We start from the raw sequence: 72,089 nt of genomic DNA on the forward strand, positions 1-72,089 counted from the left end.
AAACTGAAGCTCTTGTGTGGTGTTCCCATGTTGTTCTACATTGGTATCTATCAAAGGTGGAACCAAGGAAGGAACAGTGGTAAACTGGCGACAGGGTCGTGGGAGGCTGAGGCTCATTGATGCACATGGGGAACGAAGGCTGGTCCGTGTGGTTTGATCCAACAGACGAGCTCCTGTAGCTCAAATTACTGTTACTGTCAAATTACTCAAAATCCACTGTTAATGATCGATGGATCAGGACTGTTTAGGCAGCAAAAAGGGAGCCAACACAATATTAGGAAGGTACCTGATTGGTGAACATCAAGTTATGCAATATATGAATATATATATATAAATATACAACTTATGAGTTCATTTGTACAAAATCAGTACAAATTGCAAAAACATTAGCCCTTGTTGGAGTGACTATTAATCTGTCGTGAGATCGGATTTGCATTTTGGATTCTGACTCTAGCATAAACACCAGATCCTTCATTTTTTAAATTTCAATAAAAGAAGCTACATATTTATTATGTTTTTATTTTTGACCCTGTGATATTTAAAGCTGTAACAAAGACAAAGTTCATTCCTATCGCACCCTCTCTGGGATGAGGACACTCTTGACAATGCTGATGTAATGCTGATTTACTGACATCCAATATGTGACATCGCATGTCCTTTTCTGAATCAATAGGCTAGGAAAAACTGTGACATTTCATTAACTCACAGATTTTTTCTCATAATTAAAGAGATTAGTGTGTGCACACATCAGTAATTATGCAGCTTTTAGCATAAATAGTTATCCATATTACACAATAAGTCTAATAGGGTTTGTTCTTGTTTCATACAAAATAAACCCAATAACAATGCTGTTATATATCCAACCCTAGCAGTGTATTGATATCTTTAGTTTGTAGTCAATAATAAAATAGACCTCCCATGCACTTAGGGTCTTTCTGGGAATCTTCTTCTGTCTGTTATTTACTCACTTTATCACACACACAATGCTAAAGCCAATTATAATCCACTCCATTCGGCTCTGTATCAATGTAACCTCCACCAATATGACATTGTCACCCTAGAGGGACAAAGTCAAAGGCCAACCTGAAACAACACATTCAATAGTCTTCAATGTGACTTATAAGAATGTCAATCTGCAGCTTGAGCTCACACTCGCTCTGTATTCCCAGAGGATGAAAGTGTGTCTCACAGTAGGCCAGGTTCCTTTGTTCTGAGAACATTTTATCCAATCACTAACATTTGATGTCATCGTTGTCTGTCTCCTGCTCCTCCCAAATCTTTAAAATTTTCTTTGAAGAATTTCTTTTCATTTTAGTTCATAAAATGTGTAAACTACATTTATTTGTTCCATAAAAGCACATCATGCAGCGATTTACTCCAAAAATAACACACAAATATGCAGGGGCATTAATTTATTAAAGACTGTTGCATCACAATGTTTTATAATTACTCAAAAATCAAAAGCATCAAAAATTTTAACAAACAATTGCAAATACAACCAAAATTCCAAAATAGTTGGGACACTCTTTAAAATGTAAACAGAATGCAAACATTTAGTAATTTGAAATGAATTGCTGCAGTAGGACAGGGCCATGTTTACCACTGTCTAGGTAAGATGATACAGTTGATATTGTGTGATGCAAGATTTTGACTGCTCAGCAGTCCTGGGTCTTCTTTGTTGTATTACTCATTTCATGATGTGCCAAAGTTTTTCGATTTGTGAAAGGCCTGGACAGCAGCCAGGCCAGTTCAGCAACCAGACTATATGCAATATGGGGTTTTGCATTGTCCTGTGGAAATATGCAAAACCTACCCTGAAAGAGATGTTGTCTGAATGGAAGCATATGTTGCTCTAAAACCTGTATATACCTTTCCGCATAAATGGTGCCTTCCAGATGTGCAAGATGCCTATTCCAAAGACACTATGTACCCAAAATCATTAGAGAGTCCCATCAGAACTAAGCACAGAGAGTTATCATCAGAACTAAGCACTGATGGGACCGGATGGTCAAACTCTTATTAAGTCTGGAGGGCTTGGTTTCCAGTTTGCCTAAGTTCATTTTAAATAAACTTTTATTTTAAATGGGTTTCTGAGCTCATCCAGTGATTTTCATTAGAGAATCTAGCCTGTTACTAATTCATTGCTGCCTGAGGACCCAAAAATCACACGCATCAAATACTGAGTTTTAATGATATTATGTACTGATGATGATTAGATTTGATGTTGAGGAACATTATTCTGAAATTGCTAAACGTGTAGACATGGTTTTTAACAGATTGGTGAACCTCTAACCTAACTAACTTTTTTTTTTATAAAAACTCTTTTTACACACAGTCATGTTACTGACCTCTTGCCAATTAACCTAATGGCAAATGTTCCTCCAGCGATTTCTTTTAATAACATTTACATTTCCCATCAAATGTTTCCCCATCCAAACTGTTTTGAGATGTGATAATTGACCAGAGTATGTTATATAGAGCACAATATCAGCACTTACTGCCCCATTAGGACAGAATGTGGTGGTGGTGGTGGTTCCAAGTAGGTGGCTAATGTATTTGACTCAAAAAACTGAATCTGGTCTGCCTCTTTTAATATTTTAAAGAAATCAAGGATTTACAATTAAATGAAATGCAGAGTTACAGCAAAGCAGGGCACTAGAGGAAAAGACAAGAGAGGAAGAATTATAAAGCGCACATTTCCAAGACATCAGAACGGCAAATGGATTGTAAGACAGAGACACATACTTCTTAAAGAAATTACATTCATGAATAAATATTATAACATATTTTTGCAGGTTTGTAGATATATCAGTTTATAGATCAGTGTACAAGGTTTCCTCAATGTGACATGACTCAAAAGCTTCTAAGATTTATTCTTTATGGGTGCATTTATTTAGTCGTTTTAGAAGCAGCAGCTGTTCCAGGTTTATGCTTTTCTCAAGAGTACTGGAGACATCCTCTGGACATTTTGTTTAAACAATTATCCTTTGTTTAAAACATTTTGAGTTCCCCAGATATTTTCCCTATTATGGCAGGGCTGTTAGGAAAAATAAGTATGTTAAGACATAAGTCCCAAGTGAGATAATTGTCCTATATACAGGAAACATCCTATTACATAATGCAATTCAGTTATTACACTTATAGCACAAACATTGTCTAATATTAGCATTTTTTATTTACTAATGACCCAACAGATGATGTTTTTCATGAGTTTCTAGCTATGTATATTAATACAAAACAAGACAAATTAGTTCCTGTTGTCACTTATACCAATGTACCAGTCACTTTTTCTTTTTTTCTCATTTTTTTATTTAATAATAACAGCTTCATTATACGAAAGTATGAAACTGCAGAGTGCATAGCCATGCTTGTGCATTGTGCATTGTTCAGCTGTTCATTTTTCCCCTTTTTGCAAAGATGAATGAGGCTCTGTGCACAATGCAAAAAAGCAACCCTTTTTCTGATCTGATTTCATTGTTCTATTCTCTCATTGCATTGATCAGACTTGACACTCAGTCTGGATTTAGCTGCTCTGTTCTGACCATGTACTGAACCTACCCATGGAGATTGCTAGTTAGCGTGTCAGTGGAGCTCAAGCCCACGTGTGGCACTCACAAACTATAATTTGCTTGTCTTAAGTGCATTGGACAAGCACATGGGCCAGGTCCCTTGCGAACAATTAAACAAAGCTCTGGAGCCGGAGCTCACAACAGCTGCTTGTACTGGATTGAGGCCCAGTTTGAGGAATTGCTCTGGGCAGTAACAAGTGTATAGCATCCTAACATCTCTTATTGCATATAGCATCTGATCAACTATAAAAACACTCTGGCTAAGTATTTCTCATTATTGTGGGGGTTTGGTTTAAAAAAAAAACATCAAGAATTGTAATATTGCTGGTTAAATGAAATTTTAGTGTAAGCAGGTTATATAATACAGCATTACCATACAGCAACAATGAGTTACACTGAGTTAATGAGTTGAGATTTCAGTATTATATACTTGTTAATTCCTATTCAGGTTGAAAGTGTGCATATATATTAGTGCAAAAAAAAAGCACTTTGGTGTGCTCGGATGTGTATAAGCTACAGTCTCTAGGACAGATTTAAAGCCATTTAAAACTCTCATTTCAATTATTTCAATGTCTTCATTGTCTACAAATAATAACAAATTAAAGGATAACAAACAGTATAAACTTTTTTAGTAAAGTGCTGTGCCATGACAAGCCCCCAGATACGCTTCAGTGCTCTTTGCCATCAATTCTAAATGCCTCTGGAGCTGCAGTGGAACAAGATGAAGAGTGTTCTTCCACAAGATTTCCACCAGTAGGTGTTTTAATAATGGTGGAAGACAGTCTAACACATCACTTCAAAACTCCCAATTGGTTTTTAGTTGGGTTAAGAGCTGATGAGTGTGAAGGCCATAGCATCATTTTCAGATCCATCAAAACATTTAGAGTGTGGGTAGGTGAGAGATTTTATACCCACCAGAGAGAAAAAAATACATTTGGATAAAGGTGATCAGTCAGAAGACCATTTTTAAGACACATTGACTTGACAAAATAATTAATAAATGCCCCCTAGTGCATACCAGATCCTTTTATTTATTAAAAAAAATTTTGCCTGTTGTCTGTATTTTGTACAAACCAAATTCCCCAAATAAATATGACACTGTGTAAAATGTTAATAAAAACAGAATGCAATGATTTGCAAAAATCTATATATCTATATATCTATATTTGCATAAATCTATATTCTATTTACAGTAAAACAAAAAGACATATTACATGTTTAAACTGAGAATATATACCATTTTAAGGGGGAAAAATTTTCATTTTTAATTTGCTGGCTGCAACATGTCTCAGAAAAATTGAGACAGTACCATGTTCACCACTGTGTAGCATCATGTCTTGTGTCAATATTTTATCTGGTAACTGAGAAGTCCAGTTCCTGAAGTTCTGACAGAGGACAGTTCTGGTTTTTTTTTTTTGTGTTTTTCATTTCAACTGTTTTGCAATTATATGTTGTGGAACATTATTCTGAAATTGTTCCACAATTTGATGACACTGTCTTTTACAGATTGGTGAAGCTCTCCATCTTTGGTTCTAAGAGATGCTGCCTCTCTAAGATACACTATTAATACCCAATCATCTTAATGACCTGTTGTCAATTTACCTCATAAGTTGCTAAATGTTTCTCCAACTGTTAAATTTTAATAACACTTACCTTTTCCAGACTTTTGTTGCCCCATTCCAACTTTTTTGAGATATGTTGCAGCCATTTAATTTTAAATGACCTTATTTCCTCAGTTTAAACCATTTATATATTTTGTATGTTCTATCGTGAATAAATGGGTTTTTGAGGTTTGCTAACTATTCCATTCTGTTTTTATTTGAATTTTACAGTGTCTCAACTTTTTTGAAATTGGGGTTGAATAATGTTTTGTCTTGATTTTATTTATCCTTTACATTTACTCAGCTATTTTATTACATTTCATTAAAATATTATTATATAAAAAATTATAAATTATATATCAAATATGCAGTGTAAATAAAAACAAGGTTAATTATGCTCCAAAACTATAAGGTAAATAGTAATTAAAAATACTCCATACATATATATATATATATATTTATGTACATATGTATTAAGCGTGTAACGGTACACATATTCGTACCGAAACCTTTTGTTATAGGGCTTTAGTTCAATCCTTTTTACCTGTGGAACCTAGTTCAAATTTCAGTTTCAAGAAATTTGCTAAATTTCGAGTTTATTTAGTCTCCACCTCGCACTTGAAAACATATGTGAAAACAACAATGTCAGGGGTATAAAAAAGAAATGTAACTAGATTTAGCGCAGTGTCACTGTGGCAACTTACTCTGTACCTAAAATAAGATTTGTTTTGCAAATGAATGAAAACACTAAAGAATCCATAGCACTATTATTAGCCGCTAACCAGGAAGTAGCTAGCAGCTAAAGTACTATTGACTCTTTAGCGTTTTATGTCCAGCTTTAAGAATTTTTCTTAAAAGGAAAAAATACTGACAATTCTGTCTATGAAAGAAGGATGGAAGAAATGAAGACATTTGTTAAAGTATGCTGAAACATACAGAACAGTTAAGTAGATTATAAAATTAAATATTAATATAACCCACACGCACGCACGCACACACACACACACACACACACACGTCTGTTTTACCCAAATGGGGTCTAGCAAATGTGAAGTATTTAAATAAAATGAAATACATTGAAAATTAATGAAAATAAATTTGTGCTAATTTAATTGATTACTCAATTTAATCAATATAATACAAAAATGTATTGCATTAATTTGATTTATTCTGTTTTATTTTTTATAAAATAGTATTTTAAATATTATTTAATATTTGTAATATTATTTAATAATAATAAACTGCGTTAATAAAAAGCAACAAACAAACTGGGCTACGTACCGAACTGTGAATTTTGTACATGGATAAGGTCCTATAGAGAAAGTGTGTAGGTTGAGAAAAGGAAAAATACCAGGTGCAAGCGTTTTTCCCTAAATACTGCGGTTTAATGGAAGGTAACATAGTGCAGAGCCATGACGTGAGAGTGGAGAAACGGAACAGCAGAAGAAAAATGTCTTCTCTTCTTCTTCTTGTTCTTTCGGCTGCTCCCATTAGGGGTCTCCACAGCAGATCATCCGTCTACATACAACTCTGTCCTCTACATCTGCCTCTTTCAAACCAACTACCTGCATGTCTTCCTTCACCACATACATAAAACTTCTCTTTGGCCTTCCTCTTTTCCTCAGCATTCTCCTACCGATATACCCCATGTCCATCCTCTGCACATTTCCAAACCATCTCAATCGGGCCTCTCTCATGTAGTAACCCAAATGTCCTACATGCGCTGTCCCTCTAATAAACTCGTTTCTAATCATGTCCATCATCGTCACTCCCATTGAAAACCTCAACATCTTCAGCTCTGCTACCTCCAGCTCCACCTCCTGTCTTTTACTCTCCTGCTATCACTCTTCTCCACCCACTCCCCCCTGCCTGCACACTTTTCATCACTTCTCTAACACACTCTCCATTACTTTGTACTGTTGATTCCAGGTACCTGAACTCCTCCACCTTCTCCACCTCTTCCCTCTGCAACCGCACCACTCCACTGCCCTCCCTCCCTCTCATTCACACACATGTACTCTGTCTTACTCCTACTGACTTTCATTCCCCTTCTCTCCAGCGCATATCTCCACCTCTCCAGACTCTTCTCAACCTGCTTCCTGAGAGAAATGTCAGCAAGGCTAAATAGCACACACACACACACACACACACACACACACACACACACACACACACACACACACACACACTGCTCTCTATGGGTTAAAGGGAGCTCTTATATCCCCTCCCCACACATGCACACACATAAAAATGCTGCTTTCTTTTTTTATTATAGACTTAACTAAAGAAAAAGCAAACCTCTGACACACCAGTGTGAAGAATATGATAAAATCCTGTCCCCCAGCTCTCCCTTTCCACCCGTTTTCGTTCACTGCGCAACATTGAGTGTCAGTGAGCTCTATAAATAGCAGTTTCCTTTCTCCTTCTTACTATTTCCAGGTTTCTGCTCTGCATGGGCTCTCCAAGCTGACAATCAAATCATGCTTTTTTTTTTATTTATAGCTGAAAGCTAGAGAGAGTGCACAGAAGACAGAATGCACATTAAGCCAGAATGTATTTGATGAATCAGCAAGAGTGTATCCACCCCTCTTTAAGGACTAATAGTGAAAATTCAGCCAAATGGAGTTCCCATGAAAAAAAAAGTGCATGACAACACAGATGGTATCTGAGTACTGACACACTGCATACTTGGTCACAAATATTCTCCTAGTTCATGTAGGCACCGAGGTGAGGATCTTTTCAGACATCCTACATGACAAATGGTTAGTGGCTTGTCCAATTTTTTAGACATGAAGTGTCTAAGTGTGGAGGGGGAACAAAATAATAAGCCTATGAATAGAACAAGGCTACAGAATATCCAGTTCATTCTCCATGCACTGAATGAATAGCTACATTTACTGATTGGATTATTCGATTGGTCAGAGGATTCAAATTAGTTTATTCCAAAACTAAAAAACTAATAGAAAAATAATATTTTCATGTACCTGATGCTTTCAGGTAAGAGGTTAAAGAAAAAAAAGAATTTAAGATAATACATTTTATTGTCTATATTATAATAAGCCTAATATTTGAATGTCACAAATATTTACTGGATACTGAAAGGTTTTTTTGTTTGTTTGTTTGTTTGTTTGTTTTTAATACAGCTGGATGAGTCCCTGGTTTGAGAACCACTGAAAAGGAGTCATAATTTAACAGATTATGGTTTGATCAGTGTGATAGCTCGATTGTATTGCTGCCCAAACAAAAAAAATGCAAAGAAGCAAGAAAATGTATATATATATATATATATATATATATATATATATATATATATATATATATATATATATATATATATATATATATATATATATACACAAATTAGTAAATGTGCAATACTTTTATTATTTAGAAAGTGACCGATAATTTGTGACCAACATTTTAGATGTAGGTTGATTTCTCCTCACTAAACTGTTTCTTGAGCGCATTTTCTCAGCACCACTGCTGCTACATGCATATAACACACAACACTCTGAATACAGATTAACATGGCAGAGGTAGAGCTGCATCTTCCTGGAGACAGAACAGGAAAATAACATCTGGTTTTATTTGATATTTTTCTGAACCAAAGAAATAAAAGTAGTCTGAACCATATTGAATTAGACATTTGACTTCTCAAAAAATCTTAAAGAATCCTTGTATGCCTGTTGAACTTGAATACATTCTCCAGATGTTTTCTGTGTTGACTTTGGCTTGTCTCAGACTTACTGAAACTTGTAATTGGACTTGTCTCAGGACTCATCTCTGGATTTGGATTAGCTAACTATTTACTTTTTATGTGTGCAAACTATTTCTTCTTCTTCTTTTTTCTTTTTTGGCTTCTCCAATTAGGGGTCACCACAGCAGATCATCCGTCTCCATACCCCCCCTGTCCTCTACATCTGCCTCTTTCAAACCAACTACCTGCATGTCTTCCCTCAACACATCCATTAACCTCCTTCTCCAGATTTGTTGTCAAATATGTAATGTTGTACCAGCTATTCATTAAAGTTACTATGACAACTAATAGTATGGCTAACTATCAAATGTATAGCACAGAGACTATTGAATTGTGGCGCTAAGATCACTGCATGTGTGAACCTCACATTAGTCTCGATTAGTCCTGCTCTTGGACTCATATTTCATCACTAGAATGTGAGCACTACATTTGTTCAATTGACTTTATAGAAGTTTGTCAAAATGGAAATGGATAAAAAGATGTATGTACAGCTTTAAAAAAGCTAACAAGGCATCATATTCATGTGTGGGCTGTCCTCCCATCTAAACTATTCCAACACAATTACCCTACTTCACCACTTAGACTTTATTTTTCTCACACTCTCCATGGGATGTAAGACCTGCTGTCATAGCGTGTGTGCTCGATTACACTGCAACAGGAAAAATGCCAAGGAGTCAGTTATGATTCTGAGTGGCCCAAAGTGCTTTTACCCACTGATGTAATCAATGGGGGGGAACCCAGGCCTTGTTTTAGAGAGTCAGGTAACAATGTGAAAGACAAAAAGCACAAATAAATTTAGAAAGTAAAAATACTGCGGTTTCTACATAGTGTGAGGATCATTCCCCAAGAACGATCCTCACACTATGTAGAAACCGCAGTATTTTTACTTTCTAAATTTATTTGTGCTTTTTGTCTTTCATATTCTTACCTGACTCTCTAAAAAAAAGGCCTGTGGAACAGTGTTTGTTTATGTCAATTTGTGAACTGTAAAACCACCTAATTTCCCCGAGTCATGCTAGTAACGATACAGCTAGTACTGTATACAAAAAGCACAAGACAAAAAGCAAGTATACAAAAAGTTGTACTGTACAGTATTATATAAAAAAGCAGACGACATTGAGTAGGTTGTAAACCTCGTTAAACCTTGCAGAATATCATCTTGTGCTTGTTAATGTCATGAAAAGCAGCTACGCAAATTCCTCTCCACTGCTTATCTTATTCAACCCATCGCAAGAAAACCAGAGATTGGTCCAGCTCCAGTTGTGTGCCACCTGATGAAGATTTTGGACCTTCGAATAGAAGAAGCCGACCCCATGAGGATCCTGAGCCATCTAAAGATGTACCAGCGCCAGTCGGATCCCACCTCATGAAGATTTCAGACATTGGACTTCTAAGGATAAACAACCTTTTATTCAGTAATCAAAATAGCATTCTACATATGCTTTTTCTCCTTCATTAAACATTTCAAGGCTCTTGCATGGATCTCAGATAAAGATCTCAGATGTTGAACTAATTGACAAATTGCTTAGGATGTTTTAGACAGTAGAAAAGACAGTCCTCATAATCACACACTCTATTGTTTGTAATGTTTTAATGATTTTTAATAACACACTCTTGGTGTCAACCAGATGAGGATGGGTTCCGCTTTTAAATCTGGTTCCTCTCAAGTTCCTCTTGCCACCGTCACCATAGGGTTGCTCATCGGTAATAAATAGACATAAATTTAAGTTTAAGTGATCTTTGTTCTAGGATTAACAACCTTTTGACCGTATGGCAAGATATATGTACCCTCAACCAAATTCGATATTACATTCATTAGGTAGCATCATATCATTGTTGTCATATTAATTTGCATTCCAGATTATAACACATATGAAAAAAAAAGCTGCATGGGAACATGCAATGCATGTAAATATACCATAAGTGTTTGAAAACAATTTGTAGAAATTTTCATGTGATTCTGACCATGTGATGTTTGCGAGTCATTTCAGTATCGTAAATGCGTGTACCAGGAAACGACAGGGTAGGTAGACCAATTGTTTGGCTGTTTTTACCCCGTGGGTTAGTTTTTTTACCTGCCATGCTGTTTCCTGATAGACACATTTATGATACAGAAATAACCTGCAAACATCACATGGTATTAATCAGATAATCACATGAAAATATTTACACACTGTTTTCAGACACTTTATGGTGAGAACCCCAGAATGAAAAACTCTACTAATCTAATACATTCGATACTGTTTTAAATGGCAATGTTCACTGATAAGCTTATCTCTTAGTCTGACAGCAATTAAAACTAAACAAATCATATTTAGATCACATTTACACACATGATCCATTGATGTATTTTAGATTATGTAAAAAATCTGCATTAAAAAACTGTAACATTGCTATCTTAAGTTTTCTATGTGCTTGTGAGAGGTAAAGGTTTTAAAAATCTGACAGTGTTCTCCACCCAGTCCAAATGGAAGCCTCTGAAAAAGGAAATTGTTTCTTCTTGCTCTCTTGAGGACCCACTCTATGTAAAATCCTTGCAGCAGTAATAAATTTACAACTTGCCCTGCAGTGATGCTCCTGGTTAAGGTTTAAATTAGAACATTTAAAGCTTTTTTATGGGTGTTGCTAACCTACCAGGGGAGAAGTCGAGTGATTTATTGTGATTCTAGCTTAAACTATGATACAGTACAATCCGATACCAATGCTTTGGAGCAATATAGTATTTTTATGTTATTATGGAAACATGATGCAGTGCAGCACAAGATAATCCCCAGGTAACATATAGTGCAGATTTAAAAAAGTTAGAGTGCAAAATAAACAAGACACTTAATACACACTGAGCGTGTCATTATAAAGCTGAGGATACATTTATATTCAGCCTTGTGATTTGGCTATCGTTTTATCCAAAGTGTATTTCTAATTTGTGTTTCAAAGGATATACCAGGCAGTGGTGTAACGAAATTGAGTAAATGTACTTTATTACTGTATTCATTTCTTCATTACTGTACTTAAGTACAATTTATGGCTACTTTTTAGTTTTACGAGTATCAAAGATTTAAGCAGCCTTCACTCCCTATTTAACTACATTTATGATTCAATCGATGTTCTTTGTATCTGTTTTGGCGTTTCACTAACGTGTCTTGGTGTCGAGGACTAGTGCATTTTTAATCCTACGTTCAATATCAGTCAAATCAGATACTGGAAGATTTTTACTCGTCATATAGCAATTGGTGACTTTTCACCTATTGGAGTATGTTTAGCAATTTGGTATCTATCCTTTTACTCAATTATTACTTTGAACTAATTTGTACACCTCTGACACCAGCCCCTGATCAGAATAATCAACTGAACTGTTCACTGAAGGTGAATGTTCAACAGTACACTTACATATAAGATATTTGGCAGATGCCCTCCTTATCCATTTAATCTTTTTCATACAACTAAGCTGTTGAGGGCTAAAGTCCTTGCAGCTTGGCGGTGAGGGGATTAATACTCACAACTGCCCAATCAGAAGCCCAACATCTTAACCACTGAGCTACCTCTGCCACCACTGTATTAATTATTAATACGCCAGTCTATATTAACTGCATGCATCTTGTCTTTGTTCATTTAAAATAATCATTACCAAGCTTCAATCTTCCCTGTTGCCTGATGGTAAGATCAGGAGGAGCTGTCCATTGCATAGTGCTTAGTGCATAGATTTGACCAGGGCACCTTATTAAAAATAATTTTAAATACATAATTGTCTCTCTACACTAAAATTAAATTAAAGGTATAATAAAGGAGACAATCTAAAGGACGAAAACATGCATCATTGATGTTCTTCACAGACAAGAAAAACAGTGACAGCATCGATATGATAGAAGATAAGTAGCATTAGGAGGCATAATGGATATGGAAATTAATGCCCAGTCACAACTATCAGTCATCTGCATTTCCAGTGAGGTCATCCAGTATTAATTTTGTAGGAATACAGACTTGAGCTTTGATTGTTGTCATCAGTATTAAACTCCTAGTTGATGGGAAGATTTTTCAATGTTCATATGATTGAAATATTCAATAATATTTGGGAATTTGACATGTTATTGTAAGGTGGCATTGGAGTTTTGTTAGGAATTATTTTTATTAAAAAATATAAAAAAATTGAGATTTCTTGTTAGCATAAGTGTTCAACCACTTGTGCTGGAAAAGCTTTTGGTTTACAATTAAAAGACTGTAGAAAGAACATACAGTGAGGAGAATAAGTATTTGAACACCCTGCTATTTTGCAAGTTCTCCCACTTAGAAATCATGGAGGGGTCTGAAATTGTCATCGTAGGTGCATGTCCACTGTGAGAGATAATCTAAAAAAAAAAAATCTAGAAATCACAATAAATTATTTTTAAACTATTTATTTGTATGATACAGCTGCAAATAAGTATTTGAACACCAGTCTATCAGCTAGAATTCTGACCCTCAAAGACCTGTTAGTCTGCCTTTAAAATGTCCACCTCCACTACATTTATTATCCTATATTAGATGCACCTGTTTGAGGTCGTTAGCTGCATAAAGACACCTGTCCACCCCATACAATCAGTAAGAATCCAACTACTAACATGGCCAAGACCAAAGAGCTGTCCAAAGACACTAGAGACAAAATTGTACACCTCCACAAGGCTGGAAAGGGCTACGGGGAAATTGCCAACCAGCTTGGTGAAAAAAGGTCCACTGTTGGAGCAATCATTAGAAAATGGAAGAAGCTAAACATGACTGTCAATCTCCCTCGGACTGGGGCTCCATGCAAGATCTCACCTCGTGGGGTCTCAATGATCCTAAGGAAGGTGAGAAATCAGCCCAGAACTACACGGGAGGAGCTGGTCAATGACCTGAAAAGAGCTGGGACCACCGTTTCCAAGGTTACTGTTGGTAATACACTAAGACGTCATGGTTTGAAATCATGCATGGCACGGAAGGTTCCCCTGCTTAAACCAGCACATGTCCAGGCACGTCTTAAGTTTGCCAATAACCATTTGGACGATCCAGAGAAGTCATGGGAGAAAGTCATGTGGTCAGATGAGACCAAAATAGAACTTTTGGGTCATAATTCCACTAAACGTGTTTGGAGGAAGAAGAATGATGAGTACCATCCCAAGAACACCATCCCTACTGTGAAGCATGGGGGTGGTAGCATCATGCTTTGGGGGTGTTTTTCTGCACATGAGACAGGGCGACTGCACTGTATTAAGGAGAGGATGACCAGGGCCATGTATTGCGAGATTTTGGGGAACAACCTTCTTCCCTCAGTTAGAGCATTGAAGATGGGTCGAGGCTGGGTCTTCCAACATGACAATGACCCGAAGCACACAGCAAGGATAACCAAGGAGTGGCTCTGTAAGAAGCAAATCAAGGTTCTGGCGTGTCCTAGCCAGTCTCCAGACCTAAACCCTATAGAGAATCTTTGGAGGGAGCTCAAACTCCGTGTTTCTCAGCGACAGGCCAGAAACCTGACTGATCTAGAGAAGATCTGTGTGGAGGAGTGGGCCAAAATCCCTCCTGCAGTGTGTGCAAACCTGGTGAAAAACTACAGGAAACGTTTGACCTCTGTAATTGCAAACAAAGGCTACTGTACCAAATATTAACATTGACTTTCTCAGGTGTTCAAATACCTTTTTGCAGCTGTATCATACAAATAAATAGTTAAAAAATCATACATTGTGATTTCTGGGGTTTTTTTTTAGATTATGTCTCTCACAGTGGACATGCACCTACGATGACAATTTCAGACCCCTCCATGATTTCTAAGTGGGAGAACTTGCAAAATAGCAGGGTGTTCAAATACTTATTTTCCTCACTGTAACTCATAATCTTACATTTCAGTGCTCATGTTAGTTCTCACTCTCCACGGTTCTGTATTGTTTAAAGATTTATGATCACACTGTTGATGTCACCCAAATGAGGATGGGTTCCATTTTGAATCTGGTTCCTCTCAAGGTTTCTTCCTCATGTAATTTAAGTGAGTTTTTCCATGCCACAGTCACCATGACTGCTCATCAGGGATAAACACACACCGTTCACCTTAACTGTTAAATTCTGTAAAGCTGCTTTGAGACAATAAAAATTCAATTCAATTCAATTCAATTCATTTTTAGAAAGAAACTTGACGTGACTAATAAAAGAAATTACCTAATGAGAACAAAATTATTTTATTGGAATCCACCTGCGTATCATTAAAGTTTCTGTCACATTTTCAGAATCAGAATCAGGATCAGGTTTATTTGCCATGTGTTTTGACACACAAGGAATTTGGTTTCAGCTGTTGGTGACCTTTAAAAGTACAGATATAAATAACAACACCCTACATATAGTTTATAGACAAAGACTATACAAGACGATAAAGAGAATAGTGTCTTATTGGTCAGAATGGGATTCTAAAGGAGTAGAAGCTATTGTAGAGTAATACAAAATAAGTGTTCCCACTTTCCCAATGAGCACATTTGGATCAATAATCAGGAAGTGAAAGTTGCATTTACCAGCCAACTACTGCCAAAAAAAGGGCGTCTCAAAACTCAGCAAAACAAAGAGACTTGTGAGAGAAGACCAGCAGTCACTTTTTTAAGGAGCAAGAGTTCAGTGGCTGGGAGTGGAGTAATGGAGTTTAATTCAAAGTATATCAGAAAGTGTACCTGGAGTTTGTCAAGAGAGTTTAACGAAGCGGTTACGTGTAAATATGTTTTGTGGTCATATGCACGCAAGATAAAGCTTTTGTCCAAAATTCACAGCTCTATATTTATACACTGCCTGTCCAAAAAAAAGTCACCACCTGGATTTACTAAGCAAATAGGTAAGAGCCTCCAATTGGATAATTACTTCATGGAAGATTACAATGTTAATCTGTTTTAGAAGGGTCAAATTATTAGCATGCATCAAGCAAAGAAAACATCTAAGGATATTACTGAAACTACTAAAATTGGGTTACGAACTGTCCAACGCATTATTAAAAACTGGAAGGATAGAGGGGAACCATCATCTTCGATGATACAGCTGTGTAGCCTTAAAAAAACTTATCAGTGAGGCTATTTAGGAATAGAGGCTTCAATTTGCTAGGGAGCATAAAGATTGGACTCTGGAGCAATGAAAGAAGGTCATGTGGTCTGATGAGTCCAGATTTACCCTGATCCAGAGTGATGGGCGCATCAGGGTTAGAAGAGAGGTGGATGAACTGGTGCACCCATCATACCTAGTGCCTACTGTACAAGCCTGTGGGGGCAGTGCTATGATCTGGGGTCGCTGCAGTTGATTAGGTCTCAGTTTAGCAACGTTATGAGCCCAAAGAATTTGACCACCTGAATATACTGAATGATCAGGTTATTCCATCAATGGATTTTTTTCTTCCCTGATGGCACGGGGCATATTCCAAGATCACAATGCCAGGATTCATTGGGCTCAAACTGTGAAAGATTGATTCTGGGAGCACGAGACATCAGTTTGACACATGGACTGGCAACCACAGAGTCCAAACCCTAACCCCATTAAGAATCTTTATGATATGCTGGAAGAGGCAGCGGTCCGACTCTCCCATCATCAATACAAGATCTTGGTGAAAAATTACTGCAACTCTGGATGGGAATAAATGTTGTGACATTGCAGAAACTTATCGAAACGATGCCACTGCGAATGCGTGCCGTAATCAAAGCTAAAGAAAGTCTAACAAAATATATTGTGTGACTTTTTTTAGACGAGCAGTGTATATTTAGTTTGGTCTGTGTTTAACAAATATAATTGTGTAACAGTGTTTTGTCATTGCAATGCACATTTGAATATACTTTTATTAGTGAGCTTGCAGTGTGTAATCCCCAGACCTGTGACTGGCCATGGCCCGGAGGAGGGGCTGAGGGTGTGTGTGTGTGTGTGTGTGTGTGTGTGGACAGCGAGGCTGTCTTATAATGCACTGTAAACACCTTCTTATTGGACTAGCGCTTACACGAGGAAGGGGGTTACACTGGAGAAGAGATGCGCTCCGAGGTGCACATGACAGGAGCTGTATAGCACGCAGGGGGTCTTCAGGAGCGATCTGCACACACATCCCATAGCGAAGCGCTATACAGGAGTGAGCGCAAGTGAGTGGGAGTGAGAAGAAGTATGGATTGAGGTGGGCCAAGCCTGAAGCTGACAGCACTGCTCCAAAGCCACGGGAAGGATGCCCGAGAAAGGATGTGCAGTAGTCGGAAGATCGTGTGCAGTCTGCTGGTGCTGTCCGTGCTGCAGGTGGGGCTCGGAGCGGCCAGCATCGCGCTCGGGGCCGTGGCCATCAGCAGAGCGCGGAACGACCACAAGACGCAGCAGGGTCATGCGTCCCCGGTGTGGAGCGGGGTGTGTGTACGTTTCACTTTTACATTGTGTCGTCTTTGTTTTAGGCTGAAGACCTTGCTGCTTTTCTCATCTTCGTGCCAGTCTGTCTTGTAGCTCCAAATATTGCTTAAAATCTATTTAATCCTGAAAGGATTTAGTTCAAAACTCAATCTAATAACCGTGCGTAAAGATGCCATGTAGTGCGCTCTATTCAAATCTATGTTACAACTTCAAACAGTTATAGAGATTATATATATATATATATATATATATATATATATATATATATATATATATATATATATATATATATATAAATAAATAAATAAAATAATAAAATATATATATATATATATATATATATATATATATATATATATATATATATATATATATATATACATATATATATTCAATACTATTAGAACTAATATTCAATACTATTACTCTGCTTTGCAATACAATTACAGCTGCAGATATTACTTACATACAATTATAGAAATTATACTGTGCAAGCTTCATTCCAATAAATTTTTACAGCTGTGTGTAGCTCACCCAGCTTGTACAATTCATGCTCTTATTTCATTTCTAAATTTAATTTCTGTTATCTCTCTGTCCATACAATTCCTATTTTTATATATATATTAACTTCAGGGAATGTCTCTTGCACTTCATCTCGCTATTAAAAATATAAGTCCCTCTTATAAAAAGCAAACTTAAAGATAAAATTAAAATATAAACCTGCAACCTCCTGAACATTTAGTCTATTATTTTCCCAGAAAAAGTAAATGTAGAGTGCTTGTTTAAATTATTAGGTAGATTTCAAGACCATGGCCATTCCTGGTTAAAGATACATCTAAATGTACATAATGTGTGTTCACTGTAGTCACATGCTACTCTACAGTCTGCTGTTTTTTTTCTGGAAGTGAAACAAAGCTCTATATTTGATTTCAGGTGTCCTAGGGTTAAAAAATAATTGTGCCAAACTGTACCTTTATGGGTACAAGGTTGTTTTTTTTTTACTTTTATTGCATATATTTTGCTTATATACAGTAACTTTACTTTTACAGATAATTTTATAATGCATAACTAAGGTAAATTGACTTTTTAGAATACAACTTTAAAGGTGCGTTTAAAAAAAAAAAAACACTCTTGGGAGAACACCAAAAAATAATACAAATACAAATGAAATATTTGTGTTAAATAGTGTCAGATTATTTGTTTTAAATGCATCCCCCATTTGCTGCAGTGGAGAGTGGATCGCATTGTTTCACCGAATAGAATTTGCTTCCTTTTTTTTAGATATATCTTTCTACTGATGGATTGTATCTCAATTCTTTAATACATCAGAGGCAGCTGGAGATGCATGCAATGATCCCAGACGTTCAGTCAGAGTTCTCTTAGTCTGCACTGAAAACCAATTACAACCCCTCTTCAGGGCACTTTAGTGTAAACCTCTTGGGTGCATCAGGTCAGACATGATCTATAACGCAAGCCTTTTTGTGGTACACTTCTCCAAATCGCATCCATATACTGCACTGTATTGACTAAGTCAGATATACAGCAGGTTTAAGGACAGCATGTGTAATTATAGCATGCAGGCTGTTTCTGACCTCAAGCCCGGGTAGTGACATTTCAATACTTTTTTATTCAGCACTTTTAGAACAGCGCAGTAATGTATTTCTGCTTTGTCTCCACTTCTAGTTCCTCGTCTGTGGGCTGTGTGGGATGCTGTGTGCAAGAAAAAGGACTGGGCTGGTTGTAAGTAGTGATAACTATTTAAACTGTATTTATAAAGCCTTGTTATTGCGGACACTGCATAAAGAATCAAATATGACACTAATAAATAAGACAGTAATCTACAATACTGTAATGTCATACTGCCCAATCCAAAGCTGATCATTTTCCAGAAGTGTTTTATTCCTCTCATCACAAAACTACATCATCATCATTATCACTTTACTCTTCATCAATCCCTCACCAGCCTTTTTTATTCCTTCCTCTTGAAGTTAGAACACCTTCATACTGGTAACTCTTTCCAAATATGTGAAATAAATATCACCTGACAGGAAATCCTGCAGTATCAACGATAATACGTGTTAATCCTTGTTACGAAAATCATCACGTCTTAGTATGAACTGTACAGGTGTAAAGAGTACCTAAAAATCATACCTGAGTAAAAGTTACTGCAAATCTTACGCCGCTCAACTTGTCATCAACTCCAATATGACGTGAGTAAAAGTCGTATCTGATTTGAACAGTACTTGAGTATTAGAATAATACTGAACGTAGACGCACTAGTCAGAGTTAAGGGATAGATACCTTATTGCAACTTCCTGACAGCTTGATTTTCATCCATCCTGTTTGTCTTTAATACGTCTCTCTTACCCCCTTGCACATATTCTCCCTTGACTTATCTATGTGGTAACTATAAACCGCTCATCCATTCTCCATTTTATTGCACCATAATTAGTTACATTTGCATTATTTCTGCATCTTCTACATACATTCTCATCTCCTTCTCCACATCAGCTCTAACTTCTGGTGATTGAATGTATTATATGCGCATTAGAATGACTGAAATGTTTCCACACATTAGTAAATGACTCAATTGATAGCCTCTCTTGTTTCATAATGGCTCACTGTAATGGCATTTAGGACACTCTACAGTGTTAGAGACGCTAGAGTAAATTGCCTGCATTTTTCTTTCCATTGGATCATCATTTTCTGCTTATTTGTAGTAAAGCAAGACAGCCTGCAAATTCAGGTAGGAAAGCGCTTATCTAAAACTGTTTGCATTACTTTGACCTACAGGAGAAGGGAATGTAAACAGAAGTGACAAAATAATGGCACTGCAAAATGTCATATACAGAATCAGCAAAGTGGCAGTTCTCAGTTGGGAGGAGGCATATTGAGATCAGATGCTCAAGCACTTACATTTTTCTCCTAAAATAAATAAATAATTACATATAAACACAAAAGAAAAGATTTGCTGAATCTTTAATGGTATACTCTATAGAACTGTGTATAGATACTGTATATCCAATATTATATACGGTTACTGGTGAACAGTATGGAAGTAAATGTTATTTGTTAGGGTACTTAGGTAGTTTTTCACATATCTGTACTTTACTTAAGTATTTCCATTCGGAGAGACTTTTAAATTAATTTCACTACATTTCAAAGTTAAATATCTTACTTTCTACTCAACTACATTTTGCAAAATCAGTCGTTTCTTTTAATTTATGAGCGGTTAAAAACTTAACTCAAACACGCAGAAATCCACCAATCAGGGTGGATACAGTTCAGCGTCTGTTCAACAACAAGCAGAACAATTTGAGAGAAATAAATGATAGAAGAAACTCCTGACCACAACACCTGTGACCTTATTTGTGTGATTTTTTTAAATGGTTGAAAAGAAGGTTTTGGGTTCATGATCATTTTAATAGATATAAATCAGTGTTTGAGTCATTAAAATCATTTTATTAATAGATCAGTGTGCTGAGAGTCACATTAGAGTCTTTCCACATAAACTAAGTTAATTAGGCAAAGAGTCTTGTGATAAAATTATAATAGGAACATCATAGTTATAATATCAAATACTTTTGCATTTTTATTCAAAAGTTTAAAGGGACGCCTTTACATAGTAATATATTGGAGTAATATTTTATATCTCAACTTCTACACAAGTACATTGTTTTTGCACTTTGTCCACCACTGTATACTGTACATTGCTAAATCTATACTTGTATAGCTGTAGCTGAAACTAGCTAGAAGCTAGAATTTTTGGAGTTTGGAAGGTTGAGCAAAAAAATTTACCTTTCAACATTTCAAACAATAATGGAGTTAAATTAGGAACTTAATCACAGCTGATTTGTTTAATTTCCTACATAGAAATGTAGCCCGATATTGTGAATTCTCTAAACAACCTGAACAATGATACAGATTTTACACATTCCATAAATTGGAGTAAAATCAGTCTTGATGGTAAATACAATGCATTTGTAGGTAAAAAAATATATTTAAAGAATTATAAATATAAATTTTATCTAGCTGTTTGCGACTAACAGCTAAACATCGCAAATGTTGTTTTGAAGCAATATATCAATTGAAACTTAATAAAATGCATAATAACTAGTGTATGAACAGAAAATGATGCTGCTAGTAATGGAAAGTAATATCTTCATTAAAATTAGGAGCTGATCTCTTTTTAGCCTCACTGCAAAAAAGATACATTGAATATTGTCAGCCTGTATTTCCTTGGATAAGATTACAACCAACCAAAAAACCATGACATTGATATTATTATGACATTACAGATTATTAAACTTGTTTCTCTAATTTCAAGCTTGAAATCTTGAAATCTCTGAAGAAACTAAATGGTCCAGCAATAGCATTGCTTGAAATGTATTGAGAAGTCTAGAAAATTCAATGATCATATATTTATGTTATTGTAGAAAGAATTATTTGTCACGTGTACATTACAGCACACTGAAATTCATTCTTCGTATATCTGAGCATATTAGGAAACGCTACCGTGATCATAAGCGTGAAAAAAACGTAAGTTGAACCATTGTAACTCAGGGACGATCTGTAGTTCTTATGAACTCTAAGTTGTCTGAGATGTCATTTCTTTTTTGAAAATGTATTACCAAGAATTTTGTGTAAAAATACATTACTAAAGCAACTACAAATTCAATAATAATGTCTACCTTCATAACTACATTAAATGCAAATGTAGTCAGTGAGAAAAGGTAAATATTAATTCTTCCTATAAGTGCCTTAAACTGCATAATATGTTAAACTAACTGTGAATTATCATATAGTCATTACATCACACGCTGCAGGATAACCGCTACCCCACCCTTTAAAAGCCCCACTTCCTAACCAACTCCACACAGGCTGAAGGCTAACATCAAAATGGATGTGTATTTTCTCATTTTTAATGCTTAGTACACTTACAGCAGTGGTGACACTGTAATTAGAGCTGGTGTGGGTCTCTGTAATCAACGATAAAATGTTAATGAGAGTCGTGACTGTGGCTAAATAACACAAGCTGAGAGTGCATTCTCTAAACAATCGGAGGTAAAAGTTAGTAAAATAAAAGTGATGAGGCTGCATTACGGTGACATTAGATAACACCTCTCCCTGGCACAGTTTGTCAATTAAAAACAACAGAACAGCAGAATCCAGAACGGCCATTAAACTCATCTCTACTTTTCTCCTCTATATCTCATTCTGCATTTTTTTTTATATTTTTTTTATGCTGAAGGCGCTTTAACCTTTATGGTGATCCCATAATTTGGCCAAAATATGCAAAGCTGGAGCTATCCTGCTGCGTCCTGAGACAGTTTATAATTAATGTTGTAAGACTGCACAATTAATCATACTTTAATCATTTTAATAATTTTTGCCCCAGCAATTAATTAAATATAAGCAACTTTTGAATTCAGCTAAATTAGTATTTGGTAAATTCTGTGGTTGTTATATAAAACACACTTACAACACACATGGCTGTGGTTAATGATTAGTTTATTCGGTTGTCAGTATATATAGATATATACACACACATGGTGTTTATGGTTTTTATGGTTTTTGAGACACATGCATGAACAAGGCATAAACACAAGAATTGGACAGTGAATGAATTAAGACAGTTCTATGGACAGATGAGTCCATATTGGACATCTGGAAGCTTAATGGTTTGGGTAGTTTTGGAGCAGGAAAAGTTGGAGACTTCACATAAGTGAAAGGAATCCTGAACCAACTATCATTCCATACTTCACCATTACACAATGCAATTCCGTCTGGACTGTGGCTCATTGGAACCGACTTCCGTAGTCCAAACTCGCGTTATTATGTATTCCAGCAATTATATAAAAACTGATCAAATTAATGAAAAAGTTAAAAAACTATTTAACAATTAAAATGAAAAACTATATTTAAAATATGTTTTAAGAATTTTTATTTATTTTTTTAATAGAAACCAGTTGTGGCTTCCCCATCTTTGCATGAGAAACTGAAAACAGCTTGGCCCAATGGCTGTTAAGATTTTGGAATGGGCTAAAGTAGGTGGTACCCTAGGGGTTAAGGCATTGGACTTTGGATTTGGGGGCTGTGGGTTTGAGTCCAGTCCATACCATACCAGGCCATGCCTTACCAGGCTCTTAACCCCCTCTTAAGTTTTGGGTCAAGCCTGATGTGAATGCGTTATAGGTATAAACTGCAAATATCTCTTGGGCATGAAAAACTACCCAGAGGATTATCCATCATGAGAGCAAATGGTCATTGCATGGAAGTTTACATCAGTCACATATATCCCAAAATCGGACAGAATCAGATGTATACGAACATGTGGAATTTCCGCCCAGTATATTTCTGAATGTGCCGGAAAATTAGTGAAATTTACAGGAGTGTACTGGTCCTTACACATCTCTTTTCATGCAGTGATTTGAATTTCTTCAGTAAGAAAGGGGAAATTTTTGAACATTTCTACCAGACATCTCGTAAGGAACTCTGTCATAGATTGTACATACATGTACTCAAATCAGCCGAGATCATGTGTACGTTTATCTTTTACCATTATGACAAATACTGTCTTAAATACAACGACTTAAGGAATTTATGAATGGTTTTGGAGGCCACAGGTTGCCAAAGTGAAGGTTTAAAGCGTTCTATCCCGCTCTCTGTTTGTTTTGTTCTCTTTCAGATGATCCTTTTCTCAGCGTGTTGCATTTGCGGTCTGATTGGAGGAATCCTGAACTTTCAGTTTGTGCGAGCGCTGGTGAAGCGTCCTGACGCGGTACGTTCTCTGCACATGGCTGCAATGTCTCTGGCCTGCCTGGGGGTCAGCAGCTGCACCCTGTCCACATGGCTGACCTGCCGGCTGGCCAGCAGTGAGCAGCAACGCATGTTCCTGGAACGCGAGCACTCGCTGCATCACTCGCATGAGATGGCTGAGAAGGTAGAGGAAGAACGGAGGAAAGGAGAGCACAGTCCGGGCGTTTCCCAGTGTTTCAGTGTAGGCTTGCACTTGTTTCTTGAGTTCCTGTCTCACGCCTGGTGGCGATTGCATCTCCCTGATCGTCTTCTTCCTTTTTTTTTTACAGGAAGTAATGGATAACTCCAGCAATGGCATCCCACAAATCACATACAACGGTCGGGGCGCATCACTGTGACATGCTAGTGTGTGTGTGTCCCTTTGATGACTTTGAACTCTCTGTAGGAATGGCGCTACGGGGCTGATGGCCATCTGTAGGACATTTCCTGCACACAGCAAGCCATCGGATACATTATGCTACTGTGGCAAGGGAGAGATCATCTCTGCAGACTGAGCACCAATCAGCATTCAGGGACAGGATGCTTCAGGAGGGTTCATTATTGAGTACAGAGCATTTTATCAGTGAGCACAGAATATGCATGCAACTTTTACTCCATTTCTCTCCCATATTATCCCTTTTTCTTCCTTTTATGCATTCCTCCTGCATCTCTACATTATCCCTACTGATTATGGGTTATGGGAATGATCTCGGAATCTGTCTCAAAAATTTGTCATGTACGGCATAATGAATGCTCGGACCTCGAATATACAAAATGCACAATGTATACAAAATGCTTGTATAAGAGATTAATTTATTGATTACGAGTATTTTTATATAGAGGCTTCATATAAAAATGAAATTAAACATGAAATGCACTTGTCTCGGATTGATTATGATAATGACACACACACACACACACACACACACACACACACACACACACACACACACACACACACACACAGCCACAGGGTTTTTTCCATCGAATGGTATTGCTGTGAAAGAAAATGCTATATATGCTTGGTACTTTAAGTTATTCCTCCTTAATATAAATACCTAAGATCAACTGTGCAAAGTAATGCAGAGTGTGTTATAGAAAGAAAGAAACGAGTGCAGGAAGTGTGGAGTGTAGATTTATGGTAGAAGGGTATCTGCAATAGGGAAAGGGAAAGTTTCTAAAATTGTGATCAGACCTGCTTGAAGATCAGAAGTGATGATGATGGACAGGAATAGAAACGAGTTTATTTGAGGGACCGTGCAGGTAGATTGTTTTGGAGACAAGGTGAGAGAGGAACGATTGTGATGGTTTGGTCATGTGCAAAGAAGGAACATGGGGTATATCAGTAGAAGAATGCTGAGGATGAGAGGAAAAGAGGAAGGCCAGATTTATGGAAGTGGTGAGGGAAGACATGCAGGTGGTTGGTTTGAAAGAGGCAGATGTAGAGGACTGAGTGATATAGAGACGCATGATACGCTTTGGCGACCCCTAACGGGAGTAGCTGGAATGAAAAAGAAGAAGAAGGAAACGGAGAAGTAGAAGAAGAAGAAAAAGAAGAAGTCATACCAAGTATCTTCTTTTTTTTTTTAGTTATTTATTGTACAAAAACTGGGGGGGAATTTGATTTCCCTATTGAGCCCCAGATAAATGTCCCTAGAAAGTCCAAACAATCACTTATTTCTATTATTTGGTCCAAATATAAACACAAACACTACAGTAAGTCTGGACTTTAGTGTAATCTGTATGTTTTTGGATGGTGAAAACTAGACCTTCCAGAGGAAACCCATGCAGGGAGAAGATAGAAAAACTGTAGACGAACATTAACCTGAGCTAATGATCAAACCTGGAGCTGTTCCTGTGTTTCCAATGCTAAATCTCAAAATATTTTGTATAAATATATTTCCTTTATCTTCTCATGTAATTAAGTGAGTAAAATATATACGGACACATTGGGCAGGGAAGAAAATATCACCGGATCACTGTCCTTCCTTTCTCTGAACCGTTCACTCTCCACTTTACTACACAATGTTGATTTTAGCTTCTCACAAAAAGCTAAACACAACCCTACACACACATAATAAAACAGTACCGTGCACACACATATCACTAGGGTGGCAGATTTCCAGGAATTTTCAAGACAACAAACTTTCCATGGGAATTAATAAGAATATATTGAAATAAATTGGGAATTTACCAAATTGCAGGTTAGACAATAACAAGGAACTCAAATGTAGTTTAAAACTACATTTCCTCCATAACATAACACACATTTTTTGAACCCTGCACACAAAATGATGTAAAAAAAAACAACAAAATTATGCTAACAATTAAATCAGTCAAATATGTAATAAAAAATATATGTATGTTTTGCATCTTATGACAAAAAAGTTTATTTTAATGTTTGTATATGATACAATTTATATCAATTTCACCAAATTCCTAATGAATTTCAATACATTCTAATAAATTTCCATAAATTCCTATAAATTCCTGGTAAGTTGGTTTATAACTAGGAATATTACAAAGATTTCCCAGATGCAGTTCCTATTGAAAATTTCCAGAAAGTTTCCCTTTGCAACCCTACATATCACACACTACAGATTGTTGCATCAGTTTTATATTCAGTCAGTGTGTGTGTGTGTGTGTGTGTGTGTGTGTGTGTGTTTCATATACGGCAAAAACATTGACTGACTCACACTTGGGAATTGCGTGTATATCTATCCATGACACCTTTACACAGTTACCTGCCTGACCTTCAAAGGTGCCTCTGAGTCTGATCCTCTGACAGGGTCAATAGATCCATCTACACATTTCCCAGACAGTCTAATCCTGGTCAAGGACATACAGGAGAAGGTACGTGAACGATCCTAAAAGTGGTTATAAGCTACAACTAATAGATTGTTGGTAAGAATCTTGTGAAAGCTCAATGGTTTGCAGCTGTATGAGCCAGAAAATGTGAGGACCATGATGGTGTTTCATCTGAAGGACTTGGTCTGTTTAATATAAATCATAGTCGTGATAATTAGCTGGAGCTTCCCTATGTAAAATTGTACTATAGAAAAGATTTCGCACTGTCAGATCTGGTGTTATTGACTATATAATTCATTGATCAATAATTAATCAATACCTTTGGCTATGTTTAGAAAATTAATCAATGAATAAGTAATTAATCATTTTAGTGCTGTCAGAGCTGCTGTTATAGAAAATTAATCGATCAATATTTAACCAATAACCTTTTCCTATGTCTAGAAAACTAAAGGTCATCAGTAATCAATAACTTTTGCCTAATCAGTGAAAATGCAATTTTTTAAGTCCCGATTATATGCGGATTGCTACAACTACTCCTGTTCGCTAGGTGGAGACAAATCCCCTTGGTTTTGTTTAGTTTTTTGAGCACGAAGAAATAAACCACGTGTTTCCGTCTTCAAGTTTAGGCAACATGGCGAACCTGGAGCAGCCAGAAGCTGAGCAGAACCGCAGTGTAACTGGTCAGGATAAGTCCTCCTTGGTGTTAAACCCAGCCGCGGGGCGCGATGCTCTGTCGGTTCCGTGTCTGATCCCGTGTTTCGCGGAGGCGCGTGAGCTCGTACCCACGCCGTACTCGTGTCTCGTGCTGCAAACGCACCGCAGACATGTTGTTCTGCCGCCCATGTACCTGCACAAGAAGAGGACCGGGATCCAGCAGGAACTTAACGCTGAGCTTTTAAAGTTCTCCGAAAGGTACGTGATGGTCAATGTTTTTGGACGAACAGTAGTCGTGTCCCAGATTCTCAGTGTCCCAGATTCTCGGTGTTCCAGGCTTCAGTTTTCCAGATCTCACATCCTTGTCCCAAAACTGGGACCTTTAGATCTCACAAGCTTGTCCCAAACCCTGGACTTGCAGATCTCAGATCCTTGTCCCAAACCCTGGACCTGCAGATCTCAGGTCCTTGTCCCAAACCCTGGACTTGCAGATCTCAGATCCTTGTCCCAAACCCGGGACCTGCAGATCTCAGATCCTTGTCCCAAACCCGGGACCTGCAGATCTCAGATCCTTGTCCCAAACCCGGGACCTCCTAAGGACCTTCATATGGAACTTAAATCATGAGGTTTAAATCAGGATCTCAGAAACTTTTAGCAGCCCAGTAAAAAAATACACAAACCCACTCAGTACAGTTTTATATCAGGAACATTATTTAGATGCCTGCAGGAACAAACTTCTAGGCACTAAACTTTATACCTTCCAACTTTATAAGCTGCTTCGTGACCGTGTTTATTGTTTAAAGTGTTGGACAAATAAAACTAAATTGAATTGATAAATGACTAAATTGTTTGTATTTAGTGAGGCACAGAGTACCGTGTAAGCAACATCCACATTGTCTCTATCAATTACACTCTAAACCGGAGCTGTTTGTCTTTTCATTGTCCTGCAGTTTGAAAGGTGTCCCTCTAGCTTATGAAGACATCAAGATTATAGGACGTCATGGGGACATCTTTGACGACCTAGGCTACATTCACCTAAACATCGAAGCATCATTTGTTGTTTTCAAGCCAAAGAAGAGACAAACACTTGTGGTAAGTGTGTGTGTGTAAGTGTGTGTGTGTGTGTGTGTGTGTGTGTGTGTGTGTGTGTGTGTACTTGTCCTGCCTTTACTAGGTGGTTATCAAAAAAGTTTGGAGACTATGGTGTTACCTGGTGCTATTCCGACCACGTGCGTTACCACGTCTGCGATTTCACCATTAACAGCAAGTTAGAACAAAGGCTCTTCAAGAGTGGAAGAACATCACGTGAGATCAACGAGCTCAATCTCTGGAAAATGTGCCCCGAAAAACTACACGTGCATAACGATTGTCCCAAGAACAATCCACACGATCTCACCCACCCTGCCATGTGGACTCTGTCTTCCAGAAGATGATCAGCTCAAAGGTCAGCATTTTGACACCATTGCCGAGATCCGGCACGAAAGGCAGAAGGTGTCTGACACGCTTCAAACAGAAAACTTCCAGGACCTGTTCCAGAAGTGGCAGGAGCGCTGGATAATTAGCTTCAGCTATCCTTCAGCTGTAAGGATCAAATGAGCTTCAGTCAGGTTGTGAGAAGAAAAATCCACACTCTTCTTTAATATGCAGGGTTTTTGCAAAAGTATTGGGACACCTGACTTTTCCAGCTGTTTGTGGTTCATCCCCAGATCGTTAGTCTTCAAGTCGGAGGCACACAATTGTACAGGACTGCTGTTGGATGCTGTAGCATGAAATGTTCCCATTGGTTGGAGTGGAAGATCTCCTGCTATAGAGCTCCAACCCTGTTGAGGCCTCCTCACCTTCTCACCTACAGCAGTGCCTGATGTTACTAACACCCTTTTGTTTAAATGAGAACAAAATCTCTAGCAAATCTAGTGGAACATCTTCCCAGAAGAGTGGCGGTTATTATAAGAGTAAATGGTCAGGTGTGCACAAACTGTTGTCTGTTTATTGTATAAAAGTGTGTGTGTGTGTGTGTGTGTGTGTGTGTGTGTGTGTGTGTGTGTGTGTGTGTGTGTGTGTGTGATGTAGGGTGTGATTAATAAAATCGGAGTGGGCCACGCCGGCTGCCTGGTGCACGGCTGCTTTAACGCCAGCGTGGTGAAGCCGACTCAGCTCACTTCAGAGCAGTGGAGAGACTCTGGTCTGAAGCTGGGAGAAAGCCTGACCTTCGAGGTGTTCCAGCTGGATGCCGATGTGGCCGGAGTTCTGCTCATCAGGGGACGACTGGAAAAATCCAGGTTCTTTTAATATTTATGAAGTGTGATTCAATTTTAGTGCTCGATCCACTTTAGTGTGTTCCATCATAACACTGGAAGAACGTGTAATCTTTCTCACCGATCAGAAAGTAAACGTATTTTTTTATATAAATTTGATATATGGATTTTGTCCCGTTTGTAAAGTTGATCAGTCACACCATGAAGTTATGGGAAAGAGTAGTGGAAGCCAGGCTGAGAGAAGAGGTGACCATCTGTGAGCAGCAGTATGGTTTCATGCCGAGGAAGAGCACCACAGACGCATTATTTGCTTTGAGAATGTGGATGGAGAAGTATAGAGAAGGACAGAAGAAGTTGCATTGTGTATGTGTGTATTTAGAGAAAGCGTACGACAGAGTGGAGAGAGAGGAGTTGTGGTATTGTATGAGGAAGTCAGGTGTGTTAGAGAAGTATGTGAGGGTGGTGCAGGACATGTATGAGGACAGTGTGACAGCAGTGAAGGGTGCAGTAGGAACGACAGACTGGTTCAGGGTGAAGGTGAAACTGCACCTCCACTATGATATTTGCGGATGATATTGTGATTTGTGGTGAGTGTAGGGAGCAGGTTAAGAAGAGATGGAGCTGGAGGTAGCAGATCTGAAGATGTTGAGGTTTTCATTGGGAGTGATGACGATGGACAGGATTAGAAATGAGTTTATTAGAGGGACAGTGCATGTAGGACGTTTTGGAGACATGCTGATGGAGGTGAGATTGAGATGGTTTGGACATGTGCAGAGGAGGGACATGGGGAATATCAGTAGGAGAATGCTGAGGATGGAGCCACCAGGAAGGAGGAAAAGAGGAAGACCAAGAAGAAGGTTTAAGGATGTGGTGAGGGAAGACATGCAGGTAGTTGTTGTGAAAGAGACAGATGTAGAGGACAGGGGGGAAACCCACACTGTGTATAGTAGCGCCTCATTACGTAAATTGTAAAACCTTCTGCGCCAAATCCATTTGTAATTAAAATGTAAATGCAGTTTTACTCTGATCAGACCTGAGCTGATACAAAAATCAGTCTAATCTTGAGATCTGAGCATTCCAGATGTTTTTAATATAATCTGAGATTAATGTTAATAGTGTTTGCTGTGTCCCAATGAGCTTCCGATCACATGTGAATGTATTTCAGGTTAAATGAGCTTCTCTCCTCCTTCGACACTACAGAAACGGGGCAAGATGAGACAATGGAAATGACCCCTGAAGTAGACTTGACTGAAGATCAATCTGAGATGTCTGAGGCTTCAAAACCCAAAAAGAAAAAGGACAAAGAAAAGGACAACCAAGCTTTGGAGGCGGTCGAGACGGACGAGGCTGGGCGTTGTGAGGTTAACGGTAACGGAACGGAGGTCGATTCGGATCCCAGCAGCTGTTTAAAGGAGAAAAAGAAGAAGAAAAGCAAGAAGGAAAAAAAGGAATCGGACAATGAGCTGCCGTCTTTGAGAGTCGATCTCCCGGGCAGTGACTCGAGCGGATACCTCAGTGATAAAAGCAGTAAAAAGAGAAAGGCACAAGAGGATGGAGTCCAAGAGGACGCTAATGGTATTACAGCTAAAAAGAAGAAAAAGATGAAATGATGCTTTTATACTGTAAACGTTTTCCATTTTGTCTTAAAGTGCCTGAATGAAAAAAAAAAAAAGTTATATACAACCATGCAATAAAGAAAGGATTACCCTGCACCAGGATATTCACTTTTTTAACCAATAGAGGGCAGTAGAGTTTCTAATGTTCCTTTTCGAGGAGTAAAGTGGATTTAAAGTGAAAATCCACCATAAATGATGGTATATCGTGTATTGAGGCAGAAAGAGAGATAACTAATTGAATTTTAATATCGATTGCATTTTTAGCATTTTAAATTATTACTTTGAAAGCGACATCTGGTGCATTTGCCTTGAAGTTTAAATTTATAATGCGCATTATTAAATTGTGCAGCTCATTCACTTCGCTACGGAAGTCCTAAGAGGCAACGCATTTTATTTGTTTTAATATGTGCAAATCAGTAAGTGCATTTCTCGAAATTGTGTACAATCAGCACAATACAATGGATTTCTTGCAAAAGCCTGAACTTTTCTCAAAATCCTCATTTCATCTCTCAAAAGTCATTTTTTCATTGTTTACAAACACAATCAGAATGTTTGTTCATGTTATCAGTATGATGCTGCACAGTTTTAGTATTTTTTTTTTATATATAAACTATGGTTTGGATCACAGAGTCTGAAAATGCACAAAATTTGACTTCCTTCTGTTTGGTATTTATGAATTTTAGCAGCACAAGTTTATTGATTTGATTGGATATTTGATTTATATTGATTGTAAAAGACCGGACAGGATTCACACTTTTACTGTACTGTAAAGTGTTCGTTTGTTTCTTAGTTGTTGATCCATTATCAGAATGTATAACTCTGTGTTTTTCTCTGTCTGTATTCACTCTCCAACTGAAGGTTCACGAGATTGACCTTTGACCTGTTTTAGAGAACGAGTTGATTATCGGTTGATCTGATGTCGTTCACTCGCCTTCATTAGTGACATTCAAGATTCATCTGCACAATTCACCAATTCAACACATTTACAAATAAAAGTTTAATAGAAATTTTAGATAACAGATTCTGACAACTGGTTTAACCATTTTACATTCAATGACGTATACAATGAACTGATGCTGAGATGTTTTGGAGGTTAAAACTCTTCAGGTGAAATCAGTATAATATATTTTGATCAACATGAACATCAACATCTGATAATGTGGGAAACAGCAGACACTTGTACACAATCCATTAAACAAATGTACAAAAACGTTCACAATTTGATCAAAGCAACAAGAAATGTTTTTATAATGAGCACACGTGATTAAATGATTTGGAGGTTGGAGAAGAACTGAGAAACGCTCCAAAGCAACTAAGAAAAAACTGCAAGAGCATGTTCTAGATCTAGAGCATCATAGCGTGGGCATGTGGAGAAAATTAAATCATGATAAAGAGAAAATTTTTGTCATCATGAGTAAAAAAACGTATAAATAATGAGAAATCAGAACTATATTACATGTTCTCTTAGGACTTTGAGTGTTTTTTTTAGATATTTAAAAGTTGTTTTCTTTCTTGCTCATGCTAGAATCGGTCATCCAGTCCCATTCAATATGTACAATTCAAAAAGAAAAGGAAATTAATCCTGGATTAAATGTATTTGCAATTTGTGTCAGAGTTTTGCTCAATGCCAAGAATGTACTTTTCAAGGACGCTTCTTTAATAGCTGAAAACAAGCCTGGAGAATGTACCCATAAATATTTAAGATGGATTGTGTACTTCTTATTGCATTTGCTCTTTCTGAGTTCACCATGTACCTCTGTTTAGTCATCTGTATTGTACAAATGCGTTTTGGATTTCCTGGATAACGTTCTCAATGTTTTCAAGGTCACAGGTTCAGATCAAACCTGTTGGTTCGTGGGACAAAAAATAAATATTTTATGCCATGAAAAATCCATTTATTGATAACCAATGTGTCTATGAAATGCCAGACCCAACCAAAGAAAGAAAATTATATTCATATAGTTTTTCAGCTAGTTTTAATTCAAAATGTAAATTACATTGTGCACCATTTTGGTATTGAAAGTTGCCAAAACTCTCAGAACTTTTAATCGATTATTTTTGGAAAGTCAACAAACTTTGTGGAGGATTAAAAAAAAACCTCTGGGATTTTTACATTTTCTTGAGTACTGGAATGCAGCTTGGGTGTACTGAGCAACTAGGCATGGGGGATCATTTTGGTACAGAAGTTCACTCAGATACTGCGGCGTGAGACCGTTAAGTGCTTTATACATCAGTAGTAGTATTTTATAATTAATGCGATATGTAATTGGGAGCAGTGTAGACTGATTAAAACGGGTAATGTGCTCATATTTTCTAGATCTAGTAAGGACCCTTGCTGCTGCATTCTGGTCTAACTGAAGCTTATTTATGCATTTAATCGAACACCCAGACAGTAAAGCATTACAGTAGTCTAATCTAGAAGTAACAGTGATGTAACATGAACTAGTTTTTCTGCATCCTGTAATGTTTTCATATTTCTAAAGACTAGGGTCAATAATCACACCAAGGTCTTTGACTGCTGAACACACTGACACGGAAAGACCATCCAGAGATGCTACGTAATCGAAAAGATTATTTCTAGCTGCATGTGGTCCTAGTAAAAGTACTTCCGTCTTATCCGAGTTATGCAGAAGGAAGTTATCAAGCATCCACTGTCTAATGTCCTTTACACACTCCTCATCATTGTTAAGCTGATCTCTCTCATCTGGCTTTGTTGAAACATACAACTGTGTATCATCAGCATAGCAATGGAAGCTAATACCACGTAAACATATATTTCACCCAGAGGCAGCACATATAAAGAGAAAAGCAGAGGGCCTAAGACAGATCCTTGTGGAACACCAAACTCTACCTTAGACATCAAATAAGACCTAAATCAGGACAGAGCTGTTTCCTTTATTCCAACAGCATTTTCTAATCTAGCAAGGAGGATATTATGATCATTGGTGTCAAAAGCTGCACTAAGGTCGAGCAAAACAAGCAAAGAGACAAAACCCTGATCAGAGGTCAATAGCAGGTCATTTACCACCTTAACCAGCACCGTCTCTGTGCTATGATGAGGCCTTAATCCTGCCTGATACATTTCGAAAATGTTATTCCTCAGAACTGCTGTACTACAACCTTTTCTAGAATCTTGGAGATAAAGAAGAGGTTTGATATTGGTTGGACAGCTGACATGGGTCAAGGTCAGGATTCTTAATTAAGGGAATAAAAACTGCCAGTTGGAAAGATTTAGTTACATAACCAGTGCCAATAGAAGCGGTTTTATTATATTTTAGAAAAGGTTCAAGTACTTCTGGAATTATTTGTTTGAATAAACTTGTAAGTAAGGGATCGAGAACACAAGTTGATGATCTTGATAAGGAAAAAATGTAAGTCATTCTTTTAAATAGGGGTAAAACTTGATTGTCTGTTATAATTATAGTGCTATCTACAGGATTACTTATTAAATAGTTTGGATTTAAATTAATTGTCTGGATTGTGGATTTTTGCCTGATGTTTATTATTTATTCACATTATTTCAACTTGTTTTTAGGTTGTTTTTTTTTACTTTTTCAATAATTGTATTATTCAAAAGGTTCATGAAATCATGACTAATTATTAATTGTGTGCATGTTAGTGCAGTACTTAAATTCTGTTTATTTTTCTACAGTACTAAATAATAATCTAGGATTCTGCTTGTTATTTTCTACGAGGGGAGAGAAATATGCTGATCGAGTAGTTTCTGATCTAAGAGCTTCCCTATAATTCAGGAGACTCTTCTTCCCTGCTGTTTGAAATACTGACAATTTAGTTTGATGCCATTTACGTTCTAATTTCTGTTGTCTGTTTTAAGGAGCGCGTACTGTATGATTATTATACAATAATGGAGCTGCCAGGAAGGAGGAGAAGAGGAAGACCAAGGAGGAGGTTTATTGATGTGGTGAGGGAAGACATGCAGGTAGTTGGTTTGAAAGAAGCAGATGTAGAGTACAGGGGGGTATGGAGACGGATGATCTGCTGTGGCGACCCCTAATTGGTGAAGCCAAAAGAAGAAGAAGACTTTTAGTTTCATGATGGCAAGAATCCAATGAGTTTACATTCAACTCTCTATTTTTCGCTTTCGTAGATATTCACTTCAGCAGTTTCAAATGGTTGTAAGGTTCTGCTGTGTACCTACGGAGATTTCAGAAGAACTGACTGCATTAATCCTGAAAAACAGGATTGAGACAGATATCTGAAATGTCCTGGTATAGGTCCTAGTCTGAGAGGGATTTCCCAGACAGGACCAAGCCAACACACGTGCTTTCATTCTTGTGCCAGTATTTCGTGTTGAAGGTATAAACTTTCTTATATTACGTGCACAGGAAACATAAAAGGGCCATTCCAAACCTCAGAAAGATTTCTCTGAAGAAAAAAGAATCCCAAGGCAAAACAACGTTATTGGCAGGTGCGCCGCCTGCTCCCCACTGTGGCTTCTGTTCTAAGGAAATATTCCCACCTCTGTGCGCTCTCCCAGCCCTGGACTTCAGCCTGCGTTCGTGTAGATGCTTTGGAGCGACGTCGTCCAAACCCTTTTCCCCTTTTATCGAAGGCCAACTGGAGGAGAAAATAGAGTGTCACAGGTGATGGAATACCTGCAAAAATAAAATAAATATAATACTACATATAATCGTACAATTTTATCTACTCCAGGAGTTGCTTGAAATTCTATTTTGATGATAGTTCTGCCTACAATCACAGCCTGAAATCCTTTCAACTGAAACAGATATCCATAGCAATCTAAAAATTACACCAAAAACTTGTATGGCAGATGTACCACATAATCTACATCTAGTAATAAATGTGATATATTTGTTCATATTGATAAACTAATTCTGATCCATGATCCACCATAGTGTGGAGGGTTATACTCAAGAACCATGAAGATGCATTTGGACTGTAATTAATAAAAGTCTGCAACAATTTTGCAATCAAGCAGTTGATAACCTCAAAAATAATGGAACTTTAATAAATGGATATTCGGCGCCACCCAGATGAGGATGGATTACCTTTTGTGTCTGGTTTCTCTCAAGGTTTCTCCCTCACACCATCTCATAGAGTTTTCCTTGCCACTGGCTCACTTTTTATGGGTTAACATATAGGGACTGATTTATGACTCTAAAATGTATATTTATTTATGTAAAGTTGCCTTGGGACAATGTCCATTGTTAAAAGTTCTATACGAATGGAATTGAATTGAATTGAATTGAATTGACTTGACAGGGATTTTTAGCTATTATAATTTTAGGACTTATGGAAGGAATCTTCAGTGTCAAAACATTATAACAGCCAAAAGAGAACAAAAATTATTTTTTTTAAGTTTATTACGAAGAGTTTTCCAGTTTTTTTAATAACGTCAAAATTTCATTTTGTTTAATTCAATTAACACGTAAAAATAAAAGAAGTGTCATTATTATTATTATTATTATTATTATTATTATTATTATTATTGTTTTTATTTATTGATTAGAAGCATGATAAACAGACACTCCACAATATTAAAGGTAACCAATTGATCGAAAAAAATGTAATGGTTCTTCTATAAATATTGAATTGCAGCCTTTTGCAATTTCCTGTGTTATGAGAGAAATGAAACCCAGTGTTAAAGGCTCTAGTGACTGGCAACCGTAGGCCTGCTTCACACTGAGCCATGCCCTCTTAACACAGCAGGCACACGTCGAAGTGTTTTATTCCTTCTAATCACATGAAATGTTTTCAATAAATCTCATCAACTCTGCATTTCAGTTCATTTCATTGTAATGATTTGTTTGGGCTTTGTGAAATCCTCCTAGGATACAATATTTGGATGCCATAGTAGCCAGGACAGGACAGGACAGGATGGGACGGAACAGGACAGGACAGGACAGGACAGGACAGGACAGGACAGGACAGGACAAGACAGGCAGTAGAAACATTTTTTCACCCATGCAATCTATCTCATTAACAAAAATATGTGCAATACCATTATTTATTTATTTTATTTTATTTTATTTTGTTTTATTTTATAAAAATGTGCAATACCACTTATTTATTTATTTATCTATCTATTTATTTATTTATTTATTAAAGATTTGCAGCTGGAAGCTTCTGTCACTAAAACAAATTCCTTTTTAAGTGTAAACATACTTGGCAATAAACATCTTTCTGATTCTGATTTCTGATTAATATTAGTAAAATCATAAAATAGTAAAACTATTATTATTGTTATTAGGAACAATGAACTAGGTTTTTGTCTTTGATTGCTGCTATATCCGCCTTTCGAGTGTAATTTATTGCGGTTTTAATGAATGGCGGCGCCTAGTGTCAAAAAAAGGAGCTGCAATTTGTTCACCAAATTTGTTCATTATAAAAAAAAATAAATAAAAAAACCGCAACAGGATGAAGGTTAAATTCAGCTGCAACAGAACTCAACTGATGGCCATCAGATCATCAAAACTGAGTTGTTGTTATATGAGAACACACAAACAAATAGCATTTTTGTTCTCTGTTGCTCTGTGGAAGTGTATGACTCATGTGGGAAATTTTTATAACTTTGCTTTGGCCTTTTGTTCTGAGAAAACTACATGTTGTAAATCTGAGGATCAAGCTGATAACATCCGTGCTTTCCTGCCAGTTCGAGTCTTCTCACGTATTACATATTTGGCTTCACAATTTTTCTACTTTTTTACAAAAGTACATGTGTATGTATGTGTTCAAGTGAGATGGAAGGATAGACCAAACCTGGCTTTATTTCCATTCCAAGTCACTAGGGATTACTTGCAGACTGATACATTATATTTATCTTTTGCCCCTTTAAACACACACACACACACACACACACACACACACACACACACACACACACACACACAACACACAACACACACAGACTGAGACGTTTTAACAAGTTCACACTTTTACCCGATAAGTCCCAGAACCTTTGCTGGGAGGAGATTTTTCACCTTCTTGAGTTTTGTAGGACAGAGTCCATCTCGAATTGTTCCTGTCTTTGTTTTTCCACTACCTGGGAGCTGGAGGAGGCTGACGGCTTGGCGGGTTTATTGGGCCTCCAGCTCTGATAAGTGATTCTTCCACTCTTGCCATGATTCATGAAGCATTTTTGGGTTGATTTGAGAGCACGAGGTGGACAGGGTTAGGACTAAATGATGAACCGTGCCTCTCTGAGACATGAGTGTAATCCTCGCTTCCTTTTCTAACTCCCCATAGGAAGACGTTTGTCACATGTGACTTGTTCAGCTTAGGTTTGACCTGTAATAAGCGATATGTGCAGTACATGTGTATGTGGAAAGGGGTCTTAATAGGAAAAAGTTCTTACTTTGCATAACAGTTGCTTATGTTACGTACAATTGCCTTTAACTACCTGCTGAAACGGAGACCAAGGAAATCTCTACCGATGCAGTCATTTATTCTGTCCCGCTGACTCACTCTGCTTGAACAGCTTGTTTAATCATCATCTGATAGATCGTTAACTATCCCTGGAAAAATGAAAAATAAGGATTAGAAGCACTTTTGGTTTTAGCTGCTAGCAACAAAACCTGCTAGTTATCACACAGTGATGTTTAAGATCATTGCATTTTTATCTCCTCGCAATGACCACAGAGAAACACTAAACACATCACAAACATTGCAGTAAAAACATATTTAATGCCTTTCCAGCTGTTTTTCTTTAACAACTCCCATTTTTTGCCTACAGAACCTTTCAAACCCTTGCACACATACTCACATCCTGTTTTGCTTGCAGCTAAAGGAGGTGGATATGCTTAATGATACTGTAAGATTTCCTAATGATCCTGCTGTCTGTCAGTCCATATACGGCTACAGGCACAGCAAAATCCCAAATTCTCGAGAAATATATCTATTTTTATATGTAGACTAATTTTAAAAAATGTCTATTTAAATTCTTTGTTCTACCTCATTCCCAAGCTATCAGAGATGAAAGTTGTAGATCTTTGCAACGCAGTGCCTTTCCCATAAATCCTTAAGAGCCAGTGCTCCTGCGGTGTAGCTCTCACACGCTGTGGTTCTTCACCTGGTGTGACTTGCTGACTCAGCGATCGGGCCGGCGTCCAGCAGAACCCACAGCTCCGTCCCCGAGGCCTGAGATTCCACATCCAAACACATTACAGCCTATAATCCCAGCCAGATCACGCATCCCTCCATGGAGATGGCACTGTTTTGGATACGGCCCGTATTTAATTCCTCAGGGGAGGTTTTTTTATTTGGTGAAGTCCTAACAAAAACAGGCAATTAATAGATACCGAGTGCCAAGTGCCTTTAAAGATTTGTTTTTTCCCCTTTGATGTTGGTTTACATAAAGAATCTGAATTCGTAGCGATGAGAGGAAATGACATCATCCCCTGCCTTGCTTGTTTATTTCACCTTGTTTCCAAAGTGTTCAATTAGCAAAACGTGTACCTGTATGTTTTCCAGTGTTACTTAGATATTTAGTGAGGGTCTGATTAACATTGAGTCTAACCCTGCGTTACGAGTTCCTTCATTTTTTTCCTTTTGTTCCTTTAAGTTTTTTTACTATTTAAGTCACTGTTTTACAACCTGGTTTTATTGTGCAGGAAAATAGGTTTTGGAAGGTGTGCCGGTAATTGGCAGCGTTTTTCCCACCTAAAGAGCATGCTTTATTCACCGAAAGGGGAAGTAAACGATGTTTCATAAAGCAATTCCAGGATTATTGGCAGCTTTTACAAATGGCTGTATAAAACAAATACATGCAAAGGTAATGGGTCATATTTTAAGTCTAAATCATATGCAGATGGTGTATTATTATTATTATTATTATTATTATTATTATTATTATTATACAATACACATTCTGTGCACATCCTATAACATAATTATATTTATAATAAAAAGTAGTAGCTCAGTGTTTAGTGATTGAACCCCAAGTTGGGGGTTCATCTCCTGGTATCTTCAAGCTCCCACTCTTGGGGACTCCAGGGGCAATGTAACATCCCTGACCCTTAGCTTCCTAACATTGCTGGAAAATGCGATTTCAGATGCAAAATTTTAAGTGTGCTGTAAAGTACACGTGACAAGTATAAAGCACCTTAACAAAGTTCAAGCACCACATTTTATGGTGTTCTCCAGTGTCCAGTGGTGTATAATAACTCATTTTAGTGTATTATTTTCATCCCCCTTACTGTCCTTTACATCTATTAGATTTTTTCATTATAATCCTTCTGCCAAGTAATGATTTTTCCTTACTTATGCATTTTCAGGTCAATTACCAGACTTATACGATAGGTGGTTTTAAAAACTTCTGAGACTAGTTTTGTAACACGCCAACAGATGGCAGCACGAGGCTGCACGCACAGTCACAAGGAGCGCCGACTTTCATAAGTCAGTGTGCCAAAAGCCATTGTCCTGTGCACATTTGGGAGCTATGCAACTTGCCACCTCTACGATTTAATCATGGACAGGAAGTCAGATCAAACAGAAAACTTTTGCATGAAACTGGTCAAATCTGCCACAGAAAAGTTTCTCGCTGGAAACAACATGATCTCATTTCCGCATCCACTTCGCCCTCTTCCCGAAGATAAAGATCCAGCTCCAAGGTCACCATTTTGACACCATGACACCATCCAGCACGAATTCAACATATGTTATTTTCCCATGTTCATGTATAACTGATACAGTATCTTACAGTGCTGAGCCTTGTATTTGGTCAAATGCGAAACAAAGAATTTCTGTAGATTGGAAGTAGTTTACGATAAACAAAATTGCTCATGTTTATATTCAAATGTTATTCTAATTTTCACACAGTTTCAATAAATATAAATATTACAATGACAGTGTACGTATAAGTACATGGAGTAGGGTTGGCTCAATGGTTAATATGTTGGACTTCTAATCAGAAGGTCATGAGTTCAAATCCCACCAGAACAAAGCTGCCACTACTGGGCCCTTAAGCAAGGACCTTAACCCTCAACTGATAGTTGTATAAAATTGTAAGTCACTCTGGATAAAGGCATCGGCCAAATGCTGTAAATGTAAAGAATAAACGAGAGCAGCATGATATATGTATATAGATGATTATTACTGTAGAATACAAAATGAATGTCTGCTGTGACGTTTGCTTTGTGTCTGTGTGGGATTCCTTCAGGTTCTCTGGTTACCTCATACCTCCCAAAGTGTGTGTGTGTGTAGATGGATCAGCTGTGTGAATTAGTGTGTTAATTTGCGTGTGTAATGATCTGTAATGAACCGCCGTCTGCTAGTATTTCCTGAAGGGGATAGCTCATGATGGACTTCCAATCAGAAGTTTGTGAGTTCAGATCCCAGCACTACTAATCTGCCGCTGCTGGGCCCTTGAGCAAGGCCCTTATCCTTCAAATGCTCAGTGGTATAAATAAAATAATCCTAAATTGCTCCCCATAAGTGCATCTGCCAAATGCTATATATGTAAAAGTAAAATATCCAGTAATCCCCCTAACTTCTAAAGTATATTCAGGGAATATGTTAAGGGAATATGTTAAGGGAATATGTTATGGGGATATGTCTAACACTGGTAAAGAGTTTACACCCAAATCTCGCTCTTGCTACAGTGAATAGTAAAAATTTGTACCAATTAGAATAGAAATTAGAATATGCTCCCACTGAACATCCAGCACTCAACACACTTGATACACTGGATTGGGAGGTGGTAGCTTAGTGGTTAAGGCATTGGACTTTGGATCCAAATTCAACTCCCAGCGGCACCAAGCTGCCACTCCTGGGCCCCTGAGCGAGGCCCTTAACCCCTGCTGCTTAGTTTTATTATCGAGATAAATGCCATAAATGTAAATGTTTCGTCCCTATTATCTGTATTTCGTTTATTCAAAACCTGCTTGAGGAACATTTCTCATATGTGATTTCTCTTTTTAAACCAAATGAAGATGTTTTTGCTGAGTTTATGACTGGAGCATCCTGCATCAAAATGACAAACAGCTCAGAGCACCTTCTCATACAGGAGCCATAAAATCTGTGATTTAAGATGAGTTCTCAATGGATACTTGGAGCAGACACGATATGTGGTCCTGTGGAACTTATTTAGAGTGCAGATTTGGCATTGTGGCCTTCTCTTTCTCTTTCTCTCTCTCTGTTTCTTCTTTCGTTCTTTTTCCTGATTAGTTCACGCAAGTCATCCGTGCTATCCTGGCCCAAGTGCAGAGATGATCACATTAATTGGTTCTGGCTCTACTCACATATACTGTGTCAGACTTTCCAGACCGGACAGCCTTTGAACCAAACACATTAAAGGAAAAGGGATTTATAGGGAAACGGCCGTCGGCTCTGACGTGGAGGTCCGGGCTTGCTAACGTGTCTCCTCCTACCTCGTAGACCCTAAACCCTTACACCCCCTAATTAGTGATTTGTAAGCATTTCTGAATAGCCTTCTCGGAGCTCCCAGTGTTGGAAACCCATAAAAAAAAGGAGGAGGGGGACTTAAGTGTTCTAACAGCCTGACCTGTATTTCTTCATCTTCAAAGCATGTGCTGTATCTTAGCTTAAGAGCTGGAATTGAATTATATTAAAGGCCCCTGCATCAGGTTATTGACATCCATGAAATAGCTTCAGTGTTTTCAAAAGAGAAATTTAATGTGCTTTTGGCACCTCTGTGGTTTCTCTTTTTGTATTTTTTTGGACCAAAACACACTTGTTTTTATATGTAATATCGACACGTTTGGCACACTTTACAACAAAGACCGTTGCATTCTTTAAATTAATCAGATTGAAAGCAAATCTTGACAGTCTTCATCCAGCCACCATTCCCATAGTGCCCATTCACAAGAGGGTGTTAATGTGCTGTAAGCAGGTATGTGCGAACATCCTTTATAGTGAACGCTGTGCTACCTGATGCCTCATAAATTTCACATGCACTCACGAGTATATATGGTAGTCACTCTGTGAGAGACGGTTTTCCAAAAACCAGTGCAACAAAATTCTCCGCTTTCCACGCTTACGATTATTGACAAAGGCATAGTTCTAAAACAGGTGTATTACAATATTAACTGATTGGATTGACAAAAGCGTCACTAAAGTCACTAAACATTAGTGCATTACTTACAGAAGAGAGTAGACAAATTTAGTAAGGCTTCCTCAACCCTCTCGTTCTTCTTCATAAAGCAATTCATAAGTGAGCAAAGACAGTATATGTGTACTAAATGTATATATATCTCTCTAGAATAATACACGAGCAATAGATTTATTTGGATTTGATCATCCAACTGCTTTTTCCTACCACACAGCTCTCATAAGGTAGTTACATTAGAGGCACAAGAAGCCAGATTTTTTTAACTCCTACTTATTTTACGTCACAGAGCAGTGTAACACACTGAGAGTAAAGCTCTCTAGATTCTCTAGTAAAGTTCTCATAATTACATGGAGAGCATTTGCATCATCAACAATTGCATCAGTTATAAACAATTTATTTCTATTTTATTATTAGTAGATGTATTATACTTTTATTATTTAAAAAGTAACCAACAATTTGTGGCCAATACTAGACCGTTTCTCGAGCACGTTCTTTAAGCACTATTGCTGCTACGTGAATATGACATATCACAACGCTACGGAGGCCGAGGCGTGTCCTGAGAGTCGCATAGAATACAGATTAACATGGCAGAGCTATGTAGAGCTGTAACTTCCTGGAGACACAACAGGAAAAAGAACGTCTGGTTTTATTTAATCTTTATTCCTTTTTGCACTACAAAGCCCTGTTTGTAAAAGGGTTAGAAGTCAGAAGGCACTTTAGTAAATTGATGATTTGCGGTCTGTCTGAACCAAAAACATAAAAGTGTACTAACTGTACTACATTGAATTGCAATTACATTTTTTTCCATTGCATCGTATTGCATTGAATCGCATCATGCTGATCATAAAGGGGGAATCATATTGTATTAATCATTATTGTGTGGTATTATTTTCTTACTTTTCTTACTATCTTTAATTATTTTGTGATAATAGCTCTAATTTTACTTCTGGTACTGACTAATCTATTTTAAAACCAATAAGCCAGATTTGTTGTCAATTAGACAAGTATCTTTTTTGTTGTATAGGATCCGTATTTAAAATTTAAAAGAGAGGTGGATGTTTTATTATGGGAAATCTGTCAGGGTGTACTTACTTTTGCTGGCCACTGAATGTCAACTGTAGAAATATGGTTAAGCATTTTGCATTTACAACCCAAATTTCAAAAAAGTTGGGACACTCTGTAAAATCTAAATATAAACAGAAGGCAATGGTTTGCAAATCTCATAAAAACATATTCCATTCACAATAAAACCAAAATATTTTAAACTGAGAATATACACCTTTTTAAGGAAAAAATAGGGGCATTATTAATTTGATGACTGAAACAAGTCTCAAATAGTTGGGACAGCACCATCTTTGCCAGTGTGAAGCACAACGTCTTCTCTCTGTATACAAACCCGATTCCAAAAAAGTTTTCAAATTGCATAGATGACATATCAAATGTTTAAACTGAGAAAATGTATCATTTTAAGGGAAAAATCTGTTGATTTTAAATTTCATGGAATCAACACATCTCAAAAAAGTTGGGACAAAGCCATGTTTACCACTGTGTGGCATCCCTTCTTTTTTTTATAACAGTCTGCAAACATCTGGGAACTGAAGAGACCAGTTTCTGAAGTTTCGGGGGAGCCCACATATGGTGTTCCATATGTGTTTGATACAGGATTCTAGCTGCTCAACAGTTCTTGGTGTCCTTTGTTGTATTTTCGTTTCATGATGCATCAAATGTTTTCATGTCAGCACCATGCAGCGATTTCCATTACAGAATCATGAGGGCATGAAGATCACAGGCATCTAATATTGATTTTTTTTTACCCTTGTCTCTTGTGCAAAGAGATTTCTCCAGACTTTTTGAAGATATTATGTACTATGTTGAGGAACATCATTTTTAAAATTGTTCCACAATTTGTAGACACAGTCTTTAACAGATTGGGGAAGCTCTGTCCATCTTTACTTCTGAGAGACTCTAAGATGCACAGTAATCATCTTACTGACCTGTCGTTAATTAACCTCATTAGTTGCAACTGTTTAATTTTAATTACATTCACGTTTTTTTCCAGAGTTTTGTTTTCTATGTTCTATGTTTCTATTGTGAATAAAATATGAGTTTATAAGATTTGCACATCATTGCATTATGTTTTTTTTTTATATTTTATACATCTCAACTTTTTTGGAATTGGGGTTGTATTGTGTAATGCTGTTTCAAAATGTTTTGTGACATGTTTCTCAATTAGTGCAAACCACTCAAGTTAAAAATGATGAAACAGAGTTTTTTATTTATTATTAAACATCACTTTTATTCGGTTGAAACTGTTTTCATGAAGGATGACATAATCACTTGTGGTCGTCGTAAAAATGTGACCGGCATACCATAATAGCCATGGTTTTTGCAAACCATTGTTTTATTTTTTGCCACAAAAGAAAATGTGGTTATTTTTTACACGGGTAAAGAAACTCCACCAAGATCCACCACGATAAAAACTGATAACAACAAAAATGTGCTTCTTGTTTGAGAAATACTGACACGGTTTGTTTTTTTAGTTAAGAAACTGGCTTTTTTTGGCTTGTTGATCTTTCTTCTCATCCAGTGTACTTTCATGCTGAAGTTTTTTCCTCCACAAGTCTCTCTCTCTCTCTCTCTCTCTCTCTCTCTCTCTCTCTCTCTCTTTCTGAGAGCAGTGTCTCTGAGCCAGCTCGGCTAGATTAATTAGGCTTTCTAATCTAACTGGAATTCAAAGGCTTTAAAGACGTCTAGACAAAGCTTAATTGTGTCAAGGGCCTGGAGAGCTTTGACGCTCAGGCTTTATTGTTTTTATTGCTACATAGTACTCTATAAAGGTGCTAAAATCTCTAAATACATCCTTAAAATCCCTAATCTAATAGAAGTGTCAATATTTTAAAAACAGGCCAAAGATAAACTGCAAGACTACCATGTCTGCACTACCTCTCTATACATTTCGAGAACACCTCATCTTTTCAGTATGCATTTGAGATGGAGCTCTGGAAGCTCCAAGGACCTGTCAGTGGAGGAGTAGAACATATAGCGGAAGATTTATCAACGTGTACGCACGTGTACATATGCGAATGTCAGCGTATGCAATCCCAGGCAGGCAACAGAAGCATTCCACTGCTCTCCAGGGTGCTGCGTCTCTCTCTCTCTCTCTCTCTCTCTCTCTCTCTCTCTCTCTCTCTCGTTCTCTCTCTCTCTCCACTATGCTCCGGGTGATATATGTCAGGCCAAAGGTCTCTTCGGTCCTTAATTCATCAGATGATGTACTGCAGCAAAGCAAAACACCCTGGAGAGGTCCTCCTGCACTACACTCTACACACCTACACGAACAGATGATGAGTTGGTGACACTTGCTGCTTTTTTCGAGCTGAATGTTCTCAAGTTTGTATTATTATATAAACACATAAGAAAACCAGTGCTCTGGGCCTTTCTCTTTTTGGCTGTTGTTGTTCTGTCTTGTTGACAGACTTCATTAACACACCTCTTAGTGTTCTCCAGTGTTGCCTGTAATGTAAACCACAGCCTGGGCTGGGCCGCTGAGAGACACACAGGGTCCTGAGAGAAATGAGCTCACACTAGGGTCAAGTGGAAAGCTTTAGAGGTGCAGCACAATCTTGAATATACCATCCTTTAAAATACTGCCACACTTCCATGTTTGTACTTTTCATCATATTGCGGTATCGGTGGTCCATGTGAACTGTTTGAATAAAATGTAAACTAAACTCTGCAGTTGCCTCACACACGGAGTGTACATACGAAAGCACTTTATCCACAATAGCCTCAGCGGTCTTGTTTCATAAAAAATTTTGGATTTCTGAAAAAAAAAAAAAACGGAGCCACTGTCATTAAAGCGCACACTATATTTTATGTCAGTCTTGACTGAGAATTTTATCTGTGTGTTTTTCTATGGTGAAAAGTTGACCAAGCTGCAATTCAAGTCAAACTCTGGCAATTCATTGGCTCATTTTTTTTTCTTTTTTTTTTTACTTTTCATTTGTGGAGCTGTGGTTTTTCTTTTAGTGATATGATGAATTCTGTGGCTTTCCTCTCTGACAATACAGATTGAGTGTATGTTTGTTTAGAAGTTTGGTAATAGATGGTGATGTAAAGATTCTGTGGCTTCTCTGACTGATGTTCCTTTTAAGCGGTTGTATTTTTGTGTGTGTGTGTGTGTGTGTGTGTGTGTGTGTGTACGTATGGGATTGTATTTGAAGAATGCATGAAGAACAGAGCTGTGGAATGACCCAGATCTGAGTATGCAGCCTGCACTGACCTCACAGCACCCAAAATTACAAGAGCAGACGCTTACAGAGAGGCCAGTGGTGCAGGTGCGCCCTTTTTGATGTTTTGTGTGTGTGTATGTGTGTGTATGTGTGTGTATGTGTGTGTATGTGTGAGTATGTGTGAGTAATGGCCACAGCAGATTTTCTGTAAAGTGAGTCGCTCCACCTTTTGTCCTTGTCTCTGTCACTAACCTTTACCCTTACCCCATCTATCTAAAGTATTATCACCTTATACACTGGCAGTTCTTTATAGCAGGTTGTATAAGAAAAGCAGACCCCCAAACATTGAAAAAAAATCTAACCTCTAACGACAGCATGTTCTTCAACGGGGAGGAAAAAACCCTGTTTATTTAATGTATTTATAATAGATGTCTATTGGGAAGTGGATAAATAAATTCTTACCATTTTTAAAACTAATTTGACGAATATCAAATCTACATCCATGACACTGTCTTAAAATGAATTTGACATGAGAGAAAGCTGTCTTAAAAATCTTCTATTATCTAGTTTTATTCCAAATTATTTACAGTTTCAGTTATAATGATGAGATCTTTATTATTATAAAGATCTTTATAATCTCAAAGTTTTAAAATGTCAGACAGAAAATATTAGACAGAAATTTTAACATATTCTATATTTTTTTATGAAGAATTTGTGAAGTACAGTAAAGACAAATGCACAAAAATTACAAAACGTACATGATTTAATGCATTAAAACCAGAATTATTTAGTAAAAATTATTTTTAGTACTTATTCAAACTGTATATGGCTGTATAGGAGTCTTTTTTTGGGGAATTAGGATTATTCCTTTAATTTCAAATATTTATCTCAATGTTTAATCATGTTTAAAAAAACAAGATACAATTTAATCTATACTAAAACTAACAGATAAATCAAAGTGGCTTTTTTAGGACTAGGGTCCTTTTACTAAGCCATCTTTCACTTTTAAGTGCCGTATAACAGTATATATCACCTAAAATTGCACCTCTTTCTCTTTCTTTTCCTCTTGCCCAAAGTGCTGACCTTCCCACATAAAACCCTGTGTCAGCCCTCCTAAATTTATAGTGGAAAATATACCTTCTCACTTTTTTCTCTTGGACCTGTTTCTTAATATCTCGCAACTCATGGTGTAGTGCACGTAATGTGCTTTTACAAGCCAGGGGCTGGCCGTGGGTCAGCGGTAGGTCCTTCACCTGTACAGGAAGTAGCGACCACTGCAGAGGAAACACCATTCTCCATAGACTAACCTCCTTAACTGAGATCCATCACCTGGTCAAAAGACGTCTAGACCACTTGACTACGACATGTGCTGTAGCTCTTGAAAGCACAGTAAACAGTAAACAGAAAAAACAGTCCCCAGACAGAGAGGCGGCATCATATCCTGCTGGTCTTACAGTGCGAATAAGCTCCAATTAAAAAGTTTATAGGACCAGTTGCCTGCATCCTATAAAAAAAAGGTTGAACACCGAGCAATAAAGCTTTTACAGAAGTGACACCCATTTACCTGGAGTGCCAAAAGGTATGCACATCTGCAAATCCATTACATCTATTTTTGTTATTTCCCCTTAGAAATATTGTTATATGTATTGACTTATTTAACCTCTGGCTAACTGTCGTAAAGCATACCAGAAGCTTTCAAACTGCGGTGAGCCACCATTTAACACGGGCAATTTGAAATTCTAAAAAAACACCCTCCTCTTGCTGTTTGGTACTTTCCAATGTACAGCTGCCCAGCAGAAATGATCAATTGTGTCTGCTAAGTACCAAAAGCCCGTGTGAGCAAACCAAGGAACTCCTGACTCTAACCCTTGCCAGCCTTGGCCTACAGAGAAGCTTGCAGCCTATATTGGCCCAGCTTCATAAATGCCTGCGTGCTACATTTGGCCGACACAGAACCCTCCATGGTGAGACCTTGATATACATGGAAGCCAAACTACACTGTTAGAGAAAAGTACTTCAAGGGTTTTTTGTAACAGTCACAGCGTCTACGTGTAAGTTCTATATGAAAACGCTTCAAAGAGGCAAACCCATGATTCTATGGTATCTATCTCTCAAGAGGGATCTCTCTCTTGTAGGGGACAGCTTTTTTTCCAACAGTGCAGCCAAGTTGTGCACACAAAATCCAGCCCTACGTATCCAGTAGACCACAATAAAGCCTACCGAAAGTAACCCAGTCCTACACAGATCTTCTAGGCCAAAATTGTCTGAGTTGCACACTAACGTGGCCAAGTCCTATACATAGAAGCAAAGATGAAGGAACAAAATATAGCATGTCAGTCTAAAATGACCCAGTCCAGCAAATATAAGCCAGTCTAAAGAGATCCAGTCCAACACACATAAGTCAGATTGAACTAGTCAAGTTAACAAAGGCTAGTCTAAAGTGACCCAAGACAAATACTAGCTACACACTGGACACAGGGGCTAGGCTAAAGTGACATAGTCTGGCATACAAAAGCAAAGCTTTTACAGCAAAGCAAAGCAGACCATCATAAAAGTCCAGCATACAAAAACCGGGCTAAACTAACCAGTCCAGAAAAAAAGGCAGACTAATATTGTCTAGTCCAACACATACTGTAAAGCCAGGCTAAACTAGCCAGTCCAGCACACAATCCAAGAAAATGTATCTTAGTCCAACATATAATCCTAGGTTTGACCTACTTTCTGACTCTCATTTACACAAGCAGCAGACAAAGCCACAACATTTTCCCTTAATATTTCAGGAGGCTGCCATGACCGGGTGGGTGGCAGGCAGTCAGGCCATCCATTACTGTTTCTTTTAGAACATAGACGCCTTGCTCGTTACTACATTACAGGACTGCTATACTTGGACAGTGGGTAGGTGTGCAATACTGTTCTCTTTATCAATTGTTGGAAATAATATGGTGAATAAAATTGCCACAAACATAATATAATGATATCCTATGCAATAACACAATGAGTGAATGAGAATAAGAGCTAAAGGGAATCAGAAGTCTGAACTGACATTGTGAGAATGATGCTTGAGTAAAAGGACCAGTTACCACTTTCCAAATTTTTCATGCACAGGATTAGGTAGAGACAGTATAAGCCCTCCTCGGTGAAGGGGAGAGTCCATTGCAATGGGACAAAGCACATAAGGCCCTAGGCCTGCTCGAAATCCTTCTTATGTAAGAAGCCGGGGCCATAAAAGTGATGTGTTGCTTTACTTTATATCGAATGCCTACTCTTTAGCTCAGGGCAGCAATCTGACAAGTGAACTGTTCTTCATGGTTACAGTCTTGCACAGCAAATGTTCAATTAAAGTTTTATGTATTTGACTAGACTGTCCCCTTTCCAGGCCTTGGGATAAAATCTACAATGTTCCCGAGACTTTGCATTTGTACAATGTCTAAAGGAACGTATTGTTCTGGGATTGTGCCCATAGTCTCCAAGGCAAGTGTTTACGTGGCTGATGAGATCAGCTGGAGATTTTTGGTGGGAGATTTTTTTAGGTTGGGAGGTTATGTGAGACAGACCTCCTTTTCCAGGTCTTGGTGATGTTATAAGTACAGGCATTGAGTTAACAGGTATTGACTTGCTCATGGTAGTGTGCTCAAGGTAGTTCAGAGATTCTTAGTAGGTGGCACTTGTTAACGGTAAATATGGCTTTTTCTCTTGCTTTCTCTCTCTTTGACTTTTCCTAGGCTGGGTTCCTGAGAGCTCCCAGGCCCCGGCCTGCCTCACCGCAGACTGTGAACTGGAGTGGCCGTTGATAAATCACTCCATGTAAGGCCTTCACGATTAATTTCTGCCCGTCAGCAGTGAAGCTGCTGCGGCTTTGGGGGTTTATGTTGGCAGACAGGAGGAAAAGAAAGACATAGAATGAGTGAGTGAGAGAGAAGAGGAAAGGAATCGGGGGAGTCACTCTGAATATTTCGGAGGGTGGCGTGGCATTCCAAGAACAACATTTCCCGTCTGTGGGGTATGGCCACTGTTGCCTGACAGCCTGGCATTAATCTGGCCCACATGGAGCCAGATGTGAGGTTCCACAGCTGGGGAGGAGAGGAGAAATATCGCTCTGCTGTCTCTTTCCTTCTCTCTCTCAGCTTCTCTCAAAATATCGCTCCCTTGATTCTCTTACTCCGTGCATGCTCTTTTTTAACCTCCCATTTTTCTCCTCACAGTCCTTTGTTAGACAAAGACCCAGAGGACCATCAGGCATGGCCTGTCATTCTCTAAATGGTGAATCCTTAGAGAGAGGATGAAGAACATTAGTTAAAGATGAATGCCAAAAACGTGCAATGTCTGTGCCCACCCGGAGAATATCAAGGGATAAATTCAACAAACTATGTGTCAGGCCCCTAGGAGAAAGCATAGAAAAGCCAAGCATACAGTGATTTAATGGGATCACCACATAAACATAAGGGGGACATTTTAGCTGGAACCACATGAAGACTGTTGATTTTAAGTGCTTAAATGCATGTAGATATTGCAAAAGTGTCATTCCAATTAAAGGACCAGGATACTGTAAGTAAATAGCAATTGAGGTTTAGCGGGACTGACAGTTCTCTGTGTGCACAAACTTTCTAATTGCTGGGATTTTACAAGCATTCAAGCCCTGTGCATTAAACTTCAATTTAGATTAAAAAAAAACTGACGAAGACAACCGAGCTGTGCATGCTAACGGCTTGATTTATCTCCTCAAACCCCTGCATGCACTTTGTAATTCCTCTCTTTTTATTTTACCTTCTTCAAAACACTTGCACATTTAAATCTTTAGAAGTGTAGAAAATCCCAGCTCACAAATTGCATATCCACCATCAACTACGGCTCTTAAAAACCTAATTTCGTCTGTTTTATTGCATTTGATGGAGCACTTATGAATTTATACACGCTGGTCTTTTTCCTGACAGACTTAATGTTTAAATGGAATATTATTAAACGTTGAGGGCATTAGTCATTTTGGGAGTTTTAGGAGCATTTTGGAATAATAAGTTTATTTATAGTTTGTTAACTAGCCACACAAATATATTTACACCTGCTTCAGTTTATTTTTCAGTGATGTAATACTTCCGGAACATTAGCACAAGGCAGTGTTGAGTTGCTCTGCAGGCTACATAAAGGCACATGGCTTCAGAGGCTGACAGGTAATTGGAAATGCATGTTTTATAAAAGCTAGGGAAATGGCCATCTGTTTGGGATTTTCTGCTGGCTTCTTGTTGAACAGATCCAGAAGAGTGCAGAAGTGCTAAAAGGACCTAACTAACCTCAGTCGGACAGTTTTTCACCACACAAATGCAATTTCTACTGTTTCCGTGATCCCCCTTTTGTGAAACAGGACACCTTGCATCAGAGAAACAAAATGGCCACCAGGCTAGCAAATGGAGTGCTGGCCATGTATGTTCATAAAGACAGTGATGGGATTGTGCATGCTGGCTAACCATGACATCTGTTGCCCAGCTGTTCCACCTGCAGTCACTGTCCATTCAGTCACAGGTGGATCGCAAATGCGTAGCTGCACCACAGCAGCACAATAACATGTGCAGGTCAAATGGAGGATGAATCTATTATTTATTATTCTTTAATGAAGGAATCTGCATGGGATCACATTTGAGCTGGTTTTCTCAAACTAAATGGTAGGGCTACAAAAACCCCTATGATTACAGTAAATATGCTAAATAAATACCATCAAATCAGAGGTTGAATACCAAACATGAACATTATAGCCCACTATTATCACTGGCTATGGTGACCACTAAATGCACCATGCCTGTAATCTACCTTCATCTAACCTGCAATTTAAAGATTAACTCTACAGTAGAAGTTTTTCATATAAATGCATCTGCAATTGTTGTGGTCAGCTATGCTTAATACCATGAATTACCTATTGGTATGATGTGGTTTTTGATGACCAACTATTTCTTCTGTGTTGCAATGCAGACCAAAGCGATAAAACACCCCCCATCTTCTTGAATCGACTATTGTACTATTGTGCTGTTATAGATCAGAGGACGACGGGGTTTTATTATAGGAAACAAAATGCACAATACGAATTAAATAAATAAGACAGAAGGAAAATAATAGGAAGGCGAACATACTGTGGTTAGGTCTTCATGGAAAACGAAAAGGAGGCTCTCTAAAAATACGGACAGCCTGGAGTCATGGTGAGGTGGCCTGCTAAAGCAAACAAACTTAAACAGAGGCTGTAGGACCTCTGGGCTAAGAGTGGAGGAAACCCCCAGTGGAAGTGTCAGTGGGGGCGCAGAAGCCGAGTGGAGAGTTTGGGGGTTGATATTTTTGGGGAAGGGGGGTGGCAAGAGGGGGTGAGCGGTGGCCGGGATCTCTCCGTCCATCTATCTGCGCTGTCCGCCCAGCTGTGCAAACACACACAGTGGGCTTTGGTGGGGAAGGAAAGGCTGGCCAATAAGCTTGAGACATGGAGGGAATGCATTGACCCACAACATTACTTTCTCTCTCTGGTTCCTCATAACTTCATTCCTCTGTCTCTAGAGAGCCAGGTTACTCCAGAACTGTTACAGAAAAAAAGAAACTGTCCACACCTCCGCCTCCCTCTTTCGTCTTTCTCACTTGCTATCTTCCCACTCCTTTCGTTCTCACACTGCTTTTCCCTATTCAGCCATAATTCCTTCTTCCACTGCACTTTTCTTTTCTCTATATCCTCATATTCCACCATTATCCCTCTCTCACAGGGATACAGCAAACCTCTCTGCCTTAAAGCCATAACTTGTTAGTCATGCGAGGTTTGTTTGTGAGCAGGCGGCTGTGTGTAAAACGGAGACATTTCGGCTTTGTGCGTACATTATGTTCCTCTTTGAAAAACAACACTAGGTTGATGGGATCAGATATTGGACTGGTTTATTTTTCTTTGGCAAATGAAAAGTCTGTGACTCATTTCTGTGTTACAGCCATTTACCACCTCATTAGAATTAAACAAATGCCCCACCTCCATCACCAAATACACACCCATATTGTATGCTGAAAACGTGGAACATATCTGCGGTGCTTTAATGCTGTATTTCAGATCTGTTCAGACTTTTGCCAACCGTTGCTTCTACTGCGCTACATTTTGATAGCAAAAAGCTATTTATCATACGACTACACGCTGGACAGACCAGGAGACAGAGCAAACTGTGAGACTCAGTTGTAGGGACGTTTGAATTATAAACGTCCTTTCGTTGAAATTGGCATCTCGTTTTTTTGGACGTCTTATAATTTTATATATATAAAAAACATATGTATATAGCTATAAAATGTGTTTAAGACCAAGTTGGTGAGTACAGTTGGTAGCTAAACCTAGCATGCATTTAAAAGCCGTCTTGGAAAGTTCCTGGTGCTCTATAAGTATGCAGGAACATTTGGCACAGTTTGTCCGAAGTAGACAGACTACTCCCTCAGTGTTTATTGGCCTTTTGGATGCCCAGACTGAAAGTTCAGTCTGATGGAGAGACTATCACTTCAAAGAAAAAGACACAGTCATAACTCAGGACATTACTGGCATACCTTCACCGGCAATGTAAATTGAGCTTAGTACCAGCGTTCTAATGGTCTTTTTCCAGGTTGCTCTCCATCAAATTTTCCATTAAAAGGTGTTTTACACTTGGATTCGGCACAATATAAGTCAGAGTTTGTTCACACCGGTATCTTTATAACTACATTCCAGTTGCTGTTAGTAAAATATTTACTCAGAGTAGAAACTCTAGTCTTTGTAGCACCCCAGGCTCTGTAAATGAAAGAAAAAAACAAATGCTGGGGACCACCAACAGCCAGCCAATCATGACATGGTGGTGGTGGTGGGGTTTCTCATTAGCATTACTACATTTGAGCATGTCTTTGGAGGTAATACTATGCTGATAGGATGAACGTGTGTATCTTTTATACAGTTTGGGTTTCATTTGATCAGTTTATCCTTAATGATCACTGACTTTCCTCCTTAGTACCACATACTCTGAGTCTGCTGGTAATTTGTTTATAAATGACTCCTGTACACACTATTTTTTGGATGAAGCAGTAAGTCCTCCTTTATTTCTGATATTTTTCAGAATCCTTTGGGTCTTTTATTCAATTATCTTCACTGGTTTTTGGCTTTTCGTCCTGTGCTAAAGCATATTATAGAATAAAGACACAAAAACATCATATTGGTTTCAACTTACTTATGAATTCCTTATTATTTCCAAAAAATTATACAATGTCTCACAACAGGAATTTTACACTTGGCTGCATTTCTATTGACCAAATCATGACGAAAATTCTACTATGGAATTCCCATTTGGAACTGGGTGGAATGAGGTAAGAGTCAGGAAAATGATTTCCATATGTAACAAGTACAGGTTTAACAAGTTACAATTCTGGTTACAAAATCTAAATCCGAGGAGTCATAACCTAATCAGTCTACTGAGAGTGAGAAATGAGTGATCAGAGTGATGATTAACATCAGCCATATCAGACTTACCACATACATAACATCAGTGGGAAAATAATCCAAGTATTTGAGTAAGTTAATTTAGAACAAGTTTATTTCTTTTCTACCAAGTTTTTTATTAGGTTAGTTTAAAACCTGTACACAAGTGCTCTTCTTTGATTGGATGATGATTTGATGGTACAGAATTAAACTGGACTTGATGTACAATGCAATGGACAATGTAATATATTACATACTGTACATAGCTTGAGACGGGATTACAAATATTTAAGGAGAAATGACTTTCACTGCATTTGTTTCACTGATCTTTACAGGCAGAAAGTCAAATGTAAACCAAGTTTCCATGCAATTTGGTAATTATTTTTAACATTTTAGAACCTTAAGACGTCAAAGTATTGACGGGAAAAGTACTCAAAACTCATTGTGCATGATGCGGTGTCACATGACCACATGATGCCAGTCATTTTGCATAAGTTATGTGTGACAACTCTAATAGATGACAGTGCAACAATTAAACTAATAAATATTGATTTTTCCACGGTGCCACTAATCATGATTCCAAAAAGAGAATATTTAAATAATATGTTTTTATTGTATATTATTCACCACCGTAAAAATGTAAGAAATAAGAGGGAGGGTTTTTTCTTTCATGGAAACTATGAGTGCACTGTTTCATTTATATAAAGCATACAGTGAGTGTAATAGGAGGCCTAAATGCTTTAGCATAAACTTTGAAAGAACATAATGGCTGTGCCTGGGGGACATGTTGAAGCCCACCCACCCCATCCCTCACTGAACCAGCGAGGGCACAGGAAATTCCAGCACAGCTCTGAGAAGCATAAGCCTTGGGGCTGTTGAGTCTCTCAGAGGTCTACACTGTGTACATTTATCTTCTGCATTATACAGTATATTTTATATTAGTGAAGTAAGATACTGATGTACTGTAGGTGAGGAGGCCTGGGGTGCAGTCAGCATTCACATTTATCTAAAGGGTGTTTAATAGGGTTGAGGTCAGAGCTCTATTGCAGGCCATTTTATATCTTCCACTCCAAAAAAATAAAGCTCAAGAATGGACAAAAGAAAAGTGCATGTCAATTCTCTAAAAATTGCTGTGGTCTTAAAAAATTCAACTTTGTGTCTGCCTGCATAACACAATCGTGGCATTATTAGCATAACTGCAAGTGTTTTATTGCCACATTTTCCTGTTTTCCACACAGCCTCACAACAGACAGAAAAGTGCTTTATACTTGAAAATCACCTTAGGAACACAGAGGTTAGGAACACTCAAGGGCCAGAGGATTGCAGGGCTAAAACCCCCAAAATTCTGAGCAGTAATCCAGATCCTTAATCACTGGGCTACAATTTTCCCAACAGGGTTGCCTAGGACCTCATTTCCCATCAGCCACACAGACAACAGCCAGATCACATGACCATGTCGCATGTTACTGCTTTTCTGATTGGAAGGAAAAAATGCAAAACTTTAAATTGCTTGTTGTTTTTTTTATTTACGCAGTTTATTATTATTAACATTTGTGAACAACAGTTTACATTTAAAAAACAATTTGAAAATAAAATGGCTGCTTGGTTGAATAATATATAAAATAATTGTTTATAATAGTTTATAAAAAAATAACATAGAATAAATCAAATTAATGCAATATGTTTTTTTATTATACATATATATATATATATATATATATATATATATATATATATATATATATATATATATATATATAAAATTAAGTCATTCTTTACATTGGCACAAATTAATATGATCGAAAAAAAATTAAATAAATGGAAAAATTTTATTTGTTAGACCCCAATTTTTAGACCCCATCTAATACGGGTTTGCGTGCATGTAAATGTGTGTGTGTGTGTGTGTGTGTGTGTGTGTGTGTGTGTGTGTGTGTGTTTTACAGTTAATATTTAATAAGATATGATAAAAAATGTCTTTATTCCTTACATCCTTCATTTATTTAGTCTTTCCAGATGCTAAATTGTCAGGATTTCTTCCTTTTAAGAGAAATTCTTGAAACTGGACATAAAACGCTAAAGAATTAAAAGTGTTACTTTGGATTCTTTTTAATGCAAGCGCAAAACAAATCGAATTTCCGGTATGGAGTGAGAAGCCACAGTGACACTGTGCTAACTCTAGTTTATTTTATTTTATTTTACCCCTGGCATTGTTGTGTAAGTTTTTACGTTTTACGATAATTAAAGAAATGCATTTAAATTGTGCGCCGGAGACAAAACAAACTTGCGGTCCGCCACTTAATACGTTCATGAAGGAGCACAGATTGTAACTAATGTTCCACCCGTAAAAAGGATTGCAATAGTTATACGTGTGCACTGAACCAAAAGTCCTGTGCGTGTGCAAATACATATTTGCATATATATATATATATATATATATATATATATATATATATATATATATATATATATATATATATCAGTTTTATTTAGAGTCTTGTGTAATGGATGATAGATGGTTTATATAAAAAAACCTACTTTTTGGATACAGATCATTAATAGTTACTGCTTTATAGACAGACCATCAAATTACTGCAAGGGATTGTATCAGGAACACATCAAAACTAAGTGAGAAAGAGAAAGCGGTAAGAACAGTGGGATGTTTAAAGACCATAAAACACACAAAGAGAGGGAGGTCGAGATATTTTATTTCTCATTTATTAGGGCTGAGAGGGAAGTCTACTGGTGGTGCAATGCATACAATCCAGAGGAAGTGGTTATAAAGTAAAACAGTAAGATGGCACCAGTACAAAAGCTTTAGATTTAGCTGGAGACTTCTCGGCTTACGTAATATATCTGAATAATCTGGAGATATAATTTAAGTCTTTTTATAAAAGTGCAAAGATGGGATTTTACTTTCAAATCTGATTATGATATAATAATAAGGCAATACCACTTACCAAATCAATATCATTCAGTTGTTGATCATATTGATTATTACCCACAGTTTTTCAGTCTCTGGTTGGTCCCTTCAGGGAAAAAATATTAAAGTCTGTATAGCACCATTTAAAAAAAAATGTGATCCAAGAAGAACTACTTTAAGGGTCACTTTCTTTGGGGGGGAAATTGTTGACCTTCTTGGTCAAATAGCCCTTGATGCCTTCAGTGTGACTCTACAATTTTCATAGTAATGAAAATAAAGAAAACTCTTTGAATGAGAAGGTGTGTCCAAACTTTTGGTCTGTACTGTATATGTCAGAATTATACAGATATTATGTCATGAGGAACGGTGAAAGTAGGTCATCTATATACACCCCAATTCCCAAAAGTTGGGACACTGTGTAAAATGTCAATAAAAACAGAATGCAGTGATTTGCAAATCTCATAAACCCACATTTTATTCTTGATAGAACATAGAAAACATATCAAATGTTTCAACTGGGGAAATGTACCATTTTAGGACAAAATAATGTAATTAGGTACTTGATAGCTGCAAAATGTTGGGATGGGGCAACAAAAGTCTGATAAAAGTTAGATCCAGAATTGGATCCCGACTCTTAAATTAAACAGCAAGAACATAGGCAGCGGTGACGACTATGGCAGGACGTGTCTATATGGCAAGCACTGAACTTCTTCCCTCACACCCAAAAACACAGTTCTTTGGATATGTTCTTGTCGAGCGAGTCCTGTGCAGTGCAGGGACGACTTCCGTAAACCGAATAAAACTCGCTATGATTGCTGTGTGCACGCTCTTCCCATACGAGGAATTTCGCCCTTCATGACATCATACTCAAAATAGAAACATTCACTTTCAGAAACATATACGAACCTGGAGTTTATTTGACACAGAAATACTCTGTTACATGTTTTTTTTGGAAACTTTGGCCATGTTTGCATGAGAATCTGACTCTTCAACAAAATGTCCCAGAATGCATGAAATAGCATTAGACACCAATCCCCAACCCCCACCCCCCACCTCCCCTCTAACTGCTATTATTTTCTCACATTGATTTTAACATAATCAAATCAGCGTTCAACAAAAATTGCAGGAAATTGTATATTTTGTACAGCGGTGAACAGTAATAAAGTAATTTTTATTTATGACTGTACGTAAGTATCTTTTTCAGGTATCTGTACTGAAGTATTTCTTTCTGGAATTTTACTTAAACTTTCAAAGCTTTTTTCTTTTTCACTTTTCTCTGTTCTGCTTTAAAATTGTTTTGATTGCCGCTTGGTGGTATCTACTTCCCACAAACAGTTACAGTTCAGAGTCAGTTCAACATCAAGCAGAATTTTTAAAGAGGAATAAATGACTGAAGAAACTCCAGAATCAAACTCGACAACAACCGTGTCCTTATTTGGGTGATTTTGTTTTTAAGTAGTTAAAAAGTTTTTGGACTCATAGAAATCAACCAGTGTTTGAGTCATTAATATAATTCTATTAATAAATCGGTGTGCTGAGAGTCACATTAGAGTCTTTTCACATAAAACTGAATTGATTAAGCAAAGATTCTTTTAACAAAAATGATAATAGGAACAATATAGCCCTAATAAATCAAAGTTCTTTGGAAACCTAAGTACATTTAAAGGCAAATACTTTTGTTCTTTTACTCAAATGAAAGTTTAAAGGGAGCACTTTTAGTTTTAATTACTATTCTACATTAACTCATGTGCATGGTTTGTGTACTTCCTCCACCACTGATTTTGTATCTGTGGGGAAAGAGCCCTAATTTTGATGAAAGAACCTGATTTGTGCAGAACTGAACTTTCTGTTACTCGTGTTAGGAAATGTTACGTTACATTGACGGATTGTTAAACACTGTGATTTGAATGCAAATGTTTCTGAAGTTTGCCTAAACTCTGAGATTTCCAAAAATGTCCAATATCGCTTTCACAGTAACCTAATTTTGGTCATTTTTTATGCAACTTGAAAAAAATGGTTTTCACTCCACATCTCAGTCCACTGGGAGCAGCAATGATTGCGAAAGTTCTACAAAGGCCTGGAGCACTCAAGTCCAGTCCGCTCCCAGGCCTATCTCTCTTTCTCGCTTCGGCTCACTTCACTTCGATCTCTGCTCCGAGACGTTAATTTGCTGCCGTTCTCAGCATTCTTGCTCATCTCGGCCATGATCTTTTCACTTTGACCACAATTAGGGGCCTGTTTTGTTTTGTGTTCTGGTGAATCGCGTAATGGCTGCGTGTTTTTGTAAGCCTTTATCTGCAGATCTTGCACAACAAAGTGAGAGGAAATGGTCCTGAAGTCAGATGGTGGGGCAGAAAAGAGGGAGGTTAAGGAAATGGATGGCGATATTACTATGCAGAGATCAGACTTATCTGAGGACCGGTTCCAAAGGCCTCAGGCCAAACGTGCTAGATCTGGCCAGAACTATACTTTCAGCTTTCAGCTTTTTCTCTTTAGTGCTATAGAGATTGGAGTTGAATAACTTACTTTTTTCGTGTGTTTCTGTAATTTATATTCCAAAATATATTCCAAAATTGATAACAAACCAATCTTTTTTTTCTTTACGTCTTCCTTCTTTCGATACAAACCTGCAAAATAAGGTTCTATACATTGGTAAATGTGCCATGAGAGGACAGGCATTTTCATAAGTTTGGAAGGAATTCCACAATGTCCTGCACTCAATGCAAATCTAGAGTCCACCCACAATGCCTGGATAATCAGTTCCAGAGACAATAGGCAACATTGGTCTTAATGAAAGTATAGAAACTGTTTAAAAATATGACATTTTAAAATGAGTTAAAATGAAACCAACTCAAGTTACAACATTTCCATCTGCAATGGATAAAAGAGATCATTTCTTACACCACTATTTCAACTTATGTTTGATTTGTAGTGAATTACTTTTTTTAAATATACCTATTTTATTATAGTTGTAATGTAAATTAAATGGAAACGCATTTGCACTTTATTCCACATACAATTATATCTGTGTACTGCTGGATCTTGCATTTTCACTTGTTCTATTGTACTGTGTTGTGTTGTTTTTGCACAAACATTGTTCGCACACGCCTGCACACTGCTTACACACTTGTAGGTGTGCTTATGTATTACTTCTGTGGTGTTTTATGTCTATGATGCCATTCAGTATGTAGCATTTCGGTCCTGAAGGAACGCTGTGTTTTCTGTCATTGAATAGACTCCAGGACAGAAAATTTTATACTTTGCGGTTTCTTGGTAACAAGCCGTGTCCGAGGGTGGTGAAGGAACGACCGCTCATAACTGCTGTAAGGTGTTGACAGGAGTTTACTTCTCTCAGGTATAGATGTACTGTATCTTAGTTATACATGTAATAGTTGGCATGTAATAGGTGGTAGCTCAGTGGTTAGGACATTGGACTCTGTCTCGGAAGGTTGCAAGTTTAATGCCCAGCACCACTAAGATGCCACTGCTGGGCCCTTGAGCAAGGCCCTTAACTCTTATCTGCTCAGTTGTAAATCTGCAGAATCTCTGATTAAGAGCGTCTGCCAAACGCCATAAATGTTATTACAGTTTTATTTAGTTTCTCGAATCTTTCTTAATATTTGCAAATCAGTAAGTGCATTTCTCAAAACACTTTGTACAATCAGCACAATACATTGGATTTCTTGCAAAAGCCTGAACTTTTCTCAAAATCCTCAGTTCATCTCTCAAAAGTAAGTATTTGTGTCAATGAACATCTCATTCGTATCAATATAACAAGTCCCTTAGTCATTGTTCACAAACAAGATCATCAGAATGTTTAGTCATGTTATCATTATGACACAGTTTCAGTATTTCTTGATATAAACTATGGTTTGGATCACAGACACTGAAAATGCACAACATTTGACTTCCTTCTGTTTGGTATTTATGAATTTCAGCAGCACAAATTCATTTATTTGATTGGATATTTGATTTATATTGATTGGAACCAACCCCAGCCATTAGGGTTGCACAAGCAACCTCTAAATCAATGCTGCAGCACTCATGAGTCTGTTTTTTAAAGCAGCTTCTGCACCTGACGCACAACACGAGGTCTCAATTTCTTTGATGGACATTTGCGAGGTCTGTGGAACCCGTCTTGGAAAACCTCTGTATGACCCTGTCCACTGTTCTGCTACTCAGTTTCTTACACCCTCGGCATCTTTGTAGAGAAACGATTCTAATTCTCGAATCCTCAGAGAGTCTTTACCATGAGGTCCATGTTGAACATCTAGTGAGCAGTATGAGAGAATTAGACTCAAAGCACAATTTTTTTTTACTGAACTTATACAATATACAAAAATCTGTATGGTCCTGACAAGCAGACAAAAACATGAACATCATGACATTATCACTTAGGGTGTACTCACTTTTGTTGCCAGTTATTAAGACAAATATATCTGTATGTTTTATAGGACAGTAAATTTGTACTGCTACACAAACTGCACACTGACTCTAAAATATATCCAAGTTTTAGTTCTATAGTTTTGTCAATTGAGAAGATACACTAAAATGGTTGCTGAAATGTGAGGGGTGTACTCACTTTTGTTAGCTACCATATATATATTACATGCTGTTTATATACATACGTATTTATCTGCACTTGTCTGTTTGCACAATTGCTACTATTTGCACTTTTATAAGGTGCTAAACTGCATGTTGTTGCTGTGTACCTGTCCTTTGCATCAAAGTTGTATCTATCTATAATCTATACATTTGTTTATTAGCTATTAAGTATTAATTTCAGTTCCTGACACGTTCAGTTCCTCATAATACTATCCCTATTTCGGTGGAAAAACGTCTCCTAAAAGTGACCAGCATTTGTATTCTATATAACGCATTTTATTGTTGAAATTGGAATCTTGTCAAGTAATATCAAGACATATTATTATATCATATGCCTCTGGTGATATGGACAATGTCAGGTCTAAGGTTATCATCATTCAGCCCTCTGTAATAGCAGAAAGACTTACTATACCTTCTGACCTTTTTAAAGGCTTATATAAAGCAAGATGTCAACTGCTTTACTGTAACTACAGTTTGCCTGTTGGCACTGTAGGCCATAAATGCTTACTCTGGGTGAACCGGGTCATTGTTTCTTTTGCTGCACTTTTTTTCCTTTTATTTTATTTCTTATTTAAAATCAATATTTACCCAGGAGCAGCCCCCGGGGCTCAGGATCTTAGGATTACCTCATATTCTTCTTGTCCAGCTGTGCTTTCTCAGCGTCTCCATGACAACCATAGGAATGTGCACATCATGTTTATCCTCCTGCCAAAAAAAAACAGACAAAGTCAGACAGACAAAGAAAAAGAGAGAAATGGCAAAGATGCTCTCATCTTCCTTATATGAAGTCTATGGAGAGTCAGTGGTCCAGAATTTTTTTGATGAACACAAAACGTTGATGATGTGACGCTGATTTACCAGTGGACTGTTTTATTAGGGGGGAATAAAACACTTTAAAATAATCAGAAAATCAAGGTGGGTTAACAACATAATAAAATAATAATGAATGGCAGTGGTGGATAATAACAAAGTGAATGTAATTCTTACTGTACTAAAGTAGCTTTTTCGTGTATCTGTACTATACTGAAGTATTTCCATTTGGGAAGAGTTTTTTTTTATTTATGGGGATAAAAATTTAACTGGTCAAACACGCAGCGAGCCACCAATCAGGGTTGAGCGCTCGCTCTGTTTAGAACTTGCTTTTATTGCCGCTTGGTGATACTTACCAACAGCAAGTCAACAGCAAGCAGAACATGTAGTTTAAAAGAAGGTTTTGGGCTCATGAATCTCATTCTATTAGTAGATTGGTGTACTATGAGTAACAATAGTCTTTTCACACAAATTGAAATAATTAAGCCGTGATAAAAATCATAATTGAAACATTAAATCCCTAACAAATCATTGTACTTTGGATACTTAAGTACATATGAAGGCAAATACTTTAGTATAGTATAGATTAAAGGGAGCACTAAATGTATTTATACTTTAACAAACATTGTGTACTTCATCCACCACTGATGAATGGACATTCGATGAAAATGATTCTGTTTTGAGTCTGGTTCCTCTCAAGGTTTCTTCCTCATACATTCTGCTTGAGTTTTTCCATGCCACTGTCACCACTGGTTTACTCATCAGGGATAAACGTATAGGCACTGAACTTATACATTTTAATTTTATAACTATTTTATCTTTGTAAATCTGTAAAAAAATAATGTCATCTCAAATACACTCTTGTGTAAAGTTCTGTCTTTTGCACATTTTAGTGTATAACATATTATACAGTAGGTTTACTGGTCGGCACTATTTTGTGGTTTGTGTATTTGTCCCCCACAGTCTTGTGTTGTCTGTCTGCACTGTTTTTTTTTATCATGTTCTCTTTCCACCAGGTTTCACACTTTATGTGGTAAGGACACTTACTTTAATCCTGAGCTCTGTGTTCTGTTATGTAGCTCTACGTTGTTTTATGTAGCACCAGTGTTCTGGAGGAACGTGGTCTCATTTCACTGTGTACTGCGTCAGCTATATATGGTAGAAATGAAAATCAAAGCTTCTTGACTTGACTTGACTTTTGGAGAGTGTTCATTGGTAAAAGTGCTGAACTGAAATGAAATAACACCCTTGACATTGATCATTTTCACTAACAGCTCCAAGTTCCAAAGAATTCAGTTCTAATACAATAGCTATTTAATGACATCTCATTCTGTTTAATACCATATCATTGATTAGACCGATTGACCGATTACAATTTACTTGTTATACAACACATTTATTCATTTCGTTAATTTTTTTTATAATTAATTGGAGTTAGATCAGACGCCACTTCTGCCAGTATTCACCTTCTGAACAATGAGAAGCGGGAATGTCATTGATATAATCACCATTTAATAAATACTTTCAGTTCTTTAGTAAGGTGGTTGACCTGGCTGAGATCTTCATGTCAGCATAACAGACCAGAAGGAAAAATTAACTTCAAAAACTCTTTTTGATTTAAAAGAGGTTGCTTTTTTTGACATCCTGCACAAAAGCCATCATCTTACACCTTTCTGATTAGTCTTCATAAATATCTCCCAAACACACTGTCTGTTATCGGCTAAGATCTGCGCAAAGACTTACTACAGAGAGAAGAGATGGAATGAACTGCGCTCTTAAATCACCACACACTCAATCTGTCCTGAAGTGAACACATACAGATACACACACACACACACACACACACACACACACAGAAGAATCAGTACAGTGCATGACCAGGTGAACACTCCAACTGTGAGCAGTATTTCACAGAGTATAGTGGCAGGCTGTCTGAATAATAAATCCATATATATATATATATATATATATATATATATATATATATATATATATATATATATATATATATTGCTTCAGAAAAGTTTTTAATAGTTGTGAAATAAAATGCTGTAAAATAAGAACAGAAGTGTTACTAGTTTATTTTTATTAATGAACAAACTGGAAAGTGAATGAACAGAAGAGAAATCCAAATCAAACTAATATTTGTTGTGACCACACTTTGCCTACAAAACAACATCAGATGTTCTTGGAATACTTGCACACAGATTTTGGATCTTACCAGGTAGGTTATTCCAAACATCTTGGATAACTAACCACAGATTGTCTGTGGATGCTGCCTGCCTCAAATCTCTGTCTCTTCATGTAATCCCAGAAAAACTTGATGATGTTGAGATCAGGACCTTGTGGTTCTCTACGCTGAAAATCGTTCTTAATGCCATTGGTTGTATGTTTGGGGTTGTTGTCCTGCTGCAGATTTGTGGCTATATTTTGGCACTTCGATGACGGTATTGCATGATGGATTGCGGAATCTCAGTGTATTTCTTAGCATTCCTGACCAAATCTCCAACTCCATTTGCAGAAATGTGGCCCCAGTATTGTCATAAACCTTGCCAGGGCTTTAACCATGCAGATAACTTCCTTTGGCGTTCAGCTGTTGTTGTTTTCGCTGCTACAATCATTGATTTTTAAGTACACACTCATGTTGCATTGATAAAATCAATATTTTATTATAATTGTAATGTATATACACTATATTTGTACAGTATATATAACTACATATACCTTTCTCCATCATTAATTCTATCACCTTGTTTTGAAATGATGCCAACAGCCTACTGGGGAGGTGGTAGCTCAGTGGTTAAGGCATTGGGCTTTGGATCAGAAGATCACAGGTTTAAATCCCGCTGCCACTGCTGGGCCCTTGAGCAAAGCCCTAAAACCCTCCCCTGCCCAGTTGTAAGTCGCTCTGGATAAGGGCGTCTGCCAAATGCCGCAAATGTAAATGTACTGGTTTTCCTTATGTTAATAAAATATGTACATCAGTTATCTTTATTACAATATATGAACATTTTGTTTGGTTTTACATCTTAAGCTATATTATGCTTTATTATTAACTATTACTGAAAGAAGCAGAAAAAAAAGTTATAAAAGAACTTAAGTACTTACTTCACTGATCTACTAACCTGGATTTAGTCTAGTGCTTTTACTGACAGAAAATTTCATAGTGAATATCTTAATATCACAAGACACTACAATAAAAAAAAGTTACATAGGAGTTATGTAAATTATTTTTCAGATTTCAGACCTAGTTCTAACCTTATCCTAGAACTAACCTTATCCAATCTAACCATGTAACCATAGTACCTAGTAATAACTTTAATATGTTTGTTGTGTAAGTTGTGTGTTCACAACCACCACATCCTCTTAAACCTATAAACTTAATAGAACGTTTAAGCTCTGCTCACTTGACACCATCATTGGCTGAAAGAAAGGTGGAAAATTTTGTACTATGGATATTAAGTTATTATAGAATTTTCATATGCAATCAACTTCTTTGATAAACCTTATAAACCTCACTTAATAGTATAAATGTAATATTTTGAAACATATTTAAAAGTTTGAAGGAAAAAACTATATGTTTGGAATTTTCACTGAAGTAATAATTGCTGGAAATGTTGGCTTTGGTGGTTGTAAAGTCATAGAAAAGAAATCCCAATAGACCAGGAAGTATTATTAGGCCAAAGATTACAGGAATTAAAAACCCACATTTAACAGTGAGTCAATGAAACACTCTTTTCAGAATATTTTTAAAGACTAGGTAGATAATATTTACATTAAAAAACATTTTTCTTAACTCAGAAACACCAGTGGGAGCTTTACCATGGGAACAGGAAACTATTTGCACTAATTTGCAAAAGAAAGGCCACTCAAGTATAGTGAATGTTGGGGAATGTTATATTTGGTCTCTAACATTGGCCATTTAAGTAGCAGAAGTCTCATTACTTAGCCTCAGAGTGCACTGGGAAACAGAGCAAACACGACTGAGTGACCCTTTGTCAAGAGGCTCTTCTATTTAGGCCGCACCATTAAGGACTGTAGAGCACAAAGTGAGATCAAATGGACGAATCACTAGGCTATGGCAGGACTGCTGGACCTTACTCTTTTTCTCTCATCCTTAAACTGGGCTTAGATTGAATTGCAAGACACATGAAGACATGAAAATGGAGCTGAATGAGCAGATTTATTAAATCAGCAGGGATTGGGCCCTTTGGATTTTTGCCAAAACGGAACTGACCTCAACGCTCTGACAGGATTATGCTTTAACAGAAAGGTGAATTACAGGCGTCGTTGCATGGTGTCCACGCGTCCTGGACCATCAGGCGTCATATCACATCAAGATTAAAAGCACTGACCTTTTCACTCATAAGGAGAGACTCTTAATCTGCTGATATGGTGATATAAAAGGCAAAGTCAGAAGTCGACATGTAGCCCTTTCCCTGGACTGTTCTGAGACATGGACACGCAGATGCCTTTTCACGAGCAGACTATGTTCCACTTCGCCAGCGATGTGAACGCTGAAGTGGCCCCGCGGTCCTTCTTTGGAGGTGCGGGATGCCACGGCGCATCACCGACTTACCACGTGGAGTATCATGAAGCAGGCGAGGACCTCCCCCAGGCCGCGGACGGGTTCGACTGCACAGGTGAGAGCGACGCCCGCAAAGCCCCGAGGCGGAAGCGCGTGATTACGAACGTGCAGCGGCGAGCCGCCAACATCCGCGAGCGCAGAAGGATGTTCAGCCTGAACGAAGCTTTCGATGAACTCCGGCGCAAAGTGCCGACCTTCGCCTACGAGAAGAGACTGTCGAGGATCGAAACGCTGCGCCTGGCCATCGTCTACATCTCCTTCATGACGGAGTTACTGGAGAAATGAGTGGGATTTAACTAACGGGACTTTAATAATAATAATAATAATAATAATAATAATAATAATAATAATCATAATCATAATAATAATAATAATAATCATAATAATAATTCTATACTCGTTTTACAGATTAGGAAGAATAAATAATAATAGATAAATATTAAATCTTGTAACACATGTTAAAGATTAGAATGATCTACATTATCAGATTTATAATAATATTGCGGAAGATTTTGTGTGCAAAGGATTTACTGTGAAGTAGCTAAGTTAAATAAAACATTCTGACCATAAAATATTGATTTTATAGAAAATAATATGGGAGGTATAGGATGATGCTCAAGGTTTCAGTATCATTGTTGGAACATTAGAAATAAATGGACCAAGTAAAAGGAGTATTGATGATCCCTTTTCCTATTACCACCATCACTACCACCACTACTACTATTATTATTATTATTATTATTATTATTATTATTATTATTATTATTATTGTTGTTGTTGTTGTGGTTGTTGTGTTGTTGTTATTTATAACTACAAGTATCTCCATCTGATAAATAATGTAAACTTTCAGTGTTTTCAGTGCTTTCAGTACAGGTGTGTGATGTGTAGATGTGTAGGTGTCAGTCCTGTTTCAGGACCTTGGACAGAGCTCAGGTAGATCCACCTGTAGCTTAAAGCTCATACACTCTGCTGTGGTGTTCAGTTTTGCCTTTTTGTAAACTACTTGTGATCTTGATGAAAGAAGTAATAAATCATTCAGATGAATATTTGATCATGTTCTGCTTGTTCAAATATGTTCATAATCGTTGCTCTGCAGTGGTTTGAGTGTTGTAATGCATGTGTATATACACACACACACACACACACACACACACACACACACACACACACACACACATATATGTATATATATATATATATATATATATATATATATATATATATATATATATATATATATATATATATATGTTTTAGTCAGTGACTTGAGTCTAGGTGCAGGCCAAACACTAATCTATAGAGAGCCTCGTGGAGACCCTCAGGATTCCAGGATTGGGAATCACTGGTATGAATTTATTGATTGACTTCATTGCGCCCCCCAGTGGCAACTTTGAAAGTTGTGAAAAAACGAGCTGAAAGATTAAACTTTTATCTAGGTGTGTGTGTGTGTGTGTGTGTGTGTGTGTGTGTGTGTGTGTGTGTGTGTGTGTGTGCGTGCGTGCGTGCGTGCGTGCGTGCGCGCTTGTCTGCGTGTGTGCAAGCAGTTCAGGCATTTATGTCTTGATCTGACTTGTTTGTATTATCGAGTAAGAGAGAGAGGAGACGTCTTTATGGATAGACTTTCTTCCTGAGACCATGTGACAGATAGGGGCACTTTAGACTGTGTGTTTTCTTTGGATTGACATCTCGTTTAGTTTAATGTTTGCTTTGTGTTTTTGGCCGCACACTTGATGCGTCGTGTGCTCCAAGCTGCCAATGTGGGCGGTGTGTGTGTGTGTGTGTGTGTGTGGAAACCCGAGTCTGACTTGGCCTTTTAAATCCTGAGCCCTCGCTGCTCTCAGTCCCAGTGGGCTGAATGCTAACACAGGCATGCACATTTCAAGACTGCACTGAACATGTTAAGATAAACACTGAGGTCTATGTAAGCAGTCCAGGCTTACTCTGTTCTCTATACAAAGACAAATCAAATAATATCCTAATTAGAGAAGGACATTTTGACATACTCAGATGCAGCAAATTACCCTAGACAATACCTTCACTGTGGGATACTGTAATACTTTATATTACTAACAATTACATGACAGTATGACAGTTTCCATAACTGCAGGGAATCCTGAACTATATGACCATTTTTATTCAAACTGCTGACCTGGTTCTGGCGGATTAAGCTTGGCCAGGTTTACACTGAGTAAATGAGAAGCCCGTGATTGGGCTGGGAACGCTCATCAGTCTGGCAACCTTGTTGGAATGATGAGCGACCACACCTAGAACCGACCAAATCCAAAGAAAAAGGGGAAATAAACAAGCCGATCATGAGAATGTGAAAAAAAGTAGAACCTTTAAATCAATTCAATGATGGGCACGTCAGCAAATGACACTTCTGGACTGTTCCACACCTCCATCACATTCAGTATTGTCATGCAGAATACCGTTAGTCAATGAAATCAATTAAACTGCGCGTATTTCCCAAAACTTTGTGACTCCATATCCTATAAATCTGATGTATAAATCGCTCATGCGCTCTACAGCCCATTCAATAGCCATTAATCTTAGGTGCTACATTCAAAATTGAGCCAAATAATCTTCTACTTGTTCTTAAAAGCTTGGTACCAACAGCAGTCAATGAAGCTTCTGAGATCTCCACCTTAAGGTAAACATAATTAACTACAATTATTAACCGTTTTTAATATTTAACTTTCCTAGAAAACCCAGGAAGATGCTTCACTGGAACCTTGTTGCAAAATGTCTTGACCCTTGAACACAACTTTCAGTATTTTTTCTTGTGCAACCTCGTTTTTTTTTCAAGCTGTGGGTTTGCCCTGTTTATTTAGTGTGACGTGAAATGGGGAATTTTATAAAATCTATCCCCTGACTGTATGAATAATAAGTATGAATAATAACATCCATGTGAAGCGTCCAATCTCGTTTAGATGGGTAGCATGTTTTTAATAGTGCACGAGTTAACTCTGTTACCGAAAGTCCAGATACTTGTATAACTGATTTTTTTTTAAGTATCAGCTCAGCCTCTCCTACTCCTGCGT

General features: G+C 37.5%; 4 protein-coding genes across 5 annotated transcripts in view; all 4 read left to right on the forward strand.

Moving 5' to 3' along the window:
- Window positions 1-16,860: 16,860 nt before the first annotated feature.
- On the forward strand, window positions 16,861-24,940 carry LOC124376210 (transmembrane protein 196). Of its 2 annotated transcripts, none has more exons than XM_046835191.1 (4): window positions 16,861-17,282; window positions 18,960-19,016; window positions 23,965-24,276; window positions 24,365-24,940. In XM_046835191.1, exons 1-4 carry the CDS (start codon window positions 17,118-17,120, stop codon window positions 24,431-24,433), a joined length of 603 nt encoding a protein of 200 aa, XP_046691147.1. In that variant the 5' UTR covers window positions 16,861-17,117; the 3' UTR covers window positions 24,434-24,940. The 2 variants fall into 2 exon arrangements, with proteins under 2 accessions (XP_046691147.1, XP_046691148.1); XM_046835192.1 differs by having other exon boundaries at window positions 16,861-17,276.
- A 2,531-nt stretch (window positions 24,941-27,471) lies between these two features.
- polr1f (RNA polymerase I subunit F) lies at window positions 27,472-31,503 on the forward strand. Its single transcript, XM_046834277.1, has 4 exons — window positions 27,472-27,794; window positions 28,487-28,628; window positions 29,607-29,815; window positions 30,957-31,503. Exons 1-4 carry the CDS (start codon window positions 27,514-27,516, stop codon window positions 31,399-31,401), a joined length of 1,077 nt encoding a protein of 358 aa, XP_046690233.1. The 5' UTR covers window positions 27,472-27,513; the 3' UTR covers window positions 31,402-31,503.
- A 37,343-nt stretch (window positions 31,504-68,846) lies between these two features.
- LOC124376323 (fer3-like protein) lies at window positions 68,847-69,344 on the forward strand. The gene has a single exon (XM_046835345.1). It carries the CDS (start codon window positions 68,917-68,919, stop codon window positions 69,331-69,333), a length of 417 nt encoding a protein of 138 aa, XP_046691301.1. The 5' UTR covers window positions 68,847-68,916; the 3' UTR covers window positions 69,334-69,344.
- Window positions 69,345-72,031: 2,687 nt separating this feature from the next.
- Window positions 72,032-72,089, forward strand: part of twist1a (twist family bHLH transcription factor 1a) — a 1,529-nt gene continuing 1,471 nt past the window's right edge. The window contains exon 1 of the mRNA XM_046835013.1: window positions 72,032-72,089. This exon is cut by the window's right edge and continues 724 nt beyond it. The gene's annotated coding sequence lies outside the window, so the exon portion shown is untranslated.

Source organism: Silurus meridionalis, chromosome 22 (assembly GCF_014805685.1).
Source record: "Silurus meridionalis isolate SWU-2019-XX chromosome 22, ASM1480568v1, whole genome shotgun sequence".
Taxonomy (NCBI): domain Eukaryota; kingdom Metazoa; phylum Chordata; class Actinopteri; order Siluriformes; family Siluridae; genus Silurus; species Silurus meridionalis.

What these genes read in the sequence shown, in the direction of transcription:
- LOC124376210 (XM_046835191.1), top strand. Translation starts at nt 17,118, where the DNA reads ATGTGCAGTAGTCGGAAGATCGTGTGCAGTCTGCTGGTGCTGTCCGTG. An exon ending in CGGTGTGGAGCGGGGTGTGT is followed by an intron (nt 17,283 to 18,959) that starts GTACGTTTCACT and finishes CTCCACTTCTAG; the next exon opens with TTCCTCGTCTGTGGGCTGTG. An exon ending in GAAAAAGGACTGGGCTGGTT is followed by an intron (nt 19,017 to 23,964) that starts GTAAGTAGTGAT and finishes GTTCTCTTTCAG; the next exon opens with ATGATCCTTTTCTCAGCGTG.
- polr1f (XM_046834277.1), top strand. Translation starts at nt 27,514, where the DNA reads ATGGCGAACCTGGAGCAGCCAGAAGCTGAGCAGAACCGCAGTGTAACT. An exon ending in AGAAGAGACAAACACTTGTG is followed by an intron (nt 28,629 to 29,606) that starts GTAAGTGTGTGT and finishes TGTGTGATGTAG; the next exon opens with GGTGTGATTAATAAAATCGG. An exon ending in GGACGACTGGAAAAATCCAG is followed by an intron (nt 29,816 to 30,956) that starts GTTCTTTTAATA and finishes AATGTATTTCAG; the next exon opens with GTTAAATGAGCTTCTCTCCT.
- LOC124376323 (XM_046835345.1), top strand. Translation starts at nt 68,917, where the DNA reads ATGGACACGCAGATGCCTTTTCACGAGCAGACTATGTTCCACTTCGCC.